At 39.7% G+C, this 60,948-nt stretch overlaps 2 protein-coding genes across 3 annotated transcripts; both read right to left on the bottom strand.

The window, feature by feature from the left end:
* Positions 1 to 12,680: 12,680 nt before the first annotated feature.
* On the bottom strand, positions 12,681 to 16,750 carry S1PR1 (sphingosine-1-phosphate receptor 1). 2 transcript variants are annotated; one of them, XM_058808283.1, is made up of 2 exons: positions 16,687 to 16,750; positions 12,681 to 15,473 (listed from the first exon to the last, which is right to left on the bottom strand). In XM_058808283.1, the coding sequence occupies exon 2, from the start codon at positions 15,339 to 15,341 to the stop codon at positions 14,202 to 14,204; it is 1,140 nt and encodes a 379-aa protein (XP_058664266.1). In that variant the 5' UTR covers positions 15,342 to 15,473; positions 16,687 to 16,750; the 3' UTR covers positions 12,681 to 14,201. The 2 variants fall into 2 exon arrangements, with proteins under 2 accessions (XP_058664266.1, XP_058664267.1); XM_058808284.1 differs by lacking the exon at positions 16,687 to 16,750 and adding an exon at positions 16,345 to 16,576.
* Positions 16,751 to 20,735: 3,985 nt separating this feature from the next.
* Positions 20,736 to 57,025, bottom strand: LOC131559804 (uncharacterized oxidoreductase ZK1290.5-like). Its single transcript, XM_058808285.1, has 8 exons — positions 56,977 to 57,025; positions 52,598 to 52,846; positions 46,087 to 46,188; positions 34,151 to 34,242; positions 28,898 to 29,080; positions 28,300 to 28,359; positions 26,059 to 26,160; positions 20,736 to 21,006 (listed from the first exon to the last, which is right to left on the bottom strand). Exons 1-7 carry the CDS (start codon positions 57,023 to 57,025, stop codon positions 26,065 to 26,067), a joined length of 831 nt encoding a protein of 276 aa, XP_058664268.1. The 3' UTR covers positions 20,736 to 21,006; positions 26,059 to 26,064.
* Positions 57,026 to 60,948: the final 3,923 nt, after the last annotated feature.

Raw genomic sequence — 60,948 nt, forward strand, 5'->3', positions numbered from 1 at the left:
CGCGGGCAGCCCCGGATTGCCGGGAGCGGGAGGAGGAGCAGAGTCCGTCCCGCCGCCAGGTGTCGGTCGTGCCGCGCCCGGGGAGAGATCGGCGGCCCGGGATCCATCCCGAGCCATCCCGAGCCATCCCACCCGCTCGCAGAGGGCGAGGGCCGCTGGGACCCATCCAGGGACACTCCTGCTCCCGCCCGGGGTCCCTGGGCTCCCGCAGCGCGGCTGAAAGCCAAGCTCACAGTCACGGCCAGGGCTTGTCTGAGCCGCTCTGACTGAAGCACCCGAGGGCTGGAAGCGATATTAGCTCGGAAGTGAACTAATTATCACTTGCTACCTGATTGCACATTACCCAATCACAGGCTCAACAGCTGACTCCTCTTTTCTGTCTGAGGATGTAAGCTGGCATCCAAGTGAGGTCAAGGTAAACACAGCTTGTAGACAGAGCACAGGAGGAGTGGGAGGATAAACCAGGAACGCAACATTAATTATCACCTGGGGTAGGACCATTTCCCCCTCCAGGATAGCAACACACTTCCCTCTATTTTCCCCCAAATCAATGCTGTGAGCATCCCCTCCTGCCAGCACCCTTCTGCCCTGCAAAGCGAGCAGGTTTTATTGGAAAAGAAGTAGATCAGACTGGAAGAAGCAGGGGCTGAACACAGGCGGGTGGTGAAGGTAGGAGGAACAGGAAGATGCTGGAGCAGTGGGATTTCCCGGGGCTGTCACTATTGCTGAATCCTGGAAAACCCTCTCCAGAGCCCAGCTGCTGCTGGAATACTGAGATGTCAGAAGGCTGTAACCAAGATAAGGGTGGTAGAAATGATTGCATTGAGCAGGCACAGAATACAAATCCATTGGAAAACACATTCCATTGCCCTCAGCAGTCACAGAGGAACCTGGGTTAAAATTAGAGTTTGGGACAGAAAAAAATGAAAACAGTAAAAGTTCCTGTTTGCTAAGTTGTCATACACTAGATTGATTGAATAAATTCTCTGCAATTTTTACAGGCTGCAAGCAAAGTACCAAACAAGAGAGACAGCTCATTTCTAGTAGCACAGAACTCCATCAGTTTTCACGAGTAAGTACCAAGAAGAACCAAGCAAGAATTTCAGAGAGCATCTGTAGACAAATCCAAATGCAGGCAGGAACATTTATCCTGCTTTTATTAGAAAACTGTCCCCATTAGTAGGCAGTCTTACTCATTAATCTGAGCTGACACAATAGCTTTTGGTAGATGACACAATCTGCTTGCAGTTGAAGCAGTCCTGTGTACTTGCTTCACTGGGGTTTGTTAAAAGGGGACATTCTCATTGTTTTTAAAAGACATTTTTAAAATTAGTAATGTGATGTATTCACATAGACATTGTTATTTGCTGTGCATGATGCTTTCTGTTCAAAGCTCTAAGACCATTTAGTTTATTCTTAAAAAATGTATATGCATGCTCACATCAAGTATTATTCAATTAAAGAGAGTCCAGAGGGAAAAAAATAAAAATCACTGGAGGTATAGAAAAAAAATTATCTTTGATGAGTGATTACTTTCATAAGGTAGTCTAAAGACTAAGAGAATGAGGTGGCAGCGTGCCAGATTTTAAATACATAAAAATTTTCACAGCTGCAAATGGAAGAGTAACTTCTATTGGCAAAGCAGATTGAATAAGATGGGTTTAAACTGTAAAAGGAGAATTATAGGAATTTTAGTGGTAATGATAGCAAAGTTCTAGGATAGATGGCCTAAAGAACTTGCAAATCTTTGCCCACAAAGATAATTTATACAAGTTCAAAATGTCTCTAGGATGACATCCTATACTTACTATGGTTAAAGGTATGACAACATATCAGATTATTTTTCTATCATTTTTTTAATTACATGAATCTATGCAACACTAAGATTCTTGTGATATTGCAAGTTTTATAACTTACAAGTTTGTAGATCATGTTGACTGATCTCTAATGGAACATACACCAGTGTTTTCCCTGTGTCCATCATACTGTAACCCCATGGGAATGCTCATTTTTCATGGACTTTTGCTATTTCTCCTTCCATGCCTGACAGAATCAGGAAAGGCAGAGGCAGGTTCCAAAATATGAAAGAAAAATAGAAGCCAGGTTCCAGGAATCACCTAAGTTTAAGAATGAGCAAAATCACAACAGACTCAGGAGGGGTTCATCTTCCCCACAACCTGAGTTTTAAAAGACGCACATTCTGAGAGATTAAAGAAAAATAAAATGTGTTTAAGTGGACAGTCCTATCGTTCTTATGATGTGTGAAGGCTTGAGACAGAAAAGCTCTATCTGGCACAGATGGGTGCTGATATCCTTGGCCCACAGGAAAACCTTCAACTTCACCTCCTAAACTATTGGTTAACTGTTTAATCTCCCACAGGGTGGGCATTGTGAGCAACCTGGAGTTACCTTTTTTTGTTTTGTGTTTTTTTTTTATGTAGTGCAAGCTAACTGAGACAGTAGAGACTGAGTTAGCTCTCAACTCAATTGTTAAGTACCAGCCTTTCAGAGAAAGGACCCCACCATTTGCAGTGTTTGTTCTGTATCTTAAATTGGGATAAATATTATTCCACAAAGTACTTCTCTGCCTATGCTGTGAATCCCATTTCATGCAAAGAAACAGACCCTCACACAGCTGCCATTCACTTGTTTTGCTCTATTCTGGGTTCTCAAGAATGAGTAAAAAAATGCTTTTTTCTTGCTGATGAAGGCTGTCAGTTTGCTCAACCACGTATTCAACTGGCAGGGTGGGGCTGAAGTTGGTTTTTCTAAACCTCTCAGACTGTCGTTCTGAAACTCACAGGCGTGATCAGCTTTCCGGATTTCCCTTTCATGCTGGAGAGCAACAATGCAGATGACATGCAAGGAGCAGCAGAGGGAAAAGCAATAGCTGCAACAACCATTGATTTTTCACAACAGTTCTAACACCACTTCCATCCAAACTCACGGCAAATCGTTCACTGACACCAAGAGTTCAGAGTCTGACCCAGAGCCAGTGCCAATGCAGTCTTGTCAGATGCAGGTCTTGTTTAAGTGGCCTGAACTTTTATTACCTCTGGTGGAACTTCCATTTGCTCCAAGAACAAAATCAATCTGAGTGTAGGATCTGCCTTAAATGAGTATTGTTCTTGCACTACTCATGCAGTCTCCTTTTTGCCTTATGATGCTTTCCAATCATAGTCCCATTGCTAATTAACTGTTAAATAATAACAAAGACTAAGCCAAAGTGCCTTTTAGAGACCAATCAGCAGAATCCTGTGACAGACCACTGAACAAGGAATAGTGGGGTGACACCTGAGCTGCTTTAAAAAACCAAACCAAACCAACAAAATAAAACCTTTATGAAAAGCAAGACAAAAAATACAAACTTTCATCCTTCTCCAGAAAACACAAGTAAACACTCTAATTTCAACTTCTCTTGAACTTTACATATAAAAGCTTGCTTTTGAAATCCACAGAGAAACCACAAACGGAACTGTAGTAATGCCTCTGCAATCAAAACAGCTTTTTGGGTACATCTGCATGCCTAGGGGCAGATAAATTAGAATATCTAGGGCTGGAGGGATGAAAGAGAAATCATGTCCAGGCAGCAGCTAGCCTAGGTTAGCGCTGCTGAAACATGTAAGCCACACAAAATATGGTGCATTAGTTTAGGTTGCCTTGTGGTTACTCAGCTTTACAGCATTCAGGCTCAGCTGACCAGGTCAGAGCACAGGGAAGACGTGTCTGCACTTGACGTACCTTCCATGTGAAAGGTAAATTAAATTCAAACACAAACCTCCAGAAACGTGTAGCTACAAATGGAAAGAAGAAGGGCAGCCTGTTCTTCTGGTCTTCTTTTGCTTTTCATCTAACTTACTCTTCAAACATCACCTTTGCAAGCTAATAAATTCACCAGTTACTGCGGCAGCATTTCAGAGACTGCTGGGACCGAGGCAGACAAAAGTCCAAGTCTCTTTCCTAAATCACTCTCCAGAACAAGCTCGTTGAAGTGAAATGCAAAGACACACACGGCCACTCAGAACCAGGAGCCAAAGGCAAATGACAGTGTTTACACTCTCCTCTCATATATCATCAGCGACAGAAACTGCTGTACCTCAACCACAACTAGTCAAACAGGCCAGACATTTCTCTGTAATGGACACAGCAGTAACACACACTGAGTATCATCCTGACAACCTGAGAATTCTGCTCATGAACCCCTTATGAATTATGTTTGTGACCATCCCGGTTAGACCAAAATTTTATTTAATTTGCAGGACTTATTTATCCTCCACAGCCTCCTCTTTTTTCTAAAATTCCAAGTCAAACAGCAGGGCAAATGGCAGAGAAATAACCACCTCTAGAGGCAGCCAATTTACATAGCATTGCCAGGCCAGCATGCCATGAGCCAAAGAGGGTCACAATCAGAACCAAAGCCAGTTCAGCAGCCAGCCACACTAGAAGAGAACTGAGGGACACCGAGGACGTTTGCTTCTCTCTTCATGTATGGAGCTCATTTTTTGACATTTTTTCCACACCTAGAACTCAACAAAATGTAAGGATTACAGTGTTGCCTAAATGTGCAAGTTTTTCAAGCTTTGAAGGCCATAAAGACTCACAACATATTAAAGTCACTATTATATTACTTCCAAAACCCTGGATCACGTGGACCTGCTTGATGTACCCAAGCAATGCTCACAGGCAACAAGCTTTTTTCATTTTCCTGACTCCAAATAGGAGGTCTCATGCAATTATATCAGTGAAAATCCTACTTCTGATTTGTGGGAACTCTTCCACTTTCAGTTTCATTAAATTATGGCCAGATTCTGATTACAATGAGGAAACTCAGTTAAGGCTTTCCAGCTGACTGATGGAAGGAGGGGGAACTCATGCTGGTGAGTTCTGACTGCCATTATTTTGAAGTTAATATTGTTTCTTTCCTGACTCATTGTATTATAACAATGACATTCACTTAGAAGGGAAGGAGCAGTTTCATTATGTTGATTTCCCATAACAGAAAGAGAGTAGAGGCCACACAAAAGGCTGAGGCTGCAAGAGGCACATATCAAAATACCCTTAAATACAGCTAAAAATCCTTTGCTATTTGTTCAACTTTGCTCTGAAGGCAAGGGTAGATCAGAGCCATATTAGCCTCATTCCATGCAGGGACACAGTCAAACAGGACAGAAAGCATGACCTCTAGGAATACTTACACTTTCTCCAGTGTACCTGTGTGACTCTGTGTTTGAAGCCCTTTCTATCTCTTCAAATAAATGCTTTGAATATAGGAACTAGTCCCAAGGAAACTTCTTCAAGAAGGAAGATCAAAACAATGGTTATTTTATCAACAAACTCTCTGCATAAATGCACACAAGATGAACAAGGCTAGTGTGAAGGTTGCTTGATAACCTGAGGGAGAAAGCCGGGTCCTCTCCCCGAGCATTGTGTCATAATTCCCAAGGTGTCAGGCTGGGGTGGTGCCAGCCTGTTCCCTGTCTTGTGTCTTCAGTAACCTGCTCCCAGAAGGCTGCCCACAGGTGGATTAGAGATAACACTCAGATAAGTTTGAAGGGCCACAGTAAAGGCAAGACTGAAATGAACACTTTGTCTATGAACTGTGCCTCAGCTTTCACACGTGTGCTCAATGAATTTCATCATTAAACTCCAGCTACCACGACTTCATTACTCTGAGCTTTAATTTCAAACAGTAGCATCTACTCTGCCTGCACTTCAGCAGGGGCATTGTCTTGTAGCCACAAATACCCGAGAGCACAAACACACCGCTACTGCTGTAAATCTGCTCCGTTCCCATGCAAACGCCACAGCCCCCTCGTCCTGCGAGGGGACAAATCAAGCTAGACCAGAAGTCTTCCTTCCTTAGGGACACAAGGCCCTGGGAGAGCCCCTTCCCTGCTCACCCAGCTCCCTGCGCTGGGCCTCAGCCCCAGCCGCCCCCGGCTTTCCCCGACGGGGAGGGAGCAGCGCCCACGCCGAGCTGCGCCCGAGCTGCGGGGCTGGGGCCCCGGGCACGGCCTCGGCCCCACCGCCTCCTGCAGCCCGCGGCTGAGCGGGCGCTGCTGCTTCAGCCAACTGAAAACAAAAACCGAGCCTTCAACAACCAGTGCTACACCTGGAATGCACTTCGGGGTGGGGGGGAAGAAAAAGAAAAAAGACGAGTCGAGACTTCTGGTTGATTTCACATTGCTACAAAGCTCCCCCTAGCCAGCAGCAGAGGCTGCCCGTGTCCGGGGCAGGGGCTGCCTCGCTGAGGGGCGAGGGCTCGGCCCGGCCGCTCACCGCGCCTCGAAGGCTGCTCTGAAGGGGGTGATTTGGTGCTCCTGTGAAACACTCTGCAATAAATAGACTTCTTTAAGTACTTAAGCACCAGGGAAAACACTCTCTGTGAAAGCCTGGCCAGCTTTGCAGTTGCCACTTTTGGCTTCTCACCTTTGGGCTCGGGTTTAACACCCGCTGCCGGACCGGCGCTGGCGGAGCGGGCGGTGTTTCACGCTCTCGGGGAGCTGAGAGCTCTCGGGGGCTGAGGGGCGCAGGGGCTGCAGCTGCAGCAGCGCCCGCAGCCCCGGACTGCATTCAACTCCTGCCAAACCCTTTGAACCTCCCCCCGTCACAGCACACGCTTCTTGCTCATGTGCTTATCACCCAGAGAAAAGCTATTTTCAGTGCTTTTTCTGTCAGTTCGGGTTGGTTTGTGCTGCCGGTTCGGGGGTGGCGGCAGCTCCCCCGCCGTGGCTCGGGGCTCCCCGCAGCCCCAGGAGCGCCGGGAAGCGCCGGGAAGGGAAAGGCGGCGCAGGAAGCGCCGGGCCGGGCTGGCAGGAAAACCGTGCGGAGCAGGAAGGGGCCCGGGCCGGGGCAGCGGGAGCCGTCTCAGTGGCCTCTCAAAGGCTCGCAGAGGAAGGGAAGGTGCGTTCACCTCCGAGTGTGCCCTGGAGCCGCTGCCGGCCCTTCTGAGGGCTGGAGCTGCCGCTCCCGGGCCGGGCCGTGCGCTCGGAGCTGGGGCCAGAGGGCCGTGACTGCCGCAGGACAGAGCCCGTGCTCAAGTGCAGGAGTCGTGCTTCTTAAAGGAAATAAAATAACAATAAAAACCAACCACGCTTAATTATATTCTGAAATACTAAGGCACTTTGATTCTTCAAACATCAAAATACTTTGAAAATACTCTGAAATACTTTACATGTTTTAACTGGTTCTGGTTTATACAGACAGACTCTGGCTTTTGTCTGGAGCTTTAAAACGTTTTCTTTCTGTACCACCCAGCACACTTCCATAGCTAGCTCCTGGGCTGAGTATTGTGTTTCGCCATTCTCGCCGATGTGGTGGGAAAAGGCTTTGCTCACTGAGCCTTTTATGTTAGTTCATCCTATTAAAGCGCCTTGCTTTGTTGTCCTCTGAACCCTCTTTAATGCCTCTGCATTTTTCAGCAAGTTTGGTGAAAAGAAAAACTTCACCCTGTATCATTAGAGTCCTGACTAGAGCCACATTCACTGATGAACTATTTCAAGTTGAAAGATTCACTGCTCCTTCGCTATCACCTTAGTTGTGTAGACAAGTTCCCTCCCTCACATTGACGTTATTTATTAGAAGAATAAAATTCAAATATTTTTGCTTGGGAAATGGACAGTGTCTGAGATGAAGGTTAATCTGGAAGATTTCCTCAAACAACATTTGCGATATGACATATAAAAACAGTCAGAGAGCTGATAAAATGCAAAATGCATTGAATTTCTGAGAACAGCAGGGGGGAAAAGTTGTTACACTTTTTGGAATAGAGTTGTAGGCTCCTATCAAGTAATGTCTCTGTGCCAACATAGAAAATTTGTTCAAAAGGTGCATGGATCATATAACACAGATGAGAGAGAAATACACACTAGCTGCAAGCAATTTCTTATCTTGTGCCTAAACCAGCAGTAGAAGTGGTAGTTGTGATGGAAGTAAAAAACATGTGAAAGTGCCTGGTGTTTGGGAAATGGCTCACATGGATTCCTTGTGCAACAGGCATCGAAGTGGTCACCAGATTAGCAGAAATCGTTAGACCATTGTTGTGTCTTGCCTGAAAGCAAGAAAGATAACAATGCAGGCTGTAGGGAGTTGTTCTTCAGCACTTCATCAGAACGTGTTTTCCAGCTAACATCTTGGTCCTTCTTCCAAACATGAGGATAGGGTTGCACATGTTGGTAGAATTTTTTTTTCCTTTCACCTTAGAGTAACTGATAGAGCAGCATCCAGCTCATCAAAGCACAAAGAAATACTGCAAGTAGCTGGGTAATAATCGAGCTGGCAGACTCTCCCCCTTATTCAAAATGACAGAGATATCAGCTCTTTGAATAGTACCACAAAATTCAAAGTATTCATTTGTAAACATCCCTGTGTGTTTATTACACATATCTCTCTGTGGGAGGGTTCATGAAACCTTGCCCAGAGCTACTCAGGAAAGAATTACAGATCTAAGGATAGAGTTCACAAGTGAAAATTCTCAAAATCCTCAGCTTTGTGTCTGCATTACCACAGAGGATTCCTTCATTTCAAGTGGAAAATATCATGGTGTAGTCCAACTCCCTCCCCCAGCAATCCAAAATTATGCCTGAAACCTGTTCTTCCATATACTCTCAATCACAATCTTGTGCCAAATACAATTTTTTACATAATGAAAATTGCTATTGCACATGCTGTGTCACCATATAAATTCTATTTTTGTTGCTTAAAGTAATTCACAACCTCACCTTCACATTATTCAGCTCTGGCTGCTCAGTGGGGGCAAGAATTTGTCTGAGACAGTATTCCAGCAATTTACACCACTGTCCTGCTAAGTCAAGAAGTCTTGGCTTATGCCAAGTGTTTCTGTGTTTGAGAGAACAAAGCTACCTTTAGCAGACAGCTCAGGTCAGGACCTGTAAATGTCAACTGTCAGCTGTGGTTCTCACCAGATTTTCCCCAGGTAGCGAAACAGTTTTCATCCATGATTTCACAAAGCCCAGAAGATTATTTTAACCCAGTATTTATTTGGTGATTTCCCTCTAGCCTGTGTTTTCCAAATGTCCATTTGTTTTCAGAACTGTGCATTTGGTATTTTAATCTCACTTTTAGCTGAGTAGAGTGATTTGGAATAAACACTGCAATTGCTACGGATGCATCTTAATATTTTATGGGTTTGGGTCACACACATTTCTGACAGGCTGTTTTTATGTACCATGCACCTAAAAATGGGTCTTGTCCAAGCGATCATTCCCAAAAGCTCAAAATAAATATTGCCCTTTGTACCAGGTTTGCATGATGTGGTTGCTGCCCCAGGCTCGGCAGAAGGTTCATAGAGGGTTGACAGAGCTTTGTGAGCTCTGCTTTATTAGGACTTTTCCAAGCTGGAGCATTCCTGGGTGTGGTTGAGGGATTTCCTGCCTTTTTGTCCTGTGGAGGTAGCACGGAAGCTCCAAGTGCAAGGAAACACTTCCCGCTCAGCTGCCGAGCGGGGCTGCTCAGCCGAGGAAGGGCCTGGGCAGCACCGAGGGCTTGGGGAGCTTCCATACAATGTTGTATTGTACATGCACGAATATCTGCTGCTGCTGCCCTGGTACAATGCTTCAAACCCTGACACACAAGCATTGAGTCATCCTGGTGCTGCAGGGGACGTGGTCCTTAACATCGTCATTCTCTTCAGTGGATCACCTAAGTGTACACTAATTACATTCCAAACTTACAAAAAATTCCCACCAAACCAAACCAACCAACCAACCAAACCAACAAAACCCCCCAAACACACCCAATCTTTTGGATAATACTGTAATTTATACTGGCTGATTGGCTTCCAGGTTTCTCTAAATTCTTATTTAATCACAAGTTACTGTGTACAAGTTACTGTGCCACATGCTCTTATAGCTTATGTGTGCAGAGTGGATTCAATAACTGTTAATTACCATAGAAAATTCTCTGCATAGAGTAATAGTTGAAAGGAGATTTCGTGACCCTATGCAATTCTTGTTAACTGTGTAAAATGAAATAAGGTTCTATCACAATAAATCAGATGATACCTAATGAGCAAACTCTTTCAATCTGTAAATAGAAAGATTTGATTAGAAAAGTGTGAAATTACAGGAACTTAAATTATGTGGATTTTGTTTAGGATTTCTTTGTTTGCTTCTTAAATCTTTACACTTTTGTTCTATTGAATTAATCTTCTTTTCAATAGAAAAAAAACAACTTAACCTATGGGGAATTATTGAAATACAATAGATATTTTCTGGCAAACTTCAGAAGCCTGGGGAATTTCCAGCGTCTCAGAGCTGAGCAGGTTACATAGGTCTAGTTTGCGTACCCATGGTTTTGAATGCTTTGTCAGTTTGACCCTTTTTACAACATCTGATAATGCCTCATCCCATACAAAATGCAATCAGTATTGAGATCTTCTGGGCCAGATTAGGAATTACGGAATGTTACAGTTGGGCAATCCCTATATTTCTTAGGTGAAAGAATAAAATAAGGATGGATAACAGTATTTTTACACATTTCTGTTCCCTATTTTAGACCTGGCAGCCTGTGGTGTACAGGAAGCCCAAGGTTAGCTCCAGCTGAGTGGTCCATGGGGCATTCCAGCTGCAGCTCCTCTCTTGCTCAATATGCAGCCTGCTATACCTGGCTCTCACACAGAATACCTGGGCAGGGAGTTGCCAGGGAAGTCACAGACAGATTTTATGATAATTTTCTATCCCTGTTCTATTCCTTGCACTGGAAGAACAGCAAGGAAAAAGAATAAACACCAAAGGACCAGGTTGCTCTGAATAATTCAGGCTATTGTATTTCACGTAGACGTTGGGTATAATGCACCTTTTCAGTTCTGAGTTCATTTTCTCTGCCTGTTTGTCACATGGCCATCACCAGGACAAAGCTGCATGCCCTTTGCAGGCACACAGAAGGCAGCCCAGGGCTCAGAAGGGTGCTTTCTACACTGCAGCCTCAAAACTGTGTGGTAGCTCTGGCATAACCTGCTGGTGTATAGGAATGCATGGCCATGGCTGAGGAGCTGCTGGACAAAATGGCTTTTTCATTTTTTTCACCTTACTGGTATTAATACTGTTATTTTATTACAGCTATTATTGCCTGTGCAAATCTTGTCTACTTGCATGTGGAGTGTCTGTGGAGGAAGCAGATTTCAGTCACCATGACCAGGAGTGTAGGAAATGCTTCCCATGGCCCAGTGCCACACTCTAGGGTGTGTACATCTTTTACTGAATGCATTACGTAGGGCTTTGGGTTCCCTCCCAGAACTGGGCTCCCATCACACAATCACCTCCACAGGGGAAACTGTCATTTTCCACAAAGGCACACAGTGCTTAGATGAGATAAAAGCAAGGGATACAGAAACACCAGGAAGGGAAGGGAAGGGAAGGGAAATGACTCACCTGTGGCTATCAGTTCCTAGTACAGAAATGGGGTGGTAGTCACAAGGGTCAGTGGCACCGTGCTAAGATGACACAGCTCAGCCCTTGTCACAGGATCTCAGATGTGTGGGACAAACAACATTAATGCCTGCAAGGCTTCAGGAGCAGAAGGGTCCCAGTCCCTCAGATAAAAGCACCCCTACAAATTCAGATGTCCCTGTGCATTGCCTCATCCCTGTACATTGCATTTATTTACTTATTGGTAGCACAAGAGTTTAACTTGGGCTTCCATGGTTTATACATTTTCGTTCCTCTGCACAGAAGTGACTTTATCCCTGGGACAAAGCAGTGCTTTCCCTCATGACTGTCAGCAGCCAGGGTAAACCATCCCTGCCCAAATGAAGGCCTGAGCCAAGAGACATTTTATCTTGTGCACAAATACAGATTTGACGCTTTTTTCAGCCCTGCTCAGGTCACTATTTAAAAGGCTAGGAAGTGAGCACACATGAAATCATTCCTTCCATACAGGCAGACAGATGGAGAGAAATTCCAGCCTGCTTCCACTCTTTTGTCTTCAGGGCATTTTTGGAATTTCCTTCAGGAAGTGAGGTTATGACCCAGAGCCTTCCTCGGTGAGTAGGTTCTCATTTCCCACAGTCAGCCCTGCACAGCGATGACATACAGTACGAGAAGGTGAGGTTTATCTTCACTCTCCAACTGCATCCGGTACGGGCTCCATGGAACTTAAAAGTAATTCTGAGAGGGAACGGCCACTGGAAAGGAAATGGAAGTCAAACCTTTGGGAGAAGTAAGGCAGTATCTGCTCAACAACACTGCCATGGCCTTCGCTGGCAGACCCAACGGAGCTGCACCGCTCACACAGCTGAGCCACCATCCTGTGTTTCATAAACTTCCTTGACGTTTGCAATAGGCTGAGAATTGAACTTATGAATTGTATTAGTGATACAAGTGAATTACTTCACTTTTCTACTCTAGGCAGTCATGGTAAAACTAGCAACTGTCTGGTTTTCCTTCTGTTTGTACTTCATTGGCTGTCTGAGGAGAATTGCTCTTGTAGAGATTCTTCTAGTGACATTCAGCCATACAGCACATGCTGACAAGAAAGTTATAGTTTAAAATTAGTTTTGTATTTTACACAATCCTGTGATATTACACGTTATGTCCCTACCGAATGGACTTAATCCCAGCATGTACTAAAATCGAGGAATTCTTTCACCAACTTCTGTGGAAACCACACATGGCATGAAACCACCACAACAGTACAAAACTGCTAGTAATCTGATAATAGACTAATTTAAAAAATCAGTTTATTAATGTTTAGAAGTCAATAAAGCTATGTGCAAATTGAACAATAAAAGTCAGAAACATTTTAAATACTATTTTTGAACCAGAAAAAAAAACCCAACAGTTTAATTGCACTGGAAATTTTACTACAAAGGCAATAGATTTTCTTTACAAAATACCAGTCCTAGGAGTTGCTGATGACTGTAGATAAGTCAATTGCTCTCAGCTATCCCAGATATACCACATTTGTTATAGTAACACTCTAGGCGCATGAAGACTCCTGTATCTTATTTACATTATACACATTCAACCCCATTAGCACAGGTTAGAAAAATAGAGAAGTAAAAATGATGCTGTAAAACAAATACATTCAATTTAACAACAGGTACTTCTTCCATGATCAAATACAGACATCTTTGCTGAAATTATAAACATTAATAAAATGTGCCAAAATGTATTGCATTTTGTTATGGAAGTGCATTTATCTATAGTCATTTCACTTCAACTTTCTTTTTATTTTTTCTGAAACCCGACATACTCTTTTCTGATTTTCCAACTGATCCTTACTTTTGGAAAGACTGTGAAACTGACACTGAAATACCCCTTCAGTTTTTAGCTCTTCTTACTTAGGCAAAAATCCCACTGTTGTCAATAGTATTTTTTACTATTTTGTAGACGTTCAAGTCATCTTGAAGAGAAATGATATTTAGTTCTTTCTTGCATTTTTCATGATAACGCAGTTTAATGCTATAGAATAAAAAGGCAATGAAAATATGGGGCCAAATGCCCCTCTGAGCTACTCCATTAAGTCTGACGCAGCCAATGGAATTGTACAGGCAAAAGTAACTGCAGAATCTAGCTCGTGGTCTTCAAATGTAATACAGACTGACAGCAAAAATTCACAGCTATGATATTGCTAAGTAAAACCCCAAGAGCTTTGGACTGTGCGAACAAACCCTTATGACTTAACTAAAAGCTCTGCAAAATTATGCCAATTATGGTTGTATGTGGTCTAAGTTATATTTGTGTGATCTCCTTCCATGTTATGTACTAAACAAACACACTTCTTACCAACGATACCAGAGCCACCACTAAATTCAGTACAGAAAGATCTTTGTGTCAGTGGTTTGCTGTGAAGAGAAAAAACTTCACATTCTTCTCACAGGAAAAAAAAAAAAGATTCATTCTCCCTTTCCCTCCTCCCCCTCTCTCTTTCTCTCACACACACCAGGCATCATTTCACCAAGGCATCAGTCTTTCAGAGTTACTAAGGAGATTTCAGGATATGAATGCGCCTGACAATCCTGAGCTGCCTCAGCGCAAAGACAAAACATGCTCCAGGGAAAAAGATTTTCAAGCCAGAACAGTGTGTCCCATTTCTTGAACTCCAGCCTCGCAAGTGCACCGTTTGCCTCATTAGAACTAATGCTACTTGCTCACTCAGCCCAACGCTGCTGCTGTGAGCAGGAGGCGTCCCAGCTCCCTGATTTCAGAGGAAGACTCTGAAATACACCCCCATGGTTACTCCTAAGAAGATGAGGTAACATTGCCCGAAGACATGATGGTTTCAGGATGGTCACCGTCCTCCTTCTGTGGGTGTGAGGAGTTGTCAGACTTACTCCGGCTGAACTCCATGCCCCCAATGATTGGCCGTTTGAATTTGGTCCCAGAATCTGCTGGGGGACACGTGCAGCAGCACAAAATCTTGATGAAAGCCCTCCGCATCTCCTTGTTTGTCAAGGTGTAGATGATAGGGTTCGTGGCTGAATTGAGCACGGCCAGCACTAAGAAATACTCTGCTTTATAGAGGATTGGGCAGGTCTTCACTTTGCACCCCACATCCAATAAAAGGAGGATGAACAGAGGAGCCCAGCAGGCAATGAAGACACTCAGGACTATGATCACTGTCTTAAGCAAGGCTAGTGACTTTTCTGAGCTCCTGGTAGCTTTGGTAATGTTTTTCCGAAATGTCAGCCTGCGGCTCCTAGTCCTCACCATGGAGTAGATCCTGCAGTAGAGGACCACAATAGATAACAAAAGGCCAGTGAAAACGGTTGTGCAAAAGAGAATATAGTGCTTGTGGTAGAGAGGCAGCACGGTGGAGCAGTTGGACAAGAGGTTCTTGCAGTTCCAGCCCATGATCGGGAGCCCCCCGAGGATGGCGGAGATGACCCAGCACGCACTGATCAGCAAGAAGGAGCGGAAGCTGTTGCTGCCATTGTGGAGTTTCATCTTCAGCATGGTGATGTATCTCTCAATGGCAATGGCCAACAAGCTGAACACAGAAGCTGACAAGGCAACAAACATGCTGCCTTCTCTTACAAACCACTGGTTGGGGGTCAGGCTGTAGGTTTTGTGTCCAGATAGCAGGAGGTTGGCAGTGTAAGCCACACCAGCCAGCAAGTCTGAAAGAGCTAAGTTCCCAATGAAATAGTACATGGGTCTGTGAAACTTCTTGGTTTTCCAGATGGTAAGCAAGACAAAAATGTTCTCTAAGATTATAAAGCAGCAAATGATGATAAAAACCACCGACGTCACTTTAATTCCAGTGTCCACACTCTCATTTAGCTTTCCCGTGTAATTATAATGCTCTTTGATGACATAGTTGACATCAGTGTTGGTGGGGTTGCTGGTGACCTTCTGCGGGGCAGTGGTGCCGGAGTTCATGGTGCCCGGCTGGGGACTGCTCCCCCAGCGGCGACCAGATGGTGACGCCAACCGCAAACCCGGTGGCTGCCCCGCAGCTCCTTGGCCCCACAGCCTGCCCAGCACTGCTGCACGGCCTCACAAACTGCAGCCCTGAGAACAAGAGGCACAAAACCCACACTTAAAAGAAAGGAAGACAAATAGTGTAGCAAATGCTAAAGGGTTTAAAATAATCTGCTGTTTTAACTGTGCATCAGAGTCATAAACGTATTCACACATGAATCAGTTTCATTCAGCTGGTAAAATATGTTTAAAAGGTGGTTAGGCATATTCAATAGGTAAAGCTAATAAGACAAAAAAAGTTCTGTCATGCAGAACTGAACAAGTTGGAGTCAGCAAGGACTGTATTACTTCCAACACAAAAGATCTCAAAGCTCCCCAGCAGTAAGTTCTAGTGTTTTTTCTTCAGTGGGAAATGCAACAGCAGAGATTAAAAAAGAGAAAGGGCTTGCTTGATTAGATTTAACTCTAAATGTACGAAAGTCTGCACAGAAATTACTTGACAGAAGACCCATATTCTTCTCCATTAATAAAGTCTCAATACACTTTGGAAGGGGGTAGTTATGCAATTTACTGATGCCATCTCAAACAGTGGTAAATTCACTGATGTAAATATAAACAAGAGATCATCTCAAAGCTGTAAACAGGTAAGGAGTGCCCTTGCTAAATACAAGTAAGAATATACTTTACAAAGCCCACAGGAGTAAAAAGTTCAGAAAAATAAGAAAAATATGGAATTAAGCTGGAGAGCAAGCCCATTCCATGGGTCTGAAACAAAGAATGTCAGTAAAAACCCTTGCATTTAAATAACTCGTATGGCAAGCTTTTGAAATTGGCATAATTAAGGAATACGCATACAGAGGAAACCCCCTTTACCCATAAAGGTTTCGTAGTGGACATTTAAAAAGAATTAAACACATAATATCACGCAAGGACAGAAGAACAAGAAGATTTGCTAAATTACAGCCTAAGCGAGGCAAAGCAGGGTACGGTTCCCCGCACCATTCCCGGGCTCCAGTCCGCATCGCTCCCGGACATAAAACTCCCACCGCTCCTGTCCCGCACGGCTCCGGGGCTTAGCCCGCACCGCTCCGGCCCCGCTCCGGTCCCCAGCGCGCGTGGCTCCCGGCCCGCACCGCCTCCGCTGCCCGCGGCACGCAGCCGGGCACGCCGGTGTCCAGGTAGCCTCTTCCCCACCTCTCCTGTTTTGTTTCGTGGCCCCGGGGGTCGCGCCGAGCGGGGACCGCAGCGCTGGGACCGGGGGCGTCCCCGCGGTGCGGGGAGTGCGCGGCTCCCCGAGCCTTACCTCGCTCAAGCGCGGCGCGGAGCCCAGACCGGCTCCGCACATCTTGCGTGCCCGCGGAGCAACTCCGGTGGGCGGGCTGGGGGGCTCGGTGGTTTTAATGTTTCTGCAGCTGCTGCCCAGCCCTTCCGATCCCTCCTCCTAGCCCGGCCCTGCCCCGTCCCGCCCGCCGGGGCGGGAGCAGCCGCGGGCGCTGGCGTGCCTGGCTGGCACACGAAGGCGCGGGGCGAAGAACTCCCCCGCGGGACCCCCTCGCCCTGCCGGCCGGGGGATGCAGGGAGGGCTCCAGCCGTCCCTGACCTGGGAGCTGCCGCCTCCCGGCACCGAGCGCCCCCGGCATTCCGGGGAAGGAGGTGCTGGCACGGCCCGGCCGGCTCCGAGCACGCTCCTGCGCCTGGCGGGGCGCCGGGGGCAGCTTCGCGCCCGCCCGGCTTCTTGCCCCCCGAGCAGGCCCAGAAAGGCCATGGCCAAAGGCAGCATCCCGTATGCTACCTTAGCTCTCCCTCTTCTTGGACTGTGGAAGTCATGTTTAACGAAACACCTGGAAGAAGCTCTTCCATGTTCTCACTACAACCAAGGTGTGATTTTGCCGTGGCAGGCCCGGTGGCTGCTACCCGCACTCCTGGCCTGCAGAGTGACTCACCAGCGGCTCCCCCCGGAATCGGTGTTGGTGTTTCCACATGAAAAAACCCCAAACAAACAAACAAAATCAAAAAACCCAAACCCAAAAACTAAAAAAAACCCAAACCCCAAAACTCTGTTTAGAGGATGTAGTAAAACAACTGTTTGCAAGTACGAAGAAAAGATTTTTTATGCATTTTTTCAGAAACAAAATTGGCAAGGGCAACTACTTAACACTCTTTTAAAAGAATATATCGTATATTCTTTTTAAAAGAAAAACCACTTTTGGTGTATGTGAAATGCCAGCTCTGGTGTATTCTACTGTTGCACTTGCTGCAGAAAAATTCCTCTTCCTTCCTTGCTCTGCTCTTGTTAACTCCAAATTGAAATGTAAAAGAATATCACAGTAGGCCAAAGCACAATATATTGAGTCTTCCAGTTTAAAGCATTTTGCCCATCAATTAGCTGTAGCAGTTGTTATGGGGAAAAGACAGCACAAGTATTCTACCCTCAGGAAGAGGGTCCCCTTATTTATGCTAATAGTCACGCTTCAATTGCTCCACCTCTCCCAGAATGACTCAGATAAATTACAGTGGCAAACAGACATTTACTCTTCTACCACAAAGCTAGAAACTTAAAAAGATATTTATCCTCCTGAGAGCCTGGAGAAAAATGCAGCCGTTAAGTCACAACTGTCAGAAAAGGCACATGAGATAAATCATGCTTGAGGTTGACATATGTATCCCCTGCAACTGCCCAACATACCCCAGGATATTTCAAGCTTTCCCCCTTATTTATCTAATACATAGAAAATACTAAATAAAAGTGCATTCATTAGGCATTTTCTTCTAGGAAATAATTCTCACATAATTTTAAGTAAGAGGAACATATTAAAGGAACATGCTTTAATTAAAGGACAGAATGATTCAGGGTTTCATTAGTCAGATGTGCAGGCTTTGATGTCCAGGCTATTGGTTACCAGCTGAGAGGATACCAGCTCAGAGATGTAACACCCAGCAAATTGTCAGAGGCTGTGTAGAATCACAGAACCATAGAATGGTTTGGGTTGGAATGGACCTTAAAGATCACCCAGTTCCTATTCCATTGCCATGGGCAAGAATAGGAACTTGGTGATCTTTAAGGTCCATTAAAGATCAACCTTTCACTAGGCCAGGATGCTCAAAGCCCCATCCAACCTAGCCTTGAACACTTCCAGGGATGGGCACATCCACCCTTTCTTTGGGCAACCTGTTCCAGGGCCTCACTACCCTCACAGCAAAGACATTCTTATCAATATTGAAACTAAGTCCACACTCTTTCAGTTTGAAGCCACTGTCTTGGCCTGACACTACATGCTCTTGTAAAAAGTCCCTTTCCAGCTTTCCTCTAGGGCCTCCTCTATAGACTTAAGCACCACAAGAAAGTAATCCCAGAGCCTTCTTTTCTCCAGACTGAACAAACCCAGCTCAGCCTTTCCTCATAAGAGGTTCTCCAGCCCTGAGATCATTATTTGCACCTTTTCCCTGGACCTGCTCTGACCATGTTTGGTCCATGTCTTTCCTGTGCTGAGAACCCCAGAGCTGAACACAGCACTGCAAGTAGGGTCTGGCCAGAGCAGAGCAGAGGGGCAGAATCCCTTTCCTTGAGCTGTTGCCCACACTCCTTATGGTTCAGCCTACGGTACAATTGGCTTTCTGGGCTGCATTGCAGGGTCATGTCCAGCCTCTTATCCACCAGCACCCACAAGTCCTTCACCTCTGCTTCTCTCAGCCTCAAGGAGTTGCCCCAATCCAGGTGCAGCATTGGGCAAAATATGCAGGCAATTTCAGTTCCATTCCAAAAGCTGGACACTTGTATCACAAAAATCTTCATTAAACTTAGATGACCACACACATTTACAGCCTTCTTGACATTTTGGCAGTGAGGAAACTGAAATATAGCTTCACTCTTCACAGGCAAATGGAGCCAGATCAGCTGGATTTGCACTAAAGGCTGTCTAAACCCTCAGAGAAGATAGGTTTACATGGCTCAACTGCACAGGTTCTAACCTGCTTACAAGGTCCAAAACACAAACATGGGACTCAGGCTGGTCCCGCCAACTCTACCAAAACTGTAGTAGCTGGCAAGTATTTAGCAAGGGGGTTTACACCAGGGTTACACTCTAGCCTCACCTGGAGAACAAGCCACCAACAGAATGAGAACTCTTTCTCGCTACCTCTCCAACTGCCTCGTCCACTGATAAGGAAGCTTGCACTCCTACTACAGAAATCCAGTGTATACATGGCTCCTTTGAGAACTCTGGAATTGCCTATGGTCAGAATAAGGAGAAAGAACAACACAGTGTTACTCATGCCCAGCAGGAAGGCTGCACATATCAGGACACCAAACTGACACAAAACAGATGCCTCACCTGGCTAAACTGGTTAAAAAAAATGTTCTGCACCATGTCTAATAGCATCAAGAGACAGACACATTTTTCACTGGGATCTGAGTATGTAAATGCTCTTACGTAGCTTTCAGGATGAACAGAAACTCCCATTTTAGGGAATGTCATGAACAACAAACTAATACTGTGTGGCAGCCAAAGTTCTTTGGAACTTCCAGTGACAGCTTAGTGTGGTAGGGATTGCAGAAACCTGGCTAGTCACAGAGCAATTTCCTTGCAGGAAAATGCTTTGATCTTGTCAGAAAAGAAGCTGTAAGCTGGGGTCCACCCAATGCCTGCATATCAAAAGACTGGTGGCCTCTGACAGCACCAGACCGAACTCTCCCAGTGCAGCTGGACAACTCACAATTGCATCAGAGGAATGTCTGAACACTATCCTACTTGAAAAGATAGTGACAATCCCTGTGAGAGAGATTAGCAAAGGATTTTTCTCCAACATGTCATTCTTCTGCATTTTTCAAAAGTCTTTGTCCATATAAGCAAAAACTACTTTTATTCATCCTGATGCAACTTAGGTCACAAAGGGAGCCATTCCTCTATGAAGTGCTGGGTCATGACAGGAAATCTGTGAAACAGTACCAGAGTGCAGGATTGGTCACCAAGAAAATACCAAGAATGGCCTGCAGAATCCCCCAAAATTCTCATGACTAGAAGAAATAAAAAAGTTGGATTCATTATTCTGCTGCAATCCCTGAACAAATACTTCATATTTTGAATCACTCATCAAGATTTACAGGCATTGTAGCATGCTCTTATGTGCCTTCAAGTAACTGATACTTTTCAAAATCTGTAAGGAAAAAAAATATGCCAAATTAATGTGTTCAAATGGGTTCAAATGACAGCTTAAATGAAGTACATGCAGGCAGAAAAAAATTATAATATTGTGAGATAACTCAACCCATACTGGGAGATTATATCAGAAAGTTCTAAGAGAGCAGAGAAGACACTGAAAGTATTTCTGCATCTTTAAGAAAGCTACAAAGACTAAATTAAATTATTTTATTAATTTGTTACATAATAGTAACTACAAACCATTTATTCTGATTCTTGAGTATACTGAGCACCTAAGAGAACAATTCAGATTTATTGTTCAGTTTAAAATTAATCTATGTTCCAGTTACATTGCTTTTCCAATTTAGAACAATCTGTTTTTAAATTATTCTTTCCACAGGGAATAGGTTAGATAAATTAATTTTCTGTTGTTATTCAGTGTTCAAAAATTTCATGTCTTCTTTCCTCAGATTAGAATCAAAAACCTGTTTTGGGGAAAAAAAAGGTCATGAGAACATTGCAAAGATTAAAGCACACATATTTTTTCAGTATTAGTATTCTGTAACTTAGATGGTCTGGTTTTAAGTTCTTGACATTGATAAATAATATTAATTAAATGGCCTTTTTTGTTTAAAAAGGCAACTGTAAAAACTTTACTATATTCATTTTTGTGAGAATCTGCACTTCATTTTTAGTCCACTAAGCTGAACATATTATTAGGAAAAGCTCAAGTCTGAAGGGAAAGAATTAAAGAAGTTAAGAAATTGGCATGCAATAGTTTGCATGGATATCATTGTATACCCAAAAGTCTAACACACTTCAATATACAAAGCAGTCATTAACAGGATGATAAAATTGCTACTATGCTCTTGAACTTTCTACTGGCAGTTCAACTACAGAATGTTTCTCAAAGGGCAAAGGGTGGCCAAGCCAGGATCACACACATTCCACCTGGGCACAGTGACAGCTCTGCTGCCATCGGTCCCTGCCAGGCTCCCCAGGGCAGCACATCCTCAGCTCCAGCCTCACCACAGCCCTACAGAGGGACACACTGCAGCACCGGGACAGGGCACACACCCAACACTGTCTACATATCCCTCTGGACGCTGCAAAAAGTTAAAAACTAGGTACAGAAAAAGTACCCACACAGCAACACAAAAAATTATCAGAAGGTTGGCTTATCTGTTATTTTTACCCAGTGCACAATAGTGACAGAGCTTCATGGCTTTGGGAGGGATGTGGCAATGTGGAGTTTACTGCCTTGGATTCAATCAGCAGCTGCAAGAGCTACACCACCTTTACCCCAATTTTCAAAAGCATAGGTTAACCACAGAGGTGTGAATATTATGCAGTCGGCTTGGCCTAGTAGATTTGAGAACTTACCACTATTACAGTTAATTTTCTACATTGGCTACTCCGAAAAGTATGACTTGGAAGTCATGTTGGGGGTACAGGTGTGATAGAAACACTTCTTCAGCCTGATTTTTAAAAAAATAAATCCTGAATATTCACTTTAAAAACTCATTTACATTATTTTCCTAGGAAACATTCTCAAGTGCCTTCATCTCCAATAACATAAGAGATGAAAACCAAAAAGAAACAAGAAAAATAGGAGAGGGAGCTACTCAGAGTCAGGCAGGAAGCAACTTGGCTGCACAGAAAATGGCCTCACCCTTTCCACTGACTTTTAGTTTATATTTTTCTTTTCCTTATTTGTTTCAAGAGTTTCCTTCCATTAGGAATCACAGAGCTCTTGCAGAGGCAGCTGACTGCATTTAGGTAGATAGCACTGATAAATTGCATCTTATTTTAAGTAATGGTTTATCTCAACTGAAAAGGAGTTTCCCAATCAGTCACTGCCATAAATGACATAATGATAGGGAAGAAAAAGTGCCTTCAGTTTTCTGGTGTATTCCCTGATCCTATTGGCAAGGTGATGGGTTACAAAGATGAAATGGATGCATTGATGCATCCTGAAAAGGGTCACTGTAGAAAGTTGAACAGATTTTCTCTCTAGGGAAAGTTTGTTTTACAGAAATAAGAACAAGAGGAAGAATTTCAACCCTGGGGAAGAATATGCATATAATTCCAAGAATTCACTTGAGGGATAAATTCTGAGTTTAAAACAAAACAAAATCTTACAAAATGAGCACCTCTAGGCTAACTGACCAAAGAAGAAATAAAAAACAGAAATAAACTTTCTGGTTTTGTATGTCCACCACTTTTATACCCTTCTGGTCTTCTGTGTCTCTTACCATAAATTACTCCTCCCTGCTTGCTATTCCTAAATCTCATTAGTGTTCACTTGTCAATTCCTCATTAGTTGTCTCATTTCTTTGACCAATGTTGGGAGTACTTTAGAAAGGCTCATTTAGATGAGGTGGTGTGGACTTACTCTTCAGCAGCCTTTGCTTAAAAAGAAAATTATTACTGCCAGAATAACCCCAATGTAGTTGTAGATAGGGGCACAAAATATGAATCCACTAAGTCTGTCTTTCCTTCTGCAACCTCACCAAAAGTAAAAGAGGACTTGCTCAATGATTCTAAATTTACACGATGTAAAACTTGTGATTACCACAGTCAAAGGAAGAGGCTTCAGTGATCTATCCCAAGGCCACAGGAGATAACAGGGTTTCAGTCTCTTGGGCAATTATAGCTTCTAACAGAAAACAATGGCTATTAGTGAGGCATAATGTGCAAAACTGCTCATCACACCTGGGAGAAAGATAGCTTGGTGAGCTGAGTCCCAGCACTTAAAACCTTGAGTCCTCTCAGATTACACCTCACTTAGTACATAGCTAAAATGAAACTCTTCTGTAGTTCTAAAGGCACTAATTGGCAGCAATGAAAATTCTAGGAAAGATTACAAAATAATGAAAAAAACCCACCACAGAAAAAAGGCCTGAAACAACAATGTACCCTGAATGTAGTTAGAAAAGTATCAGATTGAAACAGTAACCTGCCACAGCTTAAGAAGAATGCTTTTTTAGTAATACTGTTCCTGATTATTCCTCTCATTACTCACCGAACTGTTTAAGATAGCATGATCTAGCCTGAGAAAATCCTGGCTTGCCTTCCTTGCAAAAGCAGGTGCAGACATCAAAAACATTGTAAAATCTCTTTGACAGAAAGAACACTGAAATATATTACTGAACTCACAGCCATTCTCACACTAGCCTAAGGTCACCTATGTGGGGCATTGGCAAGAAAATCTGGTTTAATTCCAATTAGCTCAGAACAGGGAGGTGATCAGTCAGAATGAAGTGCCCAGTGTTGTAATGAGCATGGAGCTCTAGCCATGTAGTCCTGACACTGTTCTGGTCACACTGGAGCTAGAATTTGCTAGCCTACATAAAGATTTGGTTCCTTTGACACACCATTTATGTTTGAAGCAGTATGTTGATGTGATGTCTGTTTTTTAGAGAGAACTAGAGGTGAAACTCCAACGTGTGTTTTGTAAATTCTTAGAAAGTCATCACTGCCAAAAGCCTTATTTAGGAAATATCAGGCACATGACTCACTTCTAGTCCTTGTTTCACTAATTCAGATACACTGTGAAGGAAGGAGTCCCTCAACAGCACAAAATTTTTTCATACTGCTAAGGCATTGTTCTTTTCAAAAGCAGTATTAGCTGAGAGCCACTGGTTGAAGGGTTTATTTTTGGACAATCTCTCCAACTTTCACTAAATCATTGCCACAGTTTCATGCAAAAGCTTAAAAAATGCCTAAAAATTACATTTGTTTTATAAATGAGCCTTACTGCTTGGAACTATTGAACCCCTCATCATACAGCTGAGCCAGGCACAGAGCAGTTCTTAGACACCTAGAGAGGCATTCCCAGGTACTGGAGCCCCCCCAGACTTGAAACTAGAAAATAACCTTGCTCTGGAAATTGTGTATATTTCTCAGAACACCACACTGTGCAGGTAATAGTGAGCAGCATTTAATACAAAATCTTGTTTTTCATAGAAATTATTCTAGAGGCAAATCTAGACAATTTTTTGTGGACAAGTTTACCAGAAAAAAAAACTAGACAATAATTCTGAGGAGTTGTTATCTAAAAGATAAATTTGTTATCTAAAAGATAATTCCCAGGTACTGGAGCTCCCCAGACTGCGGGCCAGGCTTGAAACTAGAAAATAACCTTGCTCTGGAAATTGTGTATATTTCTCAGAACACCACATTCTGCAGGCATTGGTGAGCAGCATTTCCTACAATATCTTGTTTTTCATAGAAATTATTCTAGAGGCAAATCTAGACAAATTTTTGTGGACAAGTTTACCAGAAAAAGCTAGACAATAATTCTGAGGAGCTGTTATCTAAAAGGTAAATTTGTCTGGATTTTAGTCAAGCTGTATAGAAGATCTACACTTTGAGGACAAACAATGCAGGCTAGAATATGTGATTGCTGTAAGCCACTTCTTGATAAAAAGCTAAGGAGCTTTGTTTCACAATATGACTAAAGCAGAACAGCACTGGGAAAACTGCCTCAGGAAGTCCACACACAATATAAATCATAATCAGATTTTCCATACCTTTCTAGACACAGGAACTCCTAAAATATCAAGCCAATGAGACTACAAGTTGAATACTAAGCCAATAGATTCTGCAGGCATATTTCTCAAAACAGATCTGTGAGCTACATTTATCAATATTCACCTCTCTGTAGAGATACCTATTTTATAAGAAAATCTAAGGAACAGTATGGTCTCTTAATGGGATTTCCTGAACAAACCCAAAATGAAATCTAAACTTATTCTCACAAAAAGCTACCAAAAACTCAGCGCAATTTCCAGTAAGTAATAATAAAGATGTCTTTTTGGCTCATGGAGCTTGCTGCTCATCTTTCAGCCTTGCAAATAGTTTATCTGTACCTGAACTTGGCTGGAAAGATTACTGCTTTGGTTTATCTACAGGCTAGTAACTAATATGCACAGAACTCTCCGAGTCAATGCCATAGTAATGGTGTGATATGCATAAAACTTTTTTGGTGATTCTCAGATATTGTGTATTACAATGAAATTATATTCTTCATAGAGATTTGCAGGATATTATACAACATAAATACTGTCATGATAATGACATTAACTTTTTTTCATCCACTTTTTTCTTCTTCATATATTGTATCTCTCTAATAAAATACTGGAAAAATTATTTCATACCCAACACCTATATGGCACAATAACAGGTAGCACTTTTGCCCTATATTTTTCAAGGAGTATCTCCTCATTTGAATTAAACAGCCTGATGCTCTTTAATATATAAAGGGGTCTGTGGTATAAATAGGAGCCTTTGCATGGACTTCAATGGACTGAAGAACAGTATTTCAGATGGAAATATAAAATCTCTTTGAGGGTTGTACAAAAGTGTTACCCTCAAAAATATCTTTTGTCTGTTGCCAATGTTAAGGATTTCAAATCAGTGATCATTATCGGCAGACATCACTATCTTGAGTAGATTCTTACTGCAACCTTCTCTGAATTAAAATTACATGGTGTGACTCACTGATCCCTGAGAAAGCAAAGAAAAGCTCAAACCTTGATTCACACAATAAAACTTGGATCCCAGGAAACATGTCTCCCATCATGCATTCCATTCAGAATTTCAACATCATCTTCTGTTATTGTAAAATCAAACACCTGTGGGAATGCATATACAGTTAACATCATGAGCACAGACAGAATCAACAACCTCAGATATATTCTAGTATTTAACTGATCAAGATTCATTTTCATGTGAGGCCCAATTTTTATATATTGTTCCTTCAGAAAATTCTTATATTTTGTCATAGAAAAATACTCCATCAAGCTGACAGGCTCCATTGGGTGCTTTGCTCCTTTAATGACTCGTGTTTATTTGCACACTGTGTTAAGATGGTTTTGCAGCACTCTGGCCTCAGGCAACGATCCAAGACAAGGGTACTATCAAAGCTGGTTTTGACAGCACTCTCTATTGTCACTGCCAGAGGTAGGTATAGGAATATCCTGACAGCAATCTCTTTGGGAGAATGAGCTCAGTATTTCACTTACATCCCAATGTTCAGTTTAGAGTGTTACAGTTCTCTTTCTCAGAACTTTAGACAAAGAGAATTTTTACAAGGTATCAGGACATCCACAAAGCTAACAAGCCAAAGGCTGTGTCTGTCTTTTCTATGACTCTACTTTGACAAAATTCGCACAAATCAGCTAAATACAGAAAAAGTGCCACAGTGCCTCAATAACTCAAACTGGAAAGCATTCACCTGTCTTCAAACACAGGTTCTTACAGCCACTGCCTTCTCCTGTGGCCACACCTGCAATGTGAATGATGGTGTCAGTGCTTTCTTAGAAGGTGTCCTATTGAGACATTATCATCAGGCAGTTGCTTCTGTTCTCTTTGTCATAGCTCTTCTGTGCTAAATAAAAAGATTCTGTGGAGCCTGAACTGTAGCCAAATGAGCTCCTCCCATCCTGCGTTATCCAGCAACCACTGTTCTGGAATGATCCTTGTAGTCAAATCTCATTGCTCTTTCAAGCCTTTTAAGCTTAAGCCAGGGACCAGACCCAGAACTAGAAACCCTATGTTTTATATACTGAGGGTTTAATGAGGACCAACTTGACCAGAAGTGGTAGAGAGTCAGGCCAACACAGACACATGAGGGAAAGAAAAAGAAGGGAGGTGTGATAAGCAGCACACAAAGACTGTGCCAGTTCTTTCCTCTCTCCCCCTTAAGTGTTTTAAGTTTGGATTGTAACACATTCCCTGAGTTGTGTGAAATGAATTGGGGGTGCCATTGAGTAAACTCTGTAAAAAATGAAATTAATCTGGATTTCAAATATTATTGGGCAAAATAAAAGTATAAGGAAGGATTTTCAAACTGGTTTTGTTCTCTGATCTGGTTCCCAATACAGCACCACAAGCAGCTGTGCTTGTACCACAGAAGGCAGTGTGAATGTCAGAATAAACAGCCAAGGCAGGAGCTGTATAAACAGGCATGGCCACCTGCAGAAATTCTCATGTATATTGATTCACACCTCCACACACACACAGATAAGGATAAAAACAGCAGATGGAAGATTCCTGTCTTCTTGCAAAGTTTCTTCCAGATTTGCCAGTTCATACCCCTATGATATTTTTGGAAAGAAGTTGTGGTTTTGCCTACCCTAAATAAAGAACAATTTCAGATTAGAGAAATAGAGACACGAGTAATGAATTAAAACTATTTGGTATGAAAAGAAAATTTAGAAAAGGTGTGGGGGAGGAATCAGACTGCCAATTCTCATTCATTTCCACTTTTCTTTGTCCAGCCCCTTCATGCTGGGACCTTTTCTGCACATTGAGTAGAAGGAGAAGGTAGGGGAAGAGTCAGGGCAGGTGGACTGTGATTTCCTTGGAAGGTCTTTATGTTGGAGCTATCCCCAGGTGAGTTTTAAAGCTTTCATAAACTGTTATGCATAGCATCCAAACTCCTTCCATTTGACCTATGTGCCTATCACAAAAAGAACGTAACCATAGCCAGATTAGGATGTTCTACAACCAGACAGGTAATAACTAGAACTATTAATTGCAAAAATCAACTGCAAATTTCTTTATTCACAGTAATTAGCTCTCCAGGTATTTTCTGATATTTGTGAGTTACAGTTTTTTTCCTACATTGTGGTCATTTCATGGTACCCATTTGCCAATTTTGAATGAGTTACTCCAGTATGAAACTGGTAAGGAAAATGGGAAGGGAAGCCAAAATATTAAGAACTCTTACTTGGATGTTAGCCAGGCTTGAGTGCATAACCAAATCTTACCTTGCAGTTTTTCTCTATCCGTTCTGCCTTTGTTGACTTTGGAATAGTGACAATCCCATTCTGTAAAGAATTATGCTTCTCATCAATAAAATTTGCAGATTTTAAGAAAATTATCTATCTTCAAGCCATTACAATGAATTCCTCACATCTTCTGAGGTTCAAATTTCATTTTGTGGGGGACACTGACATTTTTCCATGTCATTTGCAGCTGCAGTTGATTTCCACTGTTGATTTCCAACACATGACATGGTTTATATCAACTTAATACATTATTTCACTGTTTAGTACTTTATATTCAGTGACAGAAATGGAATGATGAGGAATACTGCTTGTAACATCTACTTTGGAAACATTTCTTAGTGGTGGCTCTTATTCTCTGCAACCAGATTATTTATAATAATTAATATTTGAAATACTGGCATGATTTGTGTACTACATTCTAAATTTCCAGTACAGCCACCAGTTCACACAATATCAACATACTGAAAGCAGAAATATCTTCTGGTATAAATAAATTCTGGTTTGATGCACAAACCCCAAACAATTTGAATTTTTTTCCTGAGAAAGGAGACACATTTTTATTACCATCCTTCATTACCTGTATGCTCCAGCGTATGCAAATCTGTGCTGGAGTTCTGCCATACTTCTTTGCCAGCTGAATGACAGTAGGATGGGTGAGTGCTTCACCTTTGGCTAAAGGACAGTAGCCTTCAAAAACAATATTTCTGCTCCTACAATAATCAACCAGCTCCTGAGGTCTTTGAAAAGGGTGGTATTCAACCTTAGATAAACAGAAATAAACTCAGTAAAAACCCTGAAAACACATTTTGTGGAAAACATCAATGAAAATGAAAACAAATTCTCTCTTGTTTTAAAAATAGAACATGAGTGAAGTCACTGTTTCTGGGAAGTAGGCATAAGGCATTAGTTTTAGAAGATACAGGAAGGGTATTAATCACGTATTTTACCAATAATTGGCACAAAAAGTTAGCTGCATTTTGTTTCCCTCAGAAACAAGGCGCAGTTGTCTGCCTGACCTGCAGCTGGACTTTCACTATTGCTCTACTGTTAAGAAATATATACAAATGAACAGTGGAAGTCAGCATCAGGTCACTTTTACTGGTACTTTGAGACTACTTTCTCTTCCCCAAATCTATGTCCTTTCCTGCTTCTTTACTAATGATTCTTTCTAGCGATCTTTGAGCTGCCCAGGCAAGGGGAGGAGGCTGAGCAGGGGCTGGGTTTGCAAGCGACCAACCAGAACAATTTGCTTAGGGTGAGGACCTCACCTTGGAAGCAAAGCCTGTTGGCATGGATTGCACATGGCAAATCCTGTGTTCTGTGTGGTGTCACCATCAGCTTGTGCAGGGAAGCAATCACACTGTGGAACTGATGTGTGAAAGAGACCCTTTGTAGCAAGGAAGATCACAAATTGCCAAGAACCAGTTAAAAGAGGAAAAGTAACAAGCTGCAAAGACACAGTTGTTGGGAGCAAAAGGAAAAAGAAGTTATTGGACAGTAATCATCTCAGAGGAGAGACATATTCTGGCATGTAGCTAAAACCAGAAAAGAAACTCTGTGACGTTCCTTAATAAGTTATTTAAATAAGTATTTCACAGTCTATTCATTGTAAGAAGCATACATTACTCTGCATTTAGAAGAAAGTGGGTAGTGTTTGCTTTAACAAAATACAAAATCATGTGATGCATTTTTGTGACTGGTCATCAGCATTGTTCCAGGGACTGAACTCTTACGCATTTTGCAGAAAAACACTCTTCTGAGCAATCACCTCAATACGTGGAATCTGGAAAATTTCTTCTGCCATAAAGAGGACAAATGAACATTTCCTGTTTCTCATCTTTAGTACATGTTGTCTTTTCAGACAACAATAGCCAGGAACAATAGGCTGGCAGTCATTCAACGTGAGCTAAGAAAAAACTGTGCCCCTGGAAGGCTGGGCTGAGTCAGCCTAAAGCTGCTATGATCTAAATTACTAGGTGGACTCGGGAACAAGGTTCAAGCAGCAGACATCCATGTCTTCTACCTTTGATGTTTCTTGACCTTTGAGTACCCTTTGTATTTCATGTTTGTATGTGTAAGAGCAGTGCTTAGGTCATACAGTTATTCCCTTGTTTGCACCTGAGCTGGATATGAAATATTCTCATTTTATCTATGCAGAACTACGAGGGGAGAAGTGAAAGAGCAAGCCAGGTGTATTACTGGATTAGTAAAAGAGTAATAAGCAATTCTAGCAGATGTTCTTTACAGTAAGTATAGCAAATAACGCAGTTCAAAAATATTAAATAAAAATTATGTATTTAGGACCAAATGCTGAAACATCTGCAGTGCCTCTATGGCATCATGTGACTTATTCAGCATTTATTACTAATTAAACTGCAAGTAGAATTTACCTGCTGGTCTAATAAGACTCCAGGCAGCACAGTTTCAGGTTACAGCAGAAATGTTTAAATCAAGACCAGTATGCTGAGGTATCACCTGAAAGCTTCACAAGCAGAATACATAGCAACAACTACTTCACACCTGAAAAGATCATACTTTGTGCCTTTCACTGAATCCAGAGGCTCCCAAATTTTGTGAATTGAATTTTTGACATTTTGGCACATGCAGTTTTGTGTTGGTAGAAGCATGTATTTTTCTTCTTAAATATATTACTAAAATAATCAAATGCATCAAATAAAATAAGCACTTTGGAATTTTTATTTCTTTTAATTAAGATATTCTGGAAGGTTTTAGCAGCATCTGCAAGGTACGAGGATCCTGAGCTACAAGAGGCATAAGGTGAGTGATCAACATATCCTTCCCCTCAAAATAACAATTCTTGCTTCCTGTCTTGCCCCACCCTTGCTATTTTTGTCATCAGACGTTTTCAGGCAAGGGCTGTCTGTCACATAATGGCAGAGGAAGATCTTGATCTTTTCTGGCACCCTATCCTGATTGACTGGCATGTAAAAACTGGCATCTGGTTAACAGAACAGTTTGCAGCTCACATTACAGAACTTCACAGCTGCTACATGCCCAGCCACAGGGGACCTCCAACCAAAGCACTGTTTTTTTTACAACAGTCATAGCAAATGGGGAAAAGCTGAGCCTAATAACAACCCTTACACATGGCCCTAGAAAGTCAGACCTCAGATGATGATGCACAGACGTCTTGCTCTTTCCACCCTGCTGTGGTCCTTTACACATGATAAAGTTTCTGCACATCTGGAATTCAGTAATTTTCTCAATGGCAATGCTGTCTTACCATTTTTTCTCTTTGTGAAACTGAAATACAAGGCAATGAGTACTTTCTATATAGAAGTACAGTTTAAGTGAGTTTATGTATAAAGGGGTTGTTTTCTACTGTCTTATATGCATTTCTACCTTGTACAAATTTACACAGTAGAGCTCAATATTAGTGGCAATACCAACAAAGTAAGTAAATCTCTCTGAGGTCACTACACAGTAATTCACACTTCTCCAGGACTGGAAAAATATTGAATTCTATTGAATTCCTCTACTGAATTCCTAAATGGAATTCACAGAGGAACAGCTTATATTTGGGTTCAGTGCATCACATTAATAAATGAAACATATATATTTGTTAAGTACTTATAAAATATTTTTTCCCCCTGAATGATAGGGCAATGAACCTTTAGAGAGACTTCAAAGATTTCTTTGAGCCTAAATCCAAACTTGCTACTGCCAAGTCAATTACAAAACTCCGGCACACAAACGTGGAACTAGATTGTAGGTTTCACTATACATGATGTTAGAATAAAGTACCATCATTTTACAGTGTTTACTAGTACTTTTAAAAGTATACTGAAATTTTAAAAGGTGCTTACTTATTAATAAATAACTTAGCAATACTATATTCTTGAAAAGACAGGCCTTGTCTGCTTCTTTAAAAGACAATACTGCTTTTTCCCAGGAGCTGAGAAGAAAGACAGTACTTGAAACTTGGTTAGTAAAACAGAAGTATTGCTTATTTCTCCTGCCTTCCTACTTTCTCCCCTTCACAGAAAAAATCCCCAACTTTCAATTTTAACATCATAAGGGGACTGTTGTAATTGTAACACTCTTAACTCTAAAAGGGAAGTATTTTTCCTCCACTTGTTTCTTCAATATTTAGACTTTGTATCCAATGACTGTTTGCAAATGTTTTATATTTAGTAAGCCCATTGAAACAGTACACTATTTTATTCATAAATATAGTGGGAAAACTGTATTATAAATTGTGGACAGTGAAATAAGAACTCAGTACAGCATTTCCATTTTGAATTTAGAAATTCATTATTTATTTGATGATACTTAAGTAATCTTACCATCAGACTCATTAACTCTCCAAGATTAAGCAAGAAACAGAATACATACTTTTTTGAGGATAAGCTGAAGTATGCTTTATAAAATTCCTTTAACTCTAAAAATATAAATTAATGCTATAACAAAACTGTTTTAGGTGGAGCACTTGGCAATGGTATGGGTAATTCACTGTTGGTTTTTGCTTTCAATTCACAACTGCTGTGTAGCATCTCAAAGAAATTACTAGCAGGGGCCCTCTCCCACCCCTCAATATCACCACCACCTCAACTTTTTGTACCCTCTTTTTAGCCTCAGAAAAAGCAAATAGCACCAAGAAACAGCTTGTGGCCATGAACACTATTAAAAAAGTAAGACTGGTAACATTTTGACACTGTGGGTAAGAGAAAATTTCAAAACAAAATCACTATTTTTTCCTTGAAGTGATTTAGTAGAAAACTGAAAAGCTACTATTATTTAACAGGCAGTTACAATTCATGCCAAACTCTAGTAAGTCTTTGTAGATGTGTTATTCTTGAACCTTGGTAAATTCACCAATTATTAAACAGTCATCAACCTTCCCACCTTAACATATATTTCCATGGTTTATTTTGAATAACTGGATTTAAATATTGTATATGGGTTTAGGCTTATTTAAAATTAATTAATTGCCCTTCAGTAACCTTTAGTATAGTGGACAGCTAAAATCAGAGTTGTTTGCTTCTGACAGTCACACTCTGGCAACACTTTTATGGCTGTTAATGACATTAAACCATAAACAGCTGTCAGAAATCCTGACCACCTGTACAAAGGGGAAGCCCTGTGCCTGCACTCCATCCATTCCAGTTCCCACATCCATGTCACCACACACACACACACTATCTGGCAGGAGGTGGAAGGAATGGGAGCATGAACTTCCAGCACAGCTGTAGGCAGAACCTGCAACAAGGGAACATTTGTCGAGTGTCTTGGCAGCCTGCTGGTACGTAGGTGGCCATCCTAGATCTGCCTAGGGCAGCAAAAACATTCTGCAGGGCTGTCACAGCACCTGCCTAAAGCAGGAGCTCACTGAATTCATGTGAACTAGGAAATGAGGGGGGAGCAAGGGAAGGGCATCCTTACATGGATATGTAATTAACTGACTAAGTGTTGCTTACAGGAACACAAAAGTATTCAAACAGAGGCTTTCCAAAAACTGGTTCACTCTGAAGATGCTAAATGTTCTGTGATTCTGGAATTTTACTTCTAAACTGTTTTATCACCAAAAAACTGTCACAGGGACCATTTGTTTGTGTCTGTGTACCCAGACACAAACAAGTAGCCTGGGAGAGAAAATGTGTGGGGAAATTTGAGGAAGAACTTCCCTACCCTTTGGGTCATCTTCCGGAATGGTTTTCAATACGCAAATAGAAATGAAAAAAGAAACTGGATGACCAAAGCAATACTTGGGTGTAGCCTTTCATACATAGGAGTGGGGAGGAGGTTGCTAACCAAAAAAACCAAAGTAAAAATTCAAACCCAGATACTTTAAATACATGTATCCACTCACCTGATTAACATGTGGAGTAATCACACAGTCCTCCTTTAGTTGCTCAAGATGGCTGATAAGAAAATTGCTTACGCCAATTGATTTACATAAACCTAAAGAAAAACAGAACAAGAAAAAAATTTAGGACAATCCTAACTACTTGGGTGGATGATTTGAAAATTAACACTTTCAGGAGAACAAAATTATTTTTTACATCATTTCTGTAGAGCAAAATACCGCAAAGGAACACAGAAAACCGGCACTGAAATCTAGTTTGACAGTGTTATCTGAAAATGTGGTTCTTTCACAGTCACATTAGGAAATCATTTTATAATCTTAACACACTGGAAACTCCCCGGTGTATAAAAACTCCAGGCTAAATTCTGGGAAAGGCTAATGTAGTATAAGCAAAGAACAATTGGACTCCACCAGAATGAAAAGAAGGAAATGGTGTTCCAAGCAGCTTGCCAAAACTAAAGGAAAGTGGAACATTTGCTGAAGACTAATAAGGTGTGAGCAATACAACCCAAGGACATGCAGCCCAAATGAACCATGTCACACTGCCTATTTTCTGTTAGATCATTACAAGAGGTTACGTAAAACTCCGTGTAAAATCTTCAAGTTAATAAGCAGTGCCTAGCAAGAACCATGAAGGTTGAAATTGTAGCTGGATTTCTCAGCTCCTGTTGACAAGCAAACGAAGTCAAATGGGACCTAGGTGATGTGAAGGCTACTTTTTAAACAAACCACAAGTGTGCAGGCAGTGTACAAATTAAGAGCTGACAGGCCAGAAATCAGATGTCTTCCTTCAAACCTCAGATATGATAAAAGCCAACTCCCAGTCCTGGCCTGCCACCACCCCTCAGCCCTGACCTGTCTGGGATAGTTTGATCTTTCTGCTTTGCTAAGCCCAGCTGGCAAGAAAGGCAGCTGGGGCTAGGCTAGGAGGGAGCTCCTTAGGCTGTGCATTCTGTGGACCATGGCTCAGGCTAATTTCCTCAGTATGTGAATTCTGTCTGCATTGACTTGAGCTGTATTTCAGTTTGCAATGCTACAGATGGAAATTCAGCCTCTGTGTGAACACAGAGGATCACTGTTGTTAATCCAGTATTTATTTGAGTAGAGCAATTGTATAAAATGCATAGACGTGTGTATCTATATAAGAAAAAAGAAATTACATTTTTCTAGTCCTCTGTGAAATTCTGTAAGTGAAGTTACAGCTCACTGCTAATTTGTATAAACAGATTGTTGAAGTCCTAAAAAAATTAGATCAGCTTTCACATTATTTTAGCAGCATAAACTGAAGTATAAGCTGTAGGAAAAAAACCTGCACGCATACTATCGCTTTTTGATGTGCTTCTTTCATGGAATACCAAAAGAAGAAAAAATATATTAACAACTAAAATTCCAGATGTCTTTCCCTTATAGAAATTACCATTGTTCAAGAGTATAACATAATTAGGTTAAAAACCAGCACTATAGTGATTTACATAATTTGTATGTAATCTGCCAGAAGGAGCAAAAGCTGAGCTTTTGACAAACAACCCTCGAGTGTCAACACTAATAAATCATTATGCCACAGCAGTCAGAAAAACACAGTTTTAACACAATGGTGAACCAAAATATTATACACTATTGTTGAAAGCTAAGGAGTTACAAAAACATGCCATTATTGCCCTTGAAGAATAAAGCTTTCATTTCAGGTTGAAATAAAACAAAATTAAGTCACAGACATGAAATAGTACATTTCCACAAAAAGCTTCCATTTTTTCCCCTACAGTATACTTGAAGATGTTTTGCTTCTAGCATATTTCTCACAGGAGACTTTGTAGTCTGCTCCATCGTGTTAGATTTCTCATCAAGAAATTTCAAGGTATTTATGTTTTGCATTAAAAGTCATCTGAGTCATTCCTACTAAAATCAGTATTATAGCATTCATGTGTTCAGAGTGATGCCCCACAGAGAAAGCTTAATTCAAAACTAAGAAAGTAAATACTCTCCCAGAAAACACAGAAATAATTAGAATTTCAATGTTTTTATAAAACTAGTATTTTCTTAAGGGAAATTTTTCTAAGGAAATACACTTAAAACATTTCCCTTTCATTAAATACACAAACTTGTTTGGATGAAGTTAGAACCCTTCATGTCACCTCCATTGCTTTGGTGTTAGTTACAGTTTACTATATGACAGTTAAAGTGTTTTGACTTTTGCATTAAATTAAAATATAAATTATAAATATTAAAGAATCGCTCAGTCTAACTGTATGAAAAAATCTTATTTCAATGCATGATGGAAACATGAATTCAAAACACTGGGAAATAGAGCTTAAATTTGAACAATCAGTCAATGGATTCTACTCTAGAGAATTGCTTCCATTTGCCTGATGAAAAATTAACACAGTTAATTTTGCTCTGCATTGTCCAAATCTCAGAAAGACTGCCTGTAAGAGAGGATTATACAGAATTATTTCCCTATTTACATCTTCTGGATTAATTCAGAAGAATGAAGATGTAAGAAAAGATGGATAAGGAACAGAAGGTCTGGTTAGCTCCTGGGCCTTATCTGACAGATGGACACTTGTGACTATGTCTATCAAACAAGATCCATGGAATTATATCAACAGCAGAAATTAAAAATATGCATATTGAGAAACTTGTGAAAAATGGTCCTGACTCATTGCCTTGAAACAACCTGGGAGATGCAGGGGACACATTTCCTTATATTTCCTCTCTCCTGGGGCACCAACAGAGGTAAGCTCCCCAGAGCTCCTGCCATGGGTCCCAAAAACACCAGAATGCTCTTGAAAATGGGGCAGGCTTTTTCTTTTTCCCCCCCTTATTTACTGCCTGTTTAGAATGCTTTAAAACTTTTTTTCAGAAAATTCAGGCAAAATACATGTTGTCATAGCTGTTGTGATTGCAGGTGGTTTTGAAGTCCATACTTCTTTTTAGCATAACTGTTTTAACTAGTCCTGAAGTTCAGGTTTCCTGAGATAAAAGTTTGCAATATATTAATTATAATCCCTCTAGAAAGTACTCTTAAAATATGCATTTTAACTATCTTATTTACAAACTTACAGAGCTTTGGCTCAGGGAGAGAAAGCATCCTCCATATCTGCTTGAGGAAATGATTGGTCTGGCCCCTACAAGGCAGGTTTTGATAAAGTGCCAGGTGCAATAAACAAAGAGTTTGCAATTCCCCATTAGCTCCCAAAAGCTCCTGTTATATCTTCTGAGGCTTTGTGCTATTCCTTGCGACTCTGACTTCACAGGCTCAAAGAAAAACGTAGGAACACTGGTTCCTTTATGCATGCTAAAAACTGACTGACCACAATGCTGGAACAGAAAATTTCATCCAGCTTTGAAAGCCTATCATAAAACTCTGCAAGACACATAAGAAAACATATGGGCAAAATAACAGTTGATTATAATGGGGAAAAAAAGTAAGGATTTTTTTTATTCTCCACAAAAAATCCTGGCCCCTATCACATGGGTAGTTTCACCAAACTGTATTTCTCCCAGCTACTGTGAAGCATTATATCATGGTAATGGACTGGTTTGCAATATAGTTGAGTATTAAGCCTAAAGTATTTTGTATTGCAACTCAGAGAATGACTGGGTATTTTTATCTTTACTCTGCATAATACCAAATTATACAAAGTTTGATGGGCACTGTTAGTCTTGCAACAAAAAAACATAAATATACTGTCTTGGCACCACAACCCTGTTTTAGTACAATAGTGAGCCTTATCTTTCTCCAGCACTACTACAGACTTTTATCAAACTTCTAAATACCCTCCGGAATATTAAATGTACAAAGTTCAGATCAAAAAGATTTTGTAAATTACAAAACTGGATACCAGGTTTGTGGAGCCCATTTTCCTCCCCCTCCCTGCTGCTCTACATGAGTCAGAGCAAGGGAGAATTCCCACATCGAGTGAACAGTGCCCATTCTGTTATATCTTCTATTCAGGCCACAGAATAAAAACACAAATGGATCTACTTTTCACAAGAGGTCAACTGCAGTCACTGTATCTTTATTAAGGAAGGTTGCACAGGTTGGAAAGATCCACATTCTCTCTGATATGCATGCTGGGTGTAAATTGCACTACTCATAGAAACCCTACAAGATTTCATTTCAGCATAACTTGCTAAATCAAAGCTGTAGGCTTAGAGTGGCCCACATGCAGACTGAAAGCCAAAGCCTTGATAAATAAAGCAGACTACTCTTAGAATCAACGAGGAATTAACTTCTAAATCTGTGAAAGAACACGTGTTTCCACAGCACAAGCTAAAGCACACAGACACCAGAAGGCTATGTGCCCCTCTCTGAGACATACAGGAAGACTGTGGCAAACTACAAATACAGAAATTGTACTTCCTCATCCAAAGGATGTCTTTTTAGCCTGTTCACAGCCACAATACAGGTGCTTGTCTGCAGTTCTGTGATCATCACTCCTGCTACACATCCCCTCTGAACCATGATAAACCATGAGGACAACAGGAGGGTGGGCATGAATACAAGTCCAATTGTTAACTTCATGACTGAAAACACATTACAAGCAGGCAGTTTCCACAACTGTTAAATGACTAACTAAACAGCAAAATACAACATAGTACTGCCTTAATGCACATTGTCTCTGACTGATCATTCTAACTACTTCAATGCAATGTTATTTTAGTTATGTTGACATATTTTTATCCTTATAGTTGACATTACAAACCAGACCAGATGAAAAAAACCCAATCCACTACATGGGACAAAATCAATCCCACCATACTTTATTCAATAATGCTACCACACACTGTGACTTGAAAATGTGATCAAAATTATCAGCAACTTAGCTATGTAATAGAATAGAATATGTACCCCTAAAAGTAGCTTTTTGGAGGTATTACAGACAAACAGAGGCAAGATATATTAGAATGTATATATATATTCTACATAGTTTGTTGCCCCTATAAATATGATGGCATGGTTTCTTGAACTGGAATACTTTTTGGACTTCTGTATCTGAGAGGATAATGATTCCCAAGTGCTATGAATAGCAGCAACCTAACTGATGTTAATAAATCAACACTGATTTAAAATAGTTAAAAATCTAAGGTTTTTCTTCAACATATGCAAAACAGATAAATTATGCCTTTTCCAAAATGTACATTATTTATTGAGAAAAAAATAATGTATATTGTGGAAAAGGCATAATTTATCTGACAAGGACTTTCCTTTGAAAGATATTTCAACATTGCCTTCCTCACAAGAGTTCTTGTATTCACACTGGGACCTCTTGGCACATCTGTATGGGAACACAACTTTTGCTTTAAATCTTTTTGCTGAGCTTGCTTATTTACAGCTTTGACAAAAAGGATGTTAATGCAAGTTTAGATTCATTCTCACTTTCCCATCTGCACCAAAAGAACTTTTTCTATGGTAATTTCTTAAATGAGATACTAAAATGATGAAGGTTTCTTTAAGATGTTTAACATAAATATGTGTAACATTTTTTTCCGTGTCTTTATTGCTGTCTTATCTGATGTAAAGGGCGTGGTGCAAAACCCAAATCCTCACCATCTCCCCATGAAAACACACTTCTGAACTATGCTTCTCACAAAAACAACTCACAAGAGATTCTTGCAGACAGAATATTATCAACGTGAAAAAGAACCGTTTCTAGGCAAGTCAGTTGCTTTTGCTTATTAAAGCTTCAGTGCAACTTCTGAACACACATTCACATATGACTTCTACCATAAACACACTTGGGGCAAATGTTTTGTGGAGCTGTAACACAACAGTTTGAATTGTCAGGTGTTCATCACACAACTTAAATCAGAGTATGTCACCTAGCAAAGGATGTGCTAGAAATTTGTGCCATTCACTGAACCTTTTTCCCTCCTACTTTTATGAACAGATACAAAATGGAGGAAGAAAATATGATGACTGAACTGGTCTACACTCAGCAATGAAGATGGTAAGAATATTAGGGTTGACTAGATATCTTCTCACTTGGAATTAAAAAAAAACCCAACTTTTTTCCAAGAATGAAGTTACATGGCTTTAATTACTGGGCCAAACAATTTCTTTTACTTTATAAGACTCTCTTCAAATCACACACATAATCATAACAAAAAATATGGTAAGACACATCAAGGAATTTCTGATGCAAGTAAGAATATTTCATGTCAGCAGAAGCTGCACTGCTAAACATTAAAAAGATAAGCAAACCATTTTAGTAAAATGGCAGTGAGTTCTAGTGGGATCTGAACCCACAACAACCACCCCAGTACTACTCTTGCCAAGTTCAGGCAAAAGCCCTGGCTGGGAGCCCTCATTCTTCTCAGCATTTTTAGACAGAGGGACGAGTAATGATCGCATGTGCGTAGGAAAAGCTTGCTGGGATGATGGGCTGGCCACAAAAAATCAAGGTCATCAGAGACACTGCTTATGCAAAGGGTCACTTTGCTAGGAACAGCCCAATTACCAGTGAGCACATGCAGTGACTATTCCCCATGTCAGAGCAGTTTGCCATCCTGCTTTCATCAGCCAGCCAACAAATGCCTACACGGGAATGTTGCAGTTGTCAAGGGAATATATGACTCAATGTATGTATCTTGGAATGGATTCTGCAGGCAGCTTGGCTTCTGTTCTGAACTACTGGAGAAGATAATTCCACAAAAGGACAATTTTGAGACCACAAAAATTTAAACCATAGCCTTGATATTACAAGTACTCTAGTTGATTTCAGCTGTTTCAACAGAAATAACCAGTTATTATGCACAAATGTCTCACTGACCAAGTTTTAGAATTTTTTTCCTCCCTTTTCCCTCAGTAGTGTTTATCCCATAACTATTTAAAGGAAAACACAAATGCAGGCTATTGAACAGACACAGGTCTAGAATTCTCTGTCTCTCAGCACTGCAGCACAGACAGAGTCTTCATCAATCTGACTGCAACGTGAGTCATCTGGCTCCTGTGAAACAGCTCCAATCAAACTGCAGCAGATTAACAAGTCAAAGAAGCCAACAATAATAAAAAAAAATAAAATTTAACAGCATTTAAATAAATTAATTATTACAACTGTGTTTTCCTGAGCTAGTAGAAATCAGTTTAGCAACAAGATCTTTTCTGCCATGAATAGAGAGCTATCAGTTTGGTCTACCAGAAGTCACACAGGAATTTTTAATGGCAGTTTTTAGTGTAAGTAAACACTATTCTAAATTCCATTCCAAATCCTTTATTTTATACTTTCAGGTATCTACTAAAATTCTAAAACCAGTAAAGAAAATAATTTTCCTTTGCCATTCATTTGTTCTTAACATCAGGAAGTTGCAATGGCTTATCAGTAGAAGCTCCTTAGAAGGCTGTTCATTAAAAAAATCTTCTGATCACTGGGGCTGAATACAAAGACCAGGTGCAGAATTCTGATCCCCAAGCTACAGAACTACTGTAAGAGTTGGCACAATTCCCTCTGGAAGCAAGGTCAGGCCTAAGTGCATGCAAATCCCAGGTCGGAAGACATGGAAGACACAGACTGTAAGACAAAACAGAAATCTCTGAACTGAATTCTTTCTTCATCAGCACACGAAAGTCTCATGAATAAAGCAATGTTTTAATTCATCACTATTAGAAGGAAACATTCTAATACTTTCTGTATGATTTGGGGAAATATACATAAAATTTGTCTGCTTGATTCATGGTATGGAATGATACAACTGCCATAGGTTTGGACACCATAAATATCTATCTGCCTTTGCTGACCAGAACTCTACCACATTTTTCCCTGGAAAGATATTAATGAAAACCAGCAACTTTAATGACTTGGCTCTGTCTATACAATAGGAATAATACAAAACAAACTAAAAGTATAATCTTGCCTTTGTAGCAAAGAGAAGACAGAGGGTATAAACATACAAATTTCAAGTTAAAGAGGGAAAGATGCTAGTAGAACATTTAATGGACTCTAAGAAACTACTGAAGGATTTAGCCAGGAGAAAAGATGAACATATTTAGCCAAAGACTCTCTAGCTCAAGGGCAAACAAGAAAGACACAGGACTATGGTTCTGATGCAATTCAGAGGGATTAAAACAACTGAAGAAGGTATAACTTCCAGGGTGTGTTATTTTAACACAGATAATTAATGTAGTATGTCATACTGTTACAGTAAAAGACAACAATGGCTTTAGAATTCCTAGCAGTATTTTTGGGCATGCTCTCATATCTGTCATGGTATCCCTCAGGATTCTGGGAAATTGTTTTTAACCTGAAGTGTGATCTTGAGATAGCTGCTCAGTCGCCTGAGGCAGCTGAACAGGGGATTCAAGCACAGGGAACAGTGCTAGAACATGAAACCTTCTTTTAAGTGTTGCTGAGACTCCAGCCTTGGGGCAGTAAGCACATTCCCTTCAGTTTCCAAAGCACATTGGATGCAAGCACTGCAACCCAAAACTTCAGTATGGTGAGCAATCAACTGGAGAGGGAAACCAGATCCCCAACAAACACTACTCAGATTCTCATTTTAAATTGTTCATAATTTCACTTCACATCATATCAGGACAAAAGAGTCTTTCACAAAATGCAAGCCTCAAATCCCTTTTGATGAAATAGAAAACCAGTGGTAAACCAGAGAGGGGATTATTCAGTGATAGCAGAGGATCTCTCTCATCACTTGAAACTACTACTTTCTGTTTATGATAATATTCTGATGTTACAGCTCAACTCCAAACCTGCATTAGCAGTACATATAAGAAACATTACTAAGCAGCTATGGATTAGGAAACAGTAAACAAGGATGCTCACACATCTCAATGAAACACATCTACCAATTCCACACCAAGTTCATTGGCACCTGCTGCCTTCAAATAGCAATAAACCTGCAACAATAAATCCTCTACAGCCAGAGTTTATGAAAAAACTTGGGAGTTTATGAAAATCAGACTCAATATAGTATGAGTTTTCTTTAATTCTTCATGCAAATTTTCTGCTTCCCAAAATATATATTTTAATAATTCTGAAAAATATTAAGATATTTTTGAAATTTGTTGCACAAAGTTTATATTACTTAGGGACAGGGTCTTTTAAATTAGTGCACACTGACCTAGACTGGGCACAGACCCAGAAGCTCTGTCTCTCCTCAGGGTGGGAAGACACTTGAGGCCAGAGCCCTGTGAGTTGTGTTACAGCAGCCCTGTGTCTGTCCCAGAAGCTCTGTGTGGGCTCTCAGATGAACCTGAATGAATTTTTGTAGACATAACTTTAAAAAAATTCTCTCAGATCTATGAATATAGATGGAGTTGGTATTTTGGTTGTGTCAACTTTTGACCAATGTGACCTATCTAAAAGTTAATATAATATTAAAAAAAAAAATCTCCATTACAGACTTTTACAGTCTGGAGTACTAACAGTTTATTTACTCTCCTTCTAGTTTAATTGATGATAATAATAATAATAGATAATTAATAATTTACATTACTTTAAAATAATGGTTCCTGTCCCAGGTAGGTGGAATTTTGCAGAATAAATACTAACCTGGATTTAAATTGAAGAATGAGATTTACAAATACCTGAATTCAAACCACCTGTGAATACAGAGAAATGATGAAACAAATTCTTGGTAACTTCAGCCAGATCAGAGACTTAAGTCAATACTGACAACTTTTAACCATCTTGCACAACCCTTGCAGTTCCACAACACCAATTTGTTTTCTACAGAGGACAGTGGATATTGCCTCTCCACTTTCAGATGCTCTTTATGATGGACACAGCTAGCTACTAAACCCACTTCACAGTTGAATAATTTCAATATTACCTTTGTGAATTGACTGCAGAAGAAAATTATTTGTTTAAAATGTCAACCTTTGAATGTGAAGCATTTAGTTTATATTTTTTTCCAGAATAAACATTTCAAAAAATAAAAAAGTAACAGAATTCCAAACACAAACCAATGACTACCTGAACTAATGTCAAAAAGACAAAGAACTCCCTTGTTCATAGAACTTTCAATTTCTTCCCCTAATCAATGAAGATTTTATTCTTTTCCTCCAGTAAGGATTTTGACCAAATCCTACATTCAATTCAAACCATGTTGCTCACATAACACATAGCAAGTCACAAAGAGATGCAGCAAGTGTTTAATCTTCGGTGGAAAATCTAGTGGTTAACCATGCAAACAAATTATTTAACTTTTTGCTCAGGAATCACTGCATTTCCAACTCCAGAGTGGTTAACATCTGCGTGTCATTTCAGGAACACATAGTTATGGTCAGGACATCCCGAGTCTGTATCCCCTAAAGCAAGTGTGGAAGTTGAGGTTCTAAGGCACTTGACTCAACCAGACCATTACATTTTCTTTCCCCTGTAAATGATCTGAGGTAATTTCAACAACCAGAGCTGGAAAATTTATCCTCAGCTAAATGATTCATGAGTCCACAGAATGCTTAAATTCAGAAAAAGACTGAAAGTAGCAACATGGAAATTGAAAACAACAGAAGAAATGCAACCACAGGGGGAAACAATCTAACATGAGATACCTTTAAAGAGGTATCATGCATAGAGACAAAGACAAAAAGCAATTTTCCCCTCTGTTTGTGAAAAGAGCAATAGTATTTCCAGTGACTTTAATAAAAGACCACTGAATTGCTCATAGTCTTTTCCATTAGGAAGATACAGACAAAGGAAGATCCTGTAAAACAGAAGAGATCACAAAGATGCATGCAAAAGCAGAATAAATCCCATAGGATAGGAAAAATAATAGAATGTGGAAAATACAACCTGTTTGCAGCAAATTAGGATGGCATATCTAGGCACAAATGGCATGCAGTAGCTTAAATACTCATCAGAAAAAACCTTCCCAGTGGAAAAGATGAAATGCATTGTGGAATTATCCATCTTTGGATGTAAGTGCTATTCATGGTTTGAAATACTAGGTCAGAGAAGCACTTTAAAAACTGAATGTTGTAATGTCTTACATGGCAGAAAACACTTTTAGCAACTTCCCTTATGCTCAATATAAAAAGAACAAAAGGTATATCAAAGATCATTTACCTCTGTGTTTGCAGAAGCACAGCAAATTAAAGGAAGGACTGAAGTGTAAGAGGCTCTGGTAAAGCTGGTAGTGGCACACAGCCTGAAATTGCCTTTGTACAACTCCCCTGCTGCAATCACTATTTCAGCAGCTCTGGGTCAGTGGATAGATTACTCCATCCAAAAGTCTTCTCCCCACTTGTGGAACTTCTCTGAAGCTGTAAACAGGGTGCTCCACATGGCCCAAGAATGGCATGACAGGATCTTCTCTCACGTAATTTCTAATGATTCTGCATACTTCAGGAGCAAAATCTTCCTCTTAAATCTACAGTCTACTCTTCCTGTCACTATGATAATAAACTGAAGTTTGCTGTGCACTGAAAATCAAAGTGAATTATCTCAACCTGAGAGAGTAGCTCCATTCTTTGAAAATTTTTCCCAAAAGTTTGTACCAAAGAATCTGCAGTTGAGTATTTGTTTCTCACCTAGACATTTTATTTTGTTAACTTTCAAAATGCAGTTATAAAATACCACAACTGGAAAATGGCATCATACAGTCACAAAAAAAAAAAAACCTAAGGGAGACGAAACTTTGCATGATTTATACTTAAAAAGGAGGTTACTACAAAGACATTCTGTAGTGTTCAATGGTGTTCTGTGGTGGCATAGAGATTTCAATGAATCAGTGTACTTCCTCAAGAAAGCATGCACACCATTATTAATCTCATGGACAGAATGTGACAACATATTATTTACAAGCAGGACCAAACTGCTAATGCTGCAATTTTCAAAGAGATTTTTGAAACTTACACACCCAAATTCCATCGAAATATGAACATCCAGTTCAAATTAAATTTCTGAACATCTCTCACTATGAGTTTCCCAATCCCAAAGCACACTATAATTCCTTTTTCTGAGGTAGCTTTGTAATTAGATCACCTTTCTCATAGAGCTCTTCCATGGCTCTCCAGGTTTCAGCTCGGACCTCTCGATTGCTTTTACCTGGAACCTGTGCATCAGGCCAGTGAATCAAATAAAGATCTAAAAAAGAAACAGAACCAGACTGCTTATTATAGTGTCCAAAAATAAATAATCAAACCACATGAGACAGCATTTTCCCTCCAGTGGCCCCTAACACATTATCATATAATAGTTCCAATCACTGCTCAGTGATCATTACTGGATGTATCCAGTTAGTTGTAATAAATGAATTCTATAACATCACATTCACAGCTAAGGGTAGCAGAACTTGCACATGTTCCACATGCTTCGGTCACTGTAATCAGAATTTCATGGTCACATATGCACTTAATAAACCTTCCACACATAACAAGCCCTGTTTAAATCAAAAGGATTTTGGCCACTGGAATGATGAGTGGACTACTGCTTATTAAGTGCTGCAAGTCTTCCATTTCACGGAAGATAAATATATTTGGCAGTTCTGCAGATATTTTATACAACCTCAGCAGTGGGTCTGTTTTTTTCCTTTCTAAAGATTACTTCCACTTCTAAATTGGAAAATATAGCACATTCTTTATGCAGACTTTTTGTCTAAATTTCACATCAGCCTTTGTAATTTTTTTTTAAATTAATAAATAATATTTTAAGGGAACAAAATTATGCCCTATTCCATTTTTTTGAATGTTCGCACAACTTCAAACACAATAAAGCTTTACTGCTGATGAAATTAACTTTAAATCATATAACCTTTTCCTAACCAACCTAAACCTCCCCTGACACTGCTCCATGCCACCCCTTGGGTCACTGGTTACCAGAGAGAAGGGATCAGTGCTGCCCCTCCAGCACTGGTCCCTTCTCTTTGTGTGCTGTCTTCCTGCAAGGGAAGAACATTGAGAAATGTACATCTACTGGACTCAGTTCCAAATCAGACTTAAATTAAAAAAACTACAGATCTATAACTCCTTTACAACTTTGTAGACACTGCTAGACATTCTGAAGGAGAAATGGAGAGATACTTGGAAAACAATTACATTTCTATTCAAATTCCATCTGCAGATTAAACAGGTAACTGCAGGTATCCCAGTCAAACAGGTTTTGGCCTTTGCTGCATATATTAGTCTGATGAAAAACAGGAAAAGAAAATAAATAGATGGCTGAGATGTGTACCATTTTCTGTGTGCTTCATAATATTCCTTTTCTGGCAGTTCAAATAGAGTTAAGAAATAAAAATACCTGACTTGTTTACAATGAGAAGAGTATTTTTTTCTTTGGATACACTAATCCATTCATTTATACTTCTTTGTGAAAATACAGATCCTCTGCTTTGGGAATCATGAAAGAAAAGGGGAAAAAACCCTTTTATTCCCAAATTAAGGGCTACACTAACAATTACTGTATCAGTGGGCTGATATATTAGCTTTCCCCCTCTAAAAGTAAAAATTCAACCTTGATTTAAGATGAAAATGTGCCATGAAATTTGTTATAATACACCAGCTCCAATTTTGGCACATCATTGCAACAAGTAAGTGCTTTACTTACCTTAAAAATCTAATCAGAACAGTACAGAATTATGTACAGTAAAATATATTACAGATGTAGCAAGGAAAACATTATTTTGGCTGTGTCACAAAATCCACAAGCTACATTTGTGCTTCCTGATATCCATTTAAATACAATTATAAACTCCTAGACTTTTAAAATACAATAGCTTAGACAAGCCAATAATCACTCATATATAATCATCTGTAGTGTCTGGTTTTGTATCCCAAAAAAGGGGAAAGTTGATTGCTCTTTGCTCTTTTATCCATAAAATCCACTTCCAATTCCACATGCAGTCTTACTGATCACCAATCTATCAATAATTACTTCTTTACTAATTTCTCTGAGAAACAAAGTTGTATTTGTTAAAAGTAAATACCAATACATGGTATTGGAATAAATATCAATTTTAACTGAAAAGTAGTACTGGGATATTGAATAAAGCATTTGGTGAGGTTACATGCAAAACTCAGCACTACTCACATTCTGTTGCCAATAAAATTTCCACTGATTTATATCAGACATAAACCCAAAGGATTAGCATTAGGAATTGCTAATATCAAGTGTTCATTTTGATCCAAAATTATACATGCTACTGGGGCTACTTACTGCATAGAGACTGACAGGTTTGTATTGGAACTTTTTTGCTTATGTAAAGCAAGTCCCATATATAAGTAGGTGTAAGTTACTGAGATGTGATGCCTACCTCCCAGAAAAATGGAAGAATTGTGTATTTTTAATTGCTGCTTGCTATGTTCTCCAAACCAGACTAATAAGAACCACTTAACTATGCAAAAAAATGTCATTTAGCAAAAATAATCAAACTTCAGCAGAATTTCACCACCAGTTACTTCTCCAAAAGCCTGACTGTTCAGTTAGACACCACAGTGTGGAAATGCTCACAGAAATGTTACATCATGGATTTCCACAGACACAGATGCATTGTACTCTGCTCAGGAAACTGAAACATTCTCCAAAGAAAGACTTCTAAGAGATCTGATAACTGAAAGATCTCAGGCCTCAGACATCCAAAAAAAATGCAACATATCCCCCATCTCTGTAGCAGTGTCTGAGGCCTCTGATGCAAACAAGATTGGCTGTTTGTCCTTTGTTTTAGAAAGGTTTTGTTACCAGGTACACCATGACCACATCTTCCCAACATGTTTCTTTCAATTTAAGCTTTTTCATTGAAATGAAAATTACTTCAAATTTCAAAATATTGGCATTTAGGACTAGAAAGCATCTACTGGATCACAAAGTACAGTTTTCCTGACTGCAAGAAGTGTTCCTGAAAGGTGTGGGGCAAAGGTGCCTTAGCTCAGACAAAGAGTAGAACAGTCCTTCTGCCAGTCATGTGGGAAGCACCCCAGCACAGCCAGGACCTTACTTCTACTGCAGCTGTTAGAAAACTTTCCAGCACATCTGCAGGCCAATAAAAACAACAATCACCTCACATACCAAGCTCTGTGATTTCATCTTTATTTGTACACGCATTCACACCCTACACCCACATACACATTTTCTTTTGCTTAAAATATTTTCCCTCCTGGGGTACTGTGAGAACACAAACACTCTTAAATTCCTTTGGGAGGCAAGAAATTAGCTTTTAATCATTGATTGAAATAGCTTGAAGTTCTAGTAATCAAGAAATACATAACTTTATCACTGGAGGTTTTTAAGAACAGACTACATTTTTATTGAGAACATGAGGCTGTGCCTTGTACTGGGAGAAAAATGAATCAATATCTTGAGATGCCTTCCAACAATGTATTTTTAAAAAATAATCTTAAATCTAAAAAAATTCATCTTGATTCACAGTATCAGGAGAAAGAAGGGGAAAAACCTCCAAACATTCACAATCTGGTTTCATATTTAAGAGCTTTGTAAAACATCCTTTGCTCACAGTCAGGCTGTAATGGTGCAGCAGTGAGCAGAGGCTTGAAGGTCATTAAATGTCAATGCATAGTGGTGCAGGAAAACTAAAACTAACACCTGAGCTGCTTTCACACTGACACTTTGGCTTATTGCTTCTTAATGGTTGCAGCACCTACAATCAACACACTTCCTCTTAACTGGCCATTTCACACATTTAAAAGCCAACATGTTGTTTTTGCAGAAATAAAAATTTGCATTTCTATGCAAAATCCCTAATACAATATTTTTTTTAAAAGTTAAGATTTGACTAAAACAACCTAGTAGTATGAAAAACAAGCCTGGCCTTCTATCAAGCCTAAAAGCAAAAAAATATTCTGCAATGTTTCCCAGCTGTCTTTATGCTGGGAATCGTATTTCCTTGCTTTTCTCAACAGTCACTTAATATTGATATGATGTATTTTTCTTTCTCACTCAATCCTTTTTGTTCTTTTTGCGTTTCCTTCTATTGAACAAGGATCAGTGTGAAACAATCTACAAAGTGTTTTGAAGCAATACAGAGTCTGAATTATGACAATTCACTAATTTCATGTGGTTCATCTATTACAGTGAAGCTGCTGATAGAGCATTTGTCCAGCTCCAGTTGGGATTCGTAATAGGCCAGACTTGCCTGAATGGGACAAACTCGGGACAGTCAAAAGGAAAATAAAATTGTTTATGAATTTGGTCACCCACAAAGCAGCACTCAAGAAATTACTTTAGAGGTTGGATCTAAATCCCAAGGAATGTATTCTGCTACTGCCAAACCTGTAAAATCTGCTGCCATTCCATATTGGTTTACTGTTACTGCTAGTTGAGGATCACATTTAGAAAATGCAAGGAGGAGAGTATCTGTTACAACCACTGCCCACAAATAATACAAATTTCCATCATGTCATGGATATATAATCTTCCAGCTCAAAAAAAAAGTCCTAGAACACTGCTCTCCTAGTACCACTTGTCTGAAAAGTGTTCATTGAAAAGGCTTCATAATAAGTATTTTATATGGAGTATTTTACATTTTCTCTTAAAAAGCCAAGACTGCTTTCAACATCTCACATTCCATATACTGATAATGCAAAGACTTATTAATTCCTGTTAGATTATTTGTCAGGTTTCTAATTCAGTGTTTATGGATGGACTAGGTAACTCCTAAGGACCCTCCAGAAAATGAACATAAACAAAGATCCTAGCTGTGCATTTAGCTGCCAGAGCTCCTCTAGTTTTTTCTTTTTGCATTTCTGAATTACTAACTTTCCATCCAACATAAAGATCTAACATCCCAGATATATTATTCAGGCTCTTTCAGTTTTCTTTATAAACTATGTATTTTTATAGAACATGTGAACCCCCACATATTTGGTTAATACTATGGAATGGAATCAGGGAATTCTGATTTATTCTGATCATATAAATATGATTTAGGTCACCATGGCAGACTAAGTGGTTCAGGAACAGCTGCATGAATTTTTGAGACATCTCCACATCAGTTGAAGAAAGGTGAAGAAGGAGGGAAGATAGCTGAGAGTATTAAAAAACCAAAACAAAAATATAAAAAATGAGGAAAAATCAAGGATGGAGACTAATTGTGCAGGCAGCTGCAACAGTCCTAAATTGCTCTTAGTAATATGTGCAGAAGAAGTTTCAGCTCTTAACACATCTGACAAACAAGTTCTGTTTATGCTATTCCAAGGATTCACTCACATAGTGACAGCATTAGCACATTTCTTGCTCTCAGATATTCTTTTTCTTCTTTTAAACACTTCTTCTTAGGAGAAACTCAGTATTTGTGCGAGCATCTACTCTAATCTACTACCTGAGATAAAAAGAGCAACTTACAGTACTAGAAGGAATCACTGCAAATGACTTCCTGGAATTGAGTCAAGTTTTCCTCTCATCAACATTCAGCACCAGTGCCAGAGCAAGCAGAAGAAAAAAGAAAGCGAACAAAATGTAACAAGCAGAAAACAGAGAGGAGGAATAATGTTATTTCTCAGTTTAAAGGAGAAAGTCAGGGCTCAAAACTTTTTTTATTAAAGTCTCATTGCAGTGACCTGCATTTGCACAGGAAAAACAAAAAGGACTTTTCATTCATTTTGTATTATTCTGTACCTGTGGAGAAGTTAAGAGATACATTTCCAGAAGGAATGGAGCCAAAGATGTGCATGTATCTCAGTCTTTAACAGATACAGGTTTTTCTCTGTTCACCTTGTAAAGTACTCAAGTAAAAAAGGGCAGTGAGTACAGCACACAGCTGCCATTAATATTATACATTATTAATTCAGCAAAATTCACTTCCTCATTGAAGTCTGTTTATTGCTAAAATATGCAAATATCATGTTTATTCACAGGTGCCTCCTCTCCTATGACCTGTTGCAAAGAACTAATTGGCATCATTACTGCAACTCTGCCCTTCTAATAAGGGAGTAACAATATCACATCTTTGGCAACAAGCAGGTTATGATCAGGGTAAATTTACAAATGCAGTGTTAGTTAAGCTTTAATTTTAGTTTTCTAAATTCTTTTAGATACTTCTAACATATTCTCCAAAAAATATTCCATCAAACAGACCAAACCAAAGGCAGTATTCAGAATTTTAAAAAGTTAAAAGACCTACAAAATAAGTTTTGGAAAGGACCCCTATTCCTTGAAAACAGAAAACAGATCACAGAAGAAACCAGGCATCTTTGTCACCCTGTTGCCAATATATTATTGTAAAGTTTTATGAATCCTTGTTTCATAGGTTTTGGATGATTTTAGCAAAATGTAAAAAACTGATGTAGTTTTTCCTCAAGTAATTTAATAATAAAAAATACCTTTACAAAACATTTGCAACAAGAAAAAGCTCTGTACTCATAATTGTACACATGTGAATTTCCTAGAGAACAAACAGAACAAGGAACCTGCAAATGTGTAAATAAAGGCAGAATTTGGTTTCTGTGACCCATCTGTACCATAGAAATTTTTTTCAGAATTCATCCATCTTTGCAAGTACTCCCATGGAAAGCACAACAAAGGAGCTATATGTAAAGATTCATACCAAGATATTCAACACCGAGTCTTTCACATGACTCCAAGCAGGCCTTTTTTGTGTTGTCATAGCCATAATCACTGTGCCACAGCTTGGTGGTTATCCAGAGGTCCTCTCTCTTCACACCACTCTCTCTGATGGCCCTTTGGAGGAGGTGTTCACAGCCATACCTCTTTGCTGTGTCAATGTGACGAACGCCACATTTCTGCAGGGCATGGACCACCGCGCCATGGCAATAGCCACCCCGGTGGGAAGTACCTAAACACACAAAAGCAGAAGTGAATTGTCAGCAGTGAATTATGAGGGGCATATTTTATCATTGTTTCCAATTTTTTTTTAATATTGTCACAAAAGCTTCTTATTTAATTTTCATTTCCTCATAGTAAAGAAATGGGAAGCGACTGATCTTTAGGCTTGGAAAATACATAAAGTAGAAGTTGGTGCTGATCAGAAGCAACTCCATCAAAATCAAATATCAACAGCATTTAACTGTATAAAAGTGATTCAAGAAGCTAGGCTGAAAATCATCAAGGAGAAAACATATTTTATGGGAAATTAGTATATGTCTTTTAATTTTCATACAGAAGCATAACAGTTACAAATTAGAGTATTTTTAAAAACCCAAAAACCTGAACAACTTTTAATACCATTTACTTCTCAAAAAGCATATCCTGAAACCTTTACTCTGTTGAACTCCTGGTAGCTTGAAATCATTATTGCATTGTACAATCCCAGGCTGGGCCACAGTGCAGGTGCCAGTCACATAATGTCACATTCAGCAGTAACCAAAACAATGGAATCCTACAAAAGAGTTACAGAATGGGCATGCAGGGAGTTTCAGCAACAAAATCCTGTTACTGTCATTGTATGGGGATTCACTGGATCTGTATTTTGCATGTCAAGGGGACGGAAGGAGGAGGAGACTCAGCAGGAAAAGCAACCACCAGGAGGACTTCAGATAAAGAACTGGTTGAGAGCAAGGAGGATGATGTTTCTACTTACCCTTTCCTGTTAGTTGCTTTTCCTGCCATGAGCCCCTCACCCATTCACCCTCAGTCCACACACTTCCCACAAACAGTATTTTCTACAGTTTGTTGGAGGAAATGCTCAGTCAGTTCAAGTCACCTCCTTCCAAGCTGATGATTAGTACTTAAAGGCCCTCATGCTGTAAACAACAGGCAGCACAAAACAGCTCCATCACCGACTTGAGACACGGCCCTGCACAGTCCTGAACAGCAGCAGGGCTTCAGACACTGCTAAATCTAAAAAAATCAATAAAGGACTCCAGGTAAAAGTATTATTTAAAATGAAATTTGTACCTGCCCTTACCCTTCTCCTTCCACCCCAAACACTCCCTGTACATCATGGAAGTGGCCCTGGCTGGCCAGCCAGGCTGGCAGGAAGGGGCCACCACTGACAGCACCACAGATGCTCCTGCATAGAGCCCCGGAGCCCAGCAAGGCAGCAACGCCCAGGGGAGGCTGCAGGACCTTCTCACACTTTAACAACCAGCAGCAACGAGGAGGACTTAGAAAAGCCCAACTTGCATGGAAGGTGAACCAGGTTTTACTAAATGCTTACCATTTTGGCTCATTCCTGATCTTAGAAGGAAAGCCAGTGAGTCTTGCTGAACGCTCAAAGTCATTTAAACTAAGACATAATATGGTCTGATCTCCCACCCATACACATCAGGACCATGACATGCTGCTAGACACAAAAGAACAATTTCCACTTAATATTTGAGGCCAACAAAATGTGGAGTCAAGAACAAAACTCTTGACTTCATGGATTTGATGAAACTACAATACTACATTCCTATGATTTTGACATGCATTCATAAATAATTTACTTTCCAAACATAAACAAAGTTTCAATGTTCTAAAAGACAAAACTTTAAATATTTCTATCTTATTTTTTTTCATAGCCACTAATTATGATTATTAATTGGCTTAATTTCTGAGCCAACTAGAAATAAATGTCTCTACAACTTGTTTTACATCAAAATAAGCTAAGTCAGGCTACATTCAGCTAAGACAAGTTGGCTTTCAAAATAGCTACTTCAAAATCCTCATGAAAGTTTAAGAATTTTAGATGACTGCAATGCTACTACATTATACTTATGGGCAAAGAATATATATGCAATTTTACAATATTGAAATCCTAAAGGGATTTTATTTCAAAATTATATAACCAGCACAGAAAAATTACTATATTTCTTCACAACAAACTCTTCACTTTTAATATGCCGGTACTGGTGCAAAATAAATGAGGTTGTAACTATTGTGTCTGTTTCTGGCTGAATGGACATTTCTAAGCACAGAATGAATGGAGTTCATTTAGAGGTCTTGCAAATGGACTCAGACTCTTTTCATGCATAATGGATTTCAGTAAGAACATTTAGGACAAACAACTTTTTTTTTTTTTTAATTTAACCCTTTAAGTTAAAGAGAGAGAGTGGCTAAGAAAACAAAAATCAGACAAATTTTGTTATTGTTCCCCATTCAGTGATGGCATGCATACCTGTTACACAAGAAATAAAGACAGCAAGATCAATCTGGAGGAAATTATCTCAATTTCTATGCCTAAAAATGAACTACAACAGTCCTGGTGCACTACACAATAATCAAAAAGAAATCAACAATTACTTAATATTACCACTTTGCAAGCCAACTTAATCATGAACAATAGGTGGATAAGTTAATTATATTACTAATAGAACATTTCTAGACTTTAGAAACCACAGTTTTCCTGTGTTTACACACATGTTTAAAGAAGTTACAAGTCATAGATGCAGAAGGATAACGAAAGTGAAGGGACTGAACTTTCTAATTCTTTTTCCGTTAGGAATTCTCATTGCAGTGACAATTAAACAATGCTCTTTGAACACATTAACATTCTCACATGTTTGGGATTCCCCTTTGCTCACAGAGATGTAATTCACACTGTACATATATATTAAAAGACAGAATCCAATCATGCATTTAAAACTAGTACGAACCTACACACTTTCCATCTCTTCCATTTTCTAAAATTATTTAATACATTTGTTCCCTAGAATTTGCTGATAAGAAATAGGAGCTCCTTTCAAGAAACTATGTCAAATACCAGTAAGTTTGGAAAAGCTTCCTATTTTTAGCTAATATTTTAACTTCTTTCCTAGGGAAATAGCCCTGTTACCTCACTGACTGAACTAAGCCAAATTTGACAGATTGCAAAACATGCAAGACAATTACATTTCTACAGATTTTGTGAAAAACTGGTGGTTGTAAGGGACAAGGATACTGCAGCGAAAATATGGATAGGTCAGAGGACACAAATCCATGGAAAGCAAGCTTAACTGGTTACAATGTTATTTTGTCACAGTTACTCATCACTTTCCCAGCAGAACATTGCCATCAAAACTGGAGTGAGAAAATGTTCTGACAACTCATAAAATGATACAAAGATTATTAGAAAGGCAGACTCCTGCTCACAATGCAGTTGTTACAGGGAAAAAAGCCTCAACATGCCAATCAGCAACACCACCCCCAAGCCCTCAAAACCAGAAAATCAGCAACATCTCCACCCCTGACCCCACCAAATATGTAAAACAAGTAACAAACCATCCGCTATCCCCCCTCCCAGATTTATGCACAATCTCAGCTCTCAGCCTCATTAACTTTCTGTTCTCCCTCACAAAGCTGTAGAACTACAGAGAGAGATCCAAAGCACCAACAGTTTTTCTAAACAGAACAAGGATCTGCTTTCTCCCCCGGCTTTCTCCCTCCCTTTGTGGCACAGTGTCATGTTTTTTGTGAAATGTGAAACAATTATTCATTTGAACATATAAAAATGTCCAGTGATATGAATAATTTTGGCTACTTGAATTCAGTGGAATAACATTAGGGAAGTTCCTGCTGGTGAAACCCCAGCCAGAATATTTAGAGATCATATCGGAGACTAATGATCTTCTGACATCAGTACTAAATTTAGAATTGACAAAGAAAACATCTGTAAAAATACCATTCTTTGCTGATTTTTTACCTCAAATTAATCACTTAAAAACTCTCAAAAGCAAAAGCTCAAATATTCTCTTCTCAGCTTGTAGACACCCATCACATATCTATGGCATTTTATACCATACCAGGCTTGTAACAACTGATGCTGTTAGTTTTAGTTCTAATATTTCAATATTACATCAATATAACACATCTTATGAATACATTGAATTTTTTGGTGTTCATACAGTTTGATTTCCTAATTACCTTATGAGAAAATGTGATGATAAAACATGAAATGGCCATACATAATGCAAATGAACATATAACACGTTTCCAGGTTAATTGCTCAGGCATTCACAAAACCACATGCCTCTTCTATGGAAAGTCCCAAAGACAGACAATCCTTACTGTTGTCCTTGCTGTCTGTCTTATATCCTCCTTCTGATTTTGTATTCATATGATCCTCTGACAAGCTGACTCAGACTGTTAAATGGCCAAAAAAGAGAGTACAGTTTCAGAATTATTCATGAACCTAAATCATTCCTCATAATTCCTCAGAGAGGAAAACCCACTAAATTTTGTACAAGAGATGGAGCAAAACAAGTTCTCCCTTTAGCAGCAGCAGTTAAATAATGTGATTTTATCAATTATTTTATTCAAATTAAAAAATAAAAACAAAAGCACACTTGTGTCCTAGCCAATCAACAAAAGATCAGAAAGACCTTCTCCTTGAATGACTTTTCTTTTGGAGCCCTTCTTTCTGTTGTATAACCCAACACTCTCCCTATAGCTGCTCTCAGACAAGCCAATAATGTCACATTAACTTTCTACTACCTCAGCACTAGAACCCAAGTAAACTTGCCATAGTAAACTATTTGGCATAGTTTTATCTTAACAGTGTCAGTTACTCTGAAAATCCTATGCAGCAAGTGATGACAAAATATTCAAGCATCCTCTCTCTAGATTTCTAGAGAGGCTTCCTTCTGCCAAAGTCAACCTTGCTATGAAGTTACTGCACTCTACAATTTTCATGAGGCAACTAGAGACTATTTCAAGGTAAGAGATCCAAATTTAATAACAATTACTTTTACAAAATAACTTGGATATTTTATTCAGGGTACAAGACTGGCACCCGATGTGGATAGAAAATAGGGCAGCTACTCCTGAGGGAATGGAGCCTATGGAGACAATGGGCTTCTGGAAAAACTGGTAGGACACCATCAACAATAATTGAAAGACACTGAGCAGACTCCCATTATATAATCACTGGTTTATAATTGGCCAGAACAAAAGCAGCACACAGGTTTATCTAAAACTCAGTTATTTGAGGCAAGTTTCTCTTGACTCTGCAAAAGTTATTTGGATTATGAATTATTTAAGTCTTTTAGTATGTAAGTTTTACTTGGGTAATGCTTTTCGTTCTTATTCTTTTGCTTGCTTGTTTGTCTGCTAAATATGATCCATTGCTTAACAGAGGACTGGTTTTCCCCTGTGCAACTCAGAACACACTAACAGAATTCAGTAACATGAGCAGAAAAAGTAAGCAGGCATGATTTAAAACTCTGCAATTCTACTCAGGCAAGTCTACACAGGCAATGAAACAAAATGCAGGAATACAGCCTTGCCTCAAGGCAAGAGGGTAGGAGAGACCCATTACATGTTTATTATGTATCCAGGGAAAGGGAAGCCAGAATTGCTGGTTTTCTCTCTTCCTGAGAGGAAGGAAGAAATGGCAATGAGCCATTGTTGACAGAAGCACTCTATTCCCTCCATCCCAAAGAGGCTCTGACTGTAGAGGATATTGAGATCATCTACTGCAAAATGACCACACATTTCTGTTCACTGACCCACCATTTATCTCCTCAGAACCCTAGACAGAGAGTAGGTGCAAGAGTAACTTCTCAGAATGTGTCTCACAGCAATCCCAGGAAGTCTGCAAGTGGCCTCTGATATCAGTGGGATGCTATTGCTCTGATATGGCACCAATTCACTGATGGATTTCTGGCAGCAGAAATAACTATCACCCCAAAAATGCAAATTTTTCTTTCAGCAATAGTAAAGAGATTTCCACTGGAAAAGTGCCAGCTATTTAAATTATTCATCTGTAGTAGTCAAATATTTTAATCATGCAGAATCTATCAATAAAATCTGGAAGGAGAGCTGTACATTTGGAAGGCAATTATGAAAGTGTAAGTCACGTAAAAATTTCATAAGCAGAGCAGCAGCACACATTTATTTAAATGCCTTTACAGACAGACTGCCAAATCTTAAAGCCTTTTTTTCACTTCACACTTTCCCACCACCGTGAGAACTACTCCTCATTAACAACCAAATTGGTTTCAGATGCTCTGCTATAAGATGTTACCTTAGAAACCATTTGGTAAAAGACTGTGGCTTCCTTCCATAGAAATCTCAAGCAGTGAAAAGGCAGATTTTCTGGCATAAATCAAATCCAATTTCTAGGGTTCACTAAACCTTTTCTCCTCAGAATAATGTTTTGTGACTAGATCTTAGCAGTTAATAGTGCACGAAGAATTGCTGGTGTGAACCAGTTTTAAATTATTTTCATTCTATTCCCTTCTTAACTCAATTGAAACTACTTTCAATACTTACCATACCGTGATAGAACCTTTAACTTCATAACTATAAGGATATTTACTTATGTGCAGCAAATAAACAGACTGAACAAAAATATTATTTTCCTTCCTTTTTAAAACATGTTCTTAGACTACTCTATCTGATAAGAATGACATTAATTAATTAACATTAGACATTTGGAGATACTTTACAAATGAGACAAATACTACAAATGAGACAAACTTGTGACAAATTTTTTCACTTCTATAAAACTTTCACAAAAAAGAATGATGAAAAAAAAAAAAGCCCATATTTTGTACTTAATTAGAATACTATCCAAATCATTTCTGCTGCGAAAGGTTGACTTAAAAATAAATTATATAAATAATTTATGATAATGCATAGCCAACACCCAATCATGTAGAGGGACAGCAAATTTAAGATGTAGTTGAATGTGAGACCAATAATGCAAACCCACTTAAAATACTGTAAAGATAATATTATAGGAAAAATTATAAAGAGAACTGTGATTTGTAGTGATTCATTGCTTTACACAATGAAAAGCTATGTACAATAATTACCACTGAGACATCCTAATTCAAGCTGATGGGTGATTTCTGACATCATACCAAGTGCTCTTTACTTGCAAAGGGCAATTATGAATGATGACAGATCCTCCTCCTGGAGGTTCACCACGTGTCCCACTGGTAACTAATTGTGTTCGTGCGCTCCAAGGACAGCAACAACCCAGCTCCCCTCAGTGCAAACTAAACTGAGCAATAAACAACACTTCTGATTAACTGCTTCTTTTCCCCCACATCATCTTAAGAATTTAAAATGCATTTTCTAAAAGTTTCTGAGACAAAGAACATCTCCTCTAGCCCCTCCTGTCACACTGCATATTCGGCTTTAGGACTGTACACATTAGAATGCAAAGCACCTCCACTGAGGCACTAAGAATGACAAACAGACCTTCGAGTTATGAAACTGCTGCAAAGGCACAAAGAGAGCTTTCCCCTTTCTCTCCCTCCTTCCCCTTTAACAAGGATTTTGTATTGCTCTCTGTGCTGTACTTTGCATAAACATTAGAAGAGAGTTCAGGAATTAGTACCTCCCTTCTCAGCTGGTGGCATGAGGAACTACTGCAATTCAGGTTACAGCAGCATGTGACATCAGCATCCACTGCTGCCAGAACTCTGCTAGCAAGCTCTGGCAAAGTATGATGACTAAAATCTGCTGGATGAAGGTTGAGAGATCAAGCTTAGCTTTCTTCCCCCCCCCCCCCCCCCAAAGTTTGGTTTGTTTTTTTTTTACACGAAAGAAATGCACTGAAATACAAAAATTATATATACTGGAGCTTGCTTCTCTCTTAATTTCAAACTGCTTAGAAATCATTTTTTCTGCTCTTGGGCAATTAGGTTGTAACATTTAAAACTCTTAATGGCAAAGAAAAGCTAAAAGCATACACATGAAGTGCCTCTGCTTATACTGCTACAAGTTTTAATTATTAAACAGTGGTAGAAACCTAAATTAATTTATTACTTAAACTTACTGAAGGCTATCTAAAATTCACATGTATCACATCAGCAGTACAGTGATTACCAAAAGAATCCAGTGTGAGAAAGGAAGCTAGCTACTAAATCACAGTTCATATGCCATAACATGAGGTAAAATCCCAAGCAAACATATAAAAAGCTGACCTCATAGATTTGTAGGTGTACAAGAGAGCAGAGACAAAGCAGCAACTTCTCTCAGAAAAAAAAGGAGAATATTTCTGTACTGTGTAGACTCTCATGAAAGCAA

This window comes from Ammospiza caudacuta, chromosome 7, assembly GCF_027887145.1.
Source record: "Ammospiza caudacuta isolate bAmmCau1 chromosome 7, bAmmCau1.pri, whole genome shotgun sequence".
Classification (NCBI taxonomy): domain Eukaryota; kingdom Metazoa; phylum Chordata; class Aves; order Passeriformes; family Passerellidae; genus Ammospiza; species Ammospiza caudacuta.

Excerpts from the sequence above, each read along its gene's own strand:
- S1PR1 (XM_058808283.1), bottom strand. The coding sequence starts at position 15,341 with ATGAACTCCGGCACCACTGCCCCGCAGAAGGTCACCAGCAACCCCACC.
- LOC131559804 (XM_058808285.1), bottom strand. The coding sequence starts at position 57,025 with ATGAATACAAAATCAGAAGGAGGATATAAGACAGACAGCAAGGACAAC. Across the intron at positions 52,847-56,976 it reads GACAGACAGCAAGGACAACA|GTACTTCCCACCGGGGTGGC; the intron begins GTAAGGATTGTC and ends TTGTGTGTTTAG. Across the intron at positions 29,081-34,150 it reads TTACTCCACATGTTAATCAG|GTTGAATACCACCCTTTTCA; the intron begins GTGAGTGGATAC and ends TGTTTATCTAAG.